Raw genomic sequence first — 72089 nt, forward strand, 5'->3', positions numbered from 1 at the left:
AGAGAAAGTGCACAACAGTAGCTAGGCTGACCAAGCAAGGTTGCAACGCACAGCGTTCAGGGAGGCCGTGGCTAATATGCCTCCCTGGACGCTGTAGCCGCAACACTAGACCGCTGCAGACGCGGCATAGAGAACATGATGGAGTCTCTAGTGGCCGCGATGCAGCCGCACACGGGACCACAGTCTCCATGGCAGGCGGCGCATGACAACGTGGTTCACCAACATTCAGAAGGCCTTGATCGACAAATTAACGATGTTACAAACTAAAATAGAGTCAAAAAAACATAGTCTCCTCCCCAACACAGCTCAACCCCCACTACCAAGTAAACAGCCCAACATTCATGATAGGTTCAACTTCTCACCCCTCTCCATTAAAGAGGTTGAGGACATAATCTCAAAATTGAAACCGTCAAAATGCCAGGGAGACATATGCCCTGCACCCATTATAAAGAATGCAACAAAGGACCTGGCACCCTTTATCACAACTCTAATTAACGCCTCTTTTGAATCAAGCACGTCACGATAAGATAGCTCAGCAGCAACGTGCTCGCCTTGGAAGCAAGAAGACTCAGAGCAACACAGGTTCGATCCCCTGGTCTGCGCTTAGAAACCTCTGGGTATTAAGCACGTTGTAAACAACCAATCATATCAATCATATCAAGCATAGTCCCAACCAATCTGAAAGACGCGTGGGTTCTTCCCCTCCTAAAAAAACCCACCTTAGACCCTAATTCCCCACTAACTATAGGCCTATTACAACAGTGCCATTTCTCTTAAAAATATTGGACAGAGCAGCCTACCTGCAGATCCAGAACCATCTAGAAAATCACGAACTCCTGGGCCTCAGGCAACCAGGTTTCCAACGAAATCACGGTACGGAAACAGCCCTGATCGACCTCAAGACTCAAATGGACAACTTAAAAGACAATTGCAAACTTTCCCTCTTACTACTGTTAGACCTTTTGGCTGAATCTGACTTGGTTAACCACAAAATCTTATGCAACCACCTATCATCAGCAGCCCAATTCTCTGACAAAGCAAATGCCTGGATTCAATCCTTTTTAAATGATAGATCCATGAGAGTCTTTGCACCTTCAGCCTCTGCTGATCCAGATCCAGTCACATGCAGAGTCCCTCAGGGCTCCTGTGTGTCTCCAACACTATATAACGTGTTTATAAAACCCCTGTTTGATGACCTTGACCATTTTGGTGTCATCTACACGAACTATGCCGATGACACCCAAATACTTATCCCTATTGCTGGGGATTACATTGAAGACGCTAAACACCTAAATGACATCTACCTCATCATACAAGCCTGCATGGCTAAACATGGACTTTGCCTCAATGACGACAAGAAAGAGTTACTCCTTTTAGGCTCTCAATCCAGACTCAACAAAAGATTTCAACATCGACGGTAACAACATAATATTATCCAAGGATGCTAGGTATTTACCTAAACTGCTCCCTTAGCATGATCAGACAAGTCAACGCAATAGCCTCTTCCACTGCCTATCCTGCAAGTTGATCAACACATGTAGACCTTTTCTGTCCACATATAACTGCACTTCCATAGCCAGGGCCTTAGTTCTCTCCAACATTGACTACTGTAATGCACTTTACCTAGGCAGGAGCCAAGTCAACCTCAACAAGTTACAAGTAATCCAAAACAATGCCCTCAGATCAGCACTGAACTTCCCAAGATCTCAACATATCTCTGACATTAGGCGGAACACCCAGTGGCTCTCTGTGAACCAAGGGATAAAATACAAAACTCTATCACACACACACAAGTATCTCGCCAACCGGGCTCGTAGCTATCTGGCTGACAAAACTTCACCCGAAACACTATAGCACGTACAACTAGCTCTGCCCAAGCTCACTGCTTAAAGATCCCCAGGTTCAAGCTCCAGAAAGCTGGAGGCAGCAGCTTCCCCGTAGTAGCCGCTAAATTGTGAAACATCTGGATTCTGGAATGCAGGCAGCAGAGGCAGCAGCATAATTCTGCAGCTCCTGGCCCTCTCCTTTACATGGATGATGAGACATGATGAACTCAAAAAAGAAGATTGAGATTCCTGACAACCCAGTCTCCAAGAAGCCTAAATCAACCACAGAGAAGTCAGAAGTCCCTAGCACACAGGACATTTACTCATTGCTTTTGAAAGTAGCGCAAGATCTGTTAAAAGTGGCTCAGGATGTGGGTGATGTGAAATCTTCCATGGAGGACTTATCTCTGAAAGTTACTCAGATTGACAATCGGGTTTCAATGTTGGAAACTGGCACTGCTTCTATGTCTTCTGAAATTTCTGCCAGTTTCAGAGCATATACAAACCTACAAGAAGACTTCCATAAGGGAAAAGCGAAAGCCATGGTGCTGGACCTGAAAATCAGAAGTAAAAACGTGTGAATAGTGTGAGTGGAAGAAAAAGCAGAGGAGAATTTGATTCAGATAGTGATTGACATTATGAAGACGATTTACAATTGTGATTTCATTGCCCTAGCAGACATAGATAATGTCTAGAGAGTTGTAAGAAAGGGTGGACATAAGGCAAGGCAGATCCTAATCTCCTTCATGAACACTAGAACTATGGAAGATATATTGAGGGCTGCAAGAAGTAAGGAAGTCTCCCACTACAGAAGCAATCGGGTCTTTATTTATCCGGACTATCCAAAAGAAATTTTGGAAATCAGAAAATCCTTTAAAGGTCCAAAGGACTTGGCAAGATCTTTGAATGTGAAGGCTTTTTTGAATAAGAGCAACCTGCTGACCCTGGTGTTCCCAGAGGGAGAAAAAGGTACTTTGGATCCAACTGAGGCAATGAAATGGCTGAATGCTTTTAAAAACAACTCAGCTACTATGGAGTAATGGTGTACTGGATTCATGCTTCAACATCATCTCTGTTGATACTTTTTTGAACCTTTTTTTATTTTTGACTTAAAATGAGTTTCCTGCCAGAAAATGGCACCACTTCGATTTTGCAGTTAAGCGTTCTGTAAGTTAAAAAAAAAAGCTTACTGTCTTTCTTTTGATGCAGAGATACAACAATCCAGCAGGGTTTTGAGAAAAAGACCTTTCACGTTTTTTCATGTTTTTTTGATCGGGTGGGGGATCTGACATCTGAATGCAGATACTAGATGGATACAGGCTGGTGTCTCTGCTGGTTTCCTGAGCTCATGTTTGCTTATCTGGCTGGAGCGGGGCCGCTGCACCAGCAATGGCAAGTTAAGAGGGGGGCGTCGGGAGCACATGTTTGTGCGCCACATGGGGGGAGTCTGGAGTGGGAACTGGCCTGCGGCTGCCTATGAAAAGAACAGTGCAGAGTTCTCCCGGCCTACAGGGCGTGCATGTGTCTGAGAGATTCTTCAACGTCTCGGAACTGTTTCTCAGTACATCCGTAGGTGAATAAGGTTACCGTAGGGGTTCCCTGCCGTGGGTATTTTCATTCCTATGCTGCGTCATCACAGGTGGGGCCGTGATATCATCAGTGTGTAACAATGAGGCTTACCAGCTCCTCGCATAGAAACATGTGATGTGTCATGGATGCCAAAGTTGATTAACTGTGACTGTGGACATGATGGAGGTCAATTTTAATCACCGGAGTGTTTTAAATAAAGGCATTAAGCTGTTTTATGCCCTAGTTTCCCAATTTTGGGGTGGGAGGAAGTCATTGTACTAGTGTTACTGCAGGCTGGGGTAAATACCACCTCTTTTACCGATCCTCATAAATATTCATCAGTTTGTCAGGAGCCCTATGGGAGTATGACAGGCTTTTCATGTCCCTCTTCGATTCCTGATCTGGTTAGACAATTCCATCGTGTATGGAAGTCTTTCATTGTACTTAAAGTTGTACTTAAAGTTGGGTTTGTGGAAAATGTAACACAAAAGATTTCTGAGATGACTATGGACCTCATGAACAGAGTCTGCAACCGAGATGTGGTCTTGAATCTCAGTGAGTAAACTTTGGAACTGCTTGCCTGTTGGTGTCTTGGACTTCGGCTGCCGGGATCCTAAGCCTGCATAGTCTATGGTGGGGGATCATGGGGTTGTGGTCTGGACTGCCTGGGGGTCCACATTATGAACATTCATATACATGTGCAACATCCAGGTCAAATTGAATGCTCCTCTACCTATGGAATCTGTGTGTGCATTGGCCAAACCATTACACAAGCCCAGTACACAGTGGAAAGTCGGGGAGAGGGAGAGATGGTGCCATTGAGGTAGTGTAGATGTTTTTTTGATGCAGGGCAATGGTGTCGGCAACACATCAAGTAAGGCATTTCAGTGTGGAAGGAGTTAAGCTCAGAACATTAGAACATTACTGTCACATTACCTGTTCCCAACAATTGTGCAGTATTATTGTGAAGTCAGAATGTCAGTACTAAAACTTTGAACCAATGGAAAGGCAATGATCTCGTATTTCAATTTTATGAAATGGGTGACACCGGCTTGGGGTGTAGGCTTGGGGTGTAATATACTTTAATGCTCTTACTATTTTCTTGTGTTGTTGACAGATTTTGTCTTTAACATAGATTCTCAATGATTGAACTTTGGAATGTTACGATCTGGAGTCTGTTTTAGTGCCCTAAGTGATTATTTCATAATACTAATGCTTTTGATACTGTATGAACATTGATTAGATTGGGGAGTCAAATGGTTTACATACTCTTTAATTCAGGTATTTCGTTATTACTTGAGCTATGCATATTGAAGGGTATTCCAGGTATTTTGCGAAATATTATATTTAATGTATTGAGAGCGATCAAAGTAAATGATATGTACAGTGTATTTAATGCCCAATTTAAGAACTTATTACTACAGAGAGTAACGTGGATGATTTGAATAATAGTACTGGCAATGCCATATATGATATAGTCTTGTGATTGTAGAGATAGTACTTTTGAGTTGTTTCAGGGGGCCTTCAGAAGGGATGGTGGACATTGGCCAGGATGGTAGTGTTTGCCTAAATATACAAATTATATGTAAGTGAGAGTGTTTTATACATTGTTCTGGAAGCTATACTGCTGGTCAATGTAATTCGGATACACCTATTCTTTTACATTTACAAAGGAATTGGTGGGTGTTGTTTGGCTTGAAGCAATACTGAACGGGCTCACACAAGGAATGACTTTGGGTTCGGGAAGGGTAATAGTTAGAGTGGGGGGTGATGTTACTTAGTATAAGTGTTTTTATAGTTTATTATTTTAGAGTTTTTAATTTTAGGTGTCCAGGGCACGGGACATTTTAGAATGTGTTTAACAAGTTATTTACTTACATTGACCTTTGTGTTTTGCATCATTTTCATAGAGGGTGGGGTGGGATTCAAATCTTTGAATTTCTTACTGAATCAAATAACAGATGATAGGTAAAGTTACAGTGTGGAAGTGAGGGACAAAATGTGTTCAAAGATGAATGATAATTTGCGGATAATCACGTGGAATGTTAATGAACTAAACAATGTACAAAAAAGAAAGAAAGTCATGACACACTTACGTGATCTACAGGGTGATGTGTGTTTCATTCAAGAAACATACCTGCTTAAAAAGCAGTTGGATGATCTGAGAAAAGGTCGGATTGGGAGAGTGTAAGGTTTGTCATTTCATTCAAGGTCAAGGGGTGTTGCAATCTTAATTAGAAAAAATGCTCCCATTAAAGTATTAAAAGAAATTTACGAAGGAGAAGACAGATTTGTTGCTATGATGGTTAATAGCCACGGTACGGAGGTTATTTTATGTAACATATATGCACCTACATTTGATGACGGTACCTTTTTTAGGGAAGTAGCCCAAATTTTGCTAAACCTGGGGTCAAGGAATACTACCTGCGTGGAAAATTTAAATCTGTATTGGACCAAGGTTTGGACAGGAGTAACTCGAGACAAAGTAGGCAGATTGATTTGCAAATGAGAGCATTGCAGGAACTAATGGCAGAACATAATTTGAAAGATGGCTGGAGGATGGATAATCCTTTAATCAGGGAATACAGCTTTTATTCTAGTGAACATGGGACATATTCTAGGTTGGACATGTTGAAGGTGGCAGGGAGAATATCAGAAAATGATGTTGGAACCAATATTGGAAATGTTTTACTAACTGGCCATGCCCATGTCGTAATGGACCTAAAAGTGGACTTTTCAATGAAGAAACAATATACCTGGAGGTTAAATACAATGCTGTTAGACAACCGGGAAGAAATGGACAAACTTGCCACCAATATTGAATATTTCATAGAAGAAATCTGTACTGGTGATGTTAGGCGGGATATTGTTTGGGAAGCTTTCACATGTACAGTGCGCTGCATGTATATCAGCCTGGCGAGTGGTTTAAAAAGAAGTATGAGAAAAAACATTCAGAATTGGAATCAAGGATTAGAGACATCTCAAAAAATCGGATGGTTATCCCATTGAATGTGGTTTGGATTCCGGAGCTGAATAAATTAAAGAGGGAGTTAAAGACATTGATTTCAGAACGGGTGGACAGGAAGTGCTTTCAAACAAAATGTTCATATTTTGAGTCAGGAGAAAAATGCGATCTTTGGCTGGCATTCAGACTGAGGAAAAGAGAGTGGGAAAGCATGATTACATTGATTAGAGGGGTGGATGGTCGAATTACTTATAAGCCTAAAGAAATTAATGAAGTATTCAGGTCGCACTACACTGAATTATATCAAGAAGAGCAAAACCATAATGCGTCCAGTGGAGAATTCCTGGATGGATTACAGCTTCCAAGGATTACAGATGAAGAGTCAATTGCTTTGGAAGGAAATATAGAGAGCAATTGGGAAATTGAATTCCGGAAGATCACCGGAGCCGGATGGGTTCCCGGTGGAATTCTACAAATGGCTTCCAAATTCAGCACTGACCCTATTACTGAATATGTCTATTACTTCAAAATCTAGAGGAATACTTCCAGTAAGCACAAGACATGCAATGATCTCAGTATTTTTGAAGAACGGAAAAGATGAAACACTAGCTTCAAATTACAGACTGATAAGTCTAATTAATGTTGATAACAACATTTTGGCTAAGTTACTTGCGTTATGACTTGAAACTCTATTACGGAAGTTAATCATCCGGGACCAATCAGGATTTGTGAAAGAAAGAAGGACTTCCAGCAATACTAGAAAACTATTGCGCAACATAACTGTGGCAACAGATTTGTCAGAAGATTTGGCGATCCTATCTTTAGACGCAGAAAAGACCTTCTACCGTATCAATTGGCAATTTATGTTCACGGTCCTGGAGAGAATGGGATTTGGATGTCAATTTACATCTTGGATAAAACTTCTCTATTGTAACCCAACTGCAGACGTTAACACCAATGGGCAAAGATCAGGAATGTTTGACTTAAAACGTGGTACTAGACAGGGTTGTCCATTGTCCCCGTTATTATTCGTTATTGGGAAGGAGACTCTAGCTATTGCACTGAGAGCAGACAATGGTTTACAGGGCATAAGTTGTTGGGGTCTTCAACAAAAAGTGTGGCTATATGCTGATGACTTGTTGTTAGTTCTGAAGAACCTTAATCATTCTCTACCCGTACTTATGGATATACTGAATGCCTTTAACCGATGCTATGGGTATAAAGTAAATTGGGCAAAATCAGAGGTCCTTCCATTGGTGCCTATATGTGACAAACACTTTATCACACAGTTAGGCTTTAGATGGTGTGCGGAAAAATTGCTATATTTGGGAGTATGGATGTTGCCAAATATGGGTGATTTCATTAAAGAGAACATGAATATGGTTTGTACGTCATTCAAAATGGACTTAGAGAGATGGAAATTGCTACATTTATCCCTTTGGAGAAAGGTTAATGCGTTAAAAATGGTCTTGACACCAAGAATAAACTATGCGCTAAGTATGATCCCTCTGGACATTGATAAGAAATACTGGCTAGAGTTGGATAGACTCATTCAAAATTACCTATGGGATCAGAAACTGGCTCGATTGAAACTAAGCAAAATGCAATTGCCCATAGCTAAGGGAGGATTGGGGTTGCCAAATTTTAGAGCATATCATTTGGCTTTTATGTCACACATTCTAGTTGATTTCATAAATCCGGATTCTGATGAATGGGTGTGTTCTGAAACCAGCCAAAATGGTCCACTAACACCAAGGGCTTTACTAACGACTGTGCCTATACCATGTGATATAAAGGATCCACTGACTAAGAGTCTATGGAATTCTTGGAAAAAATTGAATGACTATTTGGGATTTGATGCATTGAAAGACCCTGGAGCGTCAGTCTGGCTGAGCCCGAGTATGAAGTTTGAGGGTAAGGCTTTGTTTTGGTCTGAGTGGTTCCTATCTGGTGTGCAGTGGATAGTAGATATTTTCATTAATGGGAGATGGATGAACGCGAAGGAATTACAATCAACCTTCAATCTTTTGAATTTCTGTATGGCAGACTATCGGAAAATCAAGAAGGTAATTGGTGAGGTTAATATGAACGTTGACATTTTTAAACAAACAAAAACAGTGGGTGAGTGTGGCTTGGTTAGTCGTATATATGGTCTGATTGTAGCCAAATATAAAAGTAATGATTCATTGCGAGAGGAATGGAGTCGTAGAATCGGGAGTGACATTACTAAAGATCATTGGTCACGTATGTGTGTGAATGTGAAACTTTGTTCGTTGGGTTTGACTGAAAGATTACGTCAAATTAAGATCATGAATAGGGTTTACTGGACAACAGAGAGGTTGGAGAAAAGAGGTTTAAGTGACAACTCGGAGTGCTGGGCTTGTGTGCATGACATGGGCACGTTAGAACATATGTTTTGGGATTGTACAAGGGTGAAGGGTTTCTGATGTGAGGTTGATAAGATCTGTGAAATGGTTCTTAATGAAAAACTTACTTTAGACTTTAAAACAATAATTCTGGGGAGTGATGACTTGTTGGAAGATCTAACTACATGTAAAATAAATGTTTTTTTAGATGTGCAATGGTGGAAAAAAACCTAATACTAAGAGGATGGAAGTCAGTTGAACCGGTGACTATTGAAATGTGGTTTACAGAAATGCATATCTTGGCAGAAATGGAAAGAGTGCTTTATCGGAAGGATAAGAAGATGGTTGTATTTGAGAAGATATGGGGTACATTTCTGACACTGTACTAACTCGAAAGAATATGATGGGAATCAGGAGGTGGGGGATGGGGAGTTAATGTATATATGTCGAGGTTCTCAATTGTATATATTGCTGTGATTGTATTATTGAAAATGTTTTTTCTTCAATGTTATTACTGTAAACTAAAATAAAGTTCTCAAGAAAAGAAAAATTGTGGACCACCCTACCACCTACTCTAAGGACAGAACCTTCCTTCCATCTATTTAGAAAAAAACTCTAAAACATGGCTTCCCTCGCAATAAGTCGAAGAATCCATTGCCTGTACTCAACTATATTTCATTTGCTACTTCTGCTCCTTGTGTCTACCACTTTCTATCTGTAATAATCTGTCTGTAACTCATGCACCATATGTAACTGTTACGTATTGCATCTAGTTTAACGTGTACCTGTAAACATGCACCCATGTAACTGTAAATAATGCACCTTGCATCCTATGTAGCTGTAAGAAATGTGCCAAGATTCCCTAGGAATCGGTGCACTATATAAATAAATAAATAAACAAATAAATAAATAAATAAATAAATAATTTGCCCCTTTTTGGCATCCTCTTGGATTCCATTAATAATAATGGATTATTTTGCCTGAGAGATGACAATATGGTAGAATGTGAGGCGAGTATTAGAGGCACTTTAATCTCCCTCAAAACACTTTTATCTCCATTTGGTTTTCAGGGCCTCGTGCTAGAGTTACGTTTTTTTGGAGGATTTGGAAACAAAGGGTAGTGCCTTTTTTTAGTTTTGCAAAAGTTTTCTGGGGCAAGCAGTTCATATGTCTTGCCCTCTATGTCATCACAGTTGTTTGCAAGGTTGTTGGAATTGTTCCCCTTAGTAGTATCAGTTGAAGGTGGGAAAGATATTTTTTGAGGAGTGAAACAAATAAAATCCTTGAATAACCAGGGCCATGTGTACTCCTTCTGACTGCTCACTCCCCTTTCCTTTACCTGTCTTTAGTGTTTGTTTTTAATCCTTCTTGCATTCCTGTTTATTGAGCCATCTTCATCACTTATGTTTACAATTCAAATATTTACATTTCATCCTAAATTTTAAGATGCTCCTATTTTTAAACTCCATTTTTAAATTTCAATGAGTTTTACATTAAATAGAATGTGTACATTTCTTGTGAGATGCCCTTACATTTAAAGGGGTAGCATTCAAATGGTTTGTGTTGAGGTGACTGAGGTAACATGAAAGGATACCCAATCCTTACGAGGATGTGCTGTTAGGGTCCTACTGCGTTCTAGAAAAACACCATGACCAGAGGTCACAACACAGTAGAGGTGCAATGGAATGACATGCTATGCAAAAAATAGACATGATAGGATAACAAAAGGGTGCAGTGAGCTAAAGGATGGCTGTAGACCGTCCTGTGTGGAAGTAATTCCATAGGGAGGATAGCTCAGGGACAACGTGCTCGCCTTGGAGGCAAGACGACACAGAGCGACAGAGGTCGATCCCTGGGTCCACGCTTTCAGGATTACAATCAACACCTATCACCCCAAGTTCTACCGCCCCTGTTCTGGGCTGGGTAGAGTGCCTATTATATTTCTTATTGCATGTTTCCACAATCCTCCACTTTTTTGCAAAAGTCGAAACAGATATTGAAACGAGCTCATCTAAATTATATTTATTCCCATAAAGAGTCAGGAGAATTAGGGTGCAAACAATTATGCAATGAGAATTTGGTGGTTGAATGCCACTGGGACAAAACCTTTCCAGTGTTGAGCTTTCTGTAATAATGCAGTTTGTTCGATGGAAGGGAGCAAAAACTACCAACCGCAAAATGCACTTTTTTGTTAAATGGAAACACATTACTATACCATGGGTGGCTCCGTGACCTCCAGTCCCCGCCAATGGCTCCGTGACCTCCAGTCCCCGCCAATGTATGACATATGGAAGTAAAGAGGGCAATGATTTAAAATATAACCGTTTCTATTACTCTCACACGACGTTATCAGTCTGTGTCCTGAACAAAGAAAAAGAAACAGTCCGCAGCAGAGAAGAAAGAACAGGGCTTATCACAGCCCGGGGTCCTGACACGATTAAGCCTTTAAAATTTAGAGTGTCTCATTCCTGATTATAAAACTCCCACGGAAAGCTCTGGATGTCTTACATCTTGGTGAAAGGGGTGGAAGAGAACAGGCAGAAGCGATCTCTCCCTGCCCAGTCTAACTGATTCCGACAGGGCAATTTGGCTGGATGAGCCTGCTGGCAATCAGTATGTCTCGCGAATGGAGAGAGCCGCAGAGGCAGAGGGGGGGACGCTGGGAGAGAATCAAGACATGAAACTTGTTCTGCTCCAGCTGAAAGCTCATGAAAGTAAATGATCTGCAGGGCGCGCATCCCTTCACCTTGGCACACATGCCGCGAATCTGAATGCAGGAAATGCCACGGGAGCCCCGCCCCTGCCCGCCATAACATTCACACCTGCACCCGCCGCGCGCCCGCCTAATCCATCGCGGTGAGCTATGCCTTGAAAACTGGAAGTCTGACTGAAACGGAAAATGATTTATTCCTTGAAAAATGAAGAATAAATCCCGATGTTCCGAAAAAGCTGATTTCTTTTTTATTGCTCTCGTCCTTTCATTTCCAAAGGTACATATATCTTAGCATGATAAATCAGCGTCGACAAACTCCACTGCAAAGCCACTAACGTACACGAGCGTGCAACGGGCTATTATTATATTTAAAGCATTGTTAAGGTCAGTGTTGTGCTGCAAGCGGCCTGGAAGCAACGCCAAGAATGCTTCTTACTTTCATTTAGCACAGAAAAGTTATTCACCGAAAGCTACTCACTTCAAAAACACACGGTCATCATTTGGGTTTCCGTGAGTAGGAACTGCCCAACTCCCTTGGCACCCTCTTGGCACTCGTTCTGTAGAAGTCACACAAGCAGTGTTAAGCACAGATGAGCGCCGTGGTTTCTCTCTGCTGTTCCCGCCCTTCATCTCACCTTTACTCCTCAGCAGCTTCCTAATGACTGCATAGGCCTTGAAGATGAACGTGGGGTAGGGAACACCCAATGGTCTAAGTGGGCGGGAGCGGTTGGGAGCTGTGCTTCTCTACTTTAATTAGTTTTACTGTTCCAATACTTTAGTTTTAAAAACGAACCGTTCCAGAATAGTTTCTTTTTTTAAATAAAAGTGTAGGAAGCGGTTGAAACGTGCACTTCAGTGCACTGCACAGAATGTTCCCTTAAAAATCACACGCGCTTGTTCTTCTTCTTGCTGATCGATTTGTATCCATCAGCAGTGAATTTTGGATACCGAGTCTTGAGCCACATTACTCCATCTTCTCGGGTTGAGTATGTAGTCGAGGGTTTGTATTCTTCTTGGTCTGTGTGGTCTTGTCACACTAGGGCTGGTTTCACAGGGTCTTCGCAGTGATGGGCCGCAGGTAGCGGTCGAAGGGGTTTGCAGTGGTGGCAGTGAGTCTACTGATCAGAGGGTTCGGGTTCTGATCCAGTCCTTGGCAGAAGTTCTTACTCAGCTTCAACATTTCGATGTCCAGGTCTCTGTGAAGGTCTGCTATCCTTGTGAAGATTGGAGCTCCTGACGATATCTGCAGGGTCTTGTTCTGGACTATCTGAAGACTCTTCCGGTGCTCATGGCAGGTCATCCATGCTGGCGAGGCATACGTCAGGGTTGGTCTGATGATCGCCTTGTAGATGTTGATCTTTGACCGGAGGGGCATGGACTTGGTTTTCAGGAGTGGGTACAGCGCTGCCATCTTTCCTGTTGCCTTCTGCTGAGTATTCTCGTTGTGGCTTTCCCAGATGAGTTTGCTGTCCAGGGTCACACCAAGGTAGCGGCTGCTGCTCTCCCATTTGATGATCTCCCCATTGAGGCTGATGTGTGGGTGCTCCTTGATCTTCTTTCTGGTGAACAGCGTTGTGGTTGTCTTGCTAGTGTTGAGTTCTATCCGCCAGTCGCTGTACCACTTTGCAATGGTATCCAATGAAGCTTGTTGTGTTGGGATTTATATGGCACGTGGGAGGGGGCGTGGTGATGGTGTTTGTGGGGATAAGGGGGGTGAGGGAGGGCAGGCCACCAGGGAGCATAGTTCCACTACTTCTTTTCCTACACTTCGACCACTGGGAACACGTCTTCATAATCCTAACCTTTTCCCGCCCTTTTTACCTGCTTTACATGCCACATGTCTCTACTGCCTCATTTTGCTTCCTCCTCCACCCCCAGCACCATCTCCGTATGACGTGGCAATAGAAGAGGGGCTGGCAATGCAGCCTTGACCTGCATTACCATGTCTGCTGTTTTGTTTTCCATACAAATTCACTGGTCGCATTCCGACAGTGCCCTGTGTTTTTTTCCCCTGAAACAAGCCCTTAGATCCATAGAGGATAGCAACCAGGTGCTAATAGTCATAACACCATCAGATTTGGGCTAAAAGATCTGGTAGTAGTGAACGGGGCTAAAACGTGGGACATTGCTTATGAAGTGCGCTACCTCAGGTGCTACTAGACGTAGGGCTCCTTTGGGGCTGCACTTGGCAAATGACAATAGCACTTGCATGCTCCGAAGCTGATCCTTACAGATGGTTACTGTATCATGCAGATATGGCATTAGATAGCATTGCTGAAAAAGCTGAGGCTGCATATGATAGCACTTTTCTGCAAAAGCGAGGCTGTCCCTACACATGGTCACTATCCCAGGCATGTGATGCATTAACTGGCATTCGGCTGAGTCATTGGAGGGTGTACTTTGCCAATGATGGCAGCAGGTCCACCTGTGAGGTTTCACCTTACATACCGTGACTATGCCAGACATAAGATTCATTAGCACCCTGGAGAGGGTTGTTGAGTGGGCCTAGAAGTTCTCAGTGTGCCAGAGGTACTGCAATTACTCCAAGCCAAACTCGATGATGAAGTAAAAAAAGGGCAAGTGTATCATCCATATAAAGCAGGGATATCATGCAAGCATCAAAATCAGTGAACTGATCTCATCCTTCAGTTTGTCTATCCACTTCTTTGCAGATGCTATCCAAATATTCTTCCTTTTGCTCTTGATCAACCTTTACTCTTCCAGAGAATCTCAAAGTGCCTCCCCACTATCCGTCACTGGATAGCAGTCCTCTGTCTTATGCTCAACTCCTCTAAGACTGAAGTTATCTATGTTCCTTCAAGGGACCTTCTCTTCTCCCCTTCATCCCCATTTTTTCTGCTTGCCCCCCTCACATTCTCCTCCAAGGGGAACGGATTTGAAGCTGCATCACTTGATCCCCTCTACAGCTTGTGCAGCAAGGATCAACCTCCTTTAAAGCCGACCCTCTCATCGACTGCTAAACAAAAACATTTATCTTCACCCTAGTCCTCATTCATCTTAACTACTGCTCAAGCCTCCTTCTCGGCCTGCTTTTTTCCTTCTTTAGTCCCCTTCTCAAGTTTGGCAACTGTACCCTGCACATATTCCCTGCTGTTGTCCCTTCCCTCGACAAACATCTGTATGCCAGCAGGCTATCCATACACAAATGGCCCTGTTACAGATTCCGTCTCCTTTCTTATCTTCAATGTCCTTATTAGTCTTTCCCACCCTAACCCTGATACCACCATCTCCCACTATTCTCCTACTCTGACCCCTCACAATCTGTTTGTTCCTCACCTGAGATGTGAACCCTCTGGCTTCCACTCCTCTTCGCAAGCACTCCTCTCCTGGAACTCCCTTCCCCAGACCCATAAAACACCACAAACATTAATTCATGTTATCCATCAAGCTCCACCTCCTTCACCTTAAAAGAGCACATGTTCTCTCTATTATCTTTACTATCCCCTCCTGAATCCACAGTCCCTACCATCAATGCGCTTACTTCCACACCATTAAATGGCTCTCTCTAGCCATCTGAATATATGTTGAGTCCTTTATGTGTCCCTGATCAATGTTATTTTCTCATCCACATTACAAAATGGTCATGTTTCAACTATCCACTTCTTGAAAATCTTGTGTATGGCACCTAACCACAAGAGGACTGAGTCTAATAAGTAATATTCTCTAAGTACTTCACGTCAAAGCACCTTGTCCTCTAATCAAATTCAAATACAAAATAACTAATAGGAGAGACTAAGGAGAGAGTCTGTTTTCTTCTCACAGAGGCTTCGCACTGCCTTTATTTGTTTATTTATTTATTTACTGGACATTTGTATGGTATCTATACACAAGTGTTTCCGGGCACCACAAGACAATGATGGTGAGAGGGGAAGAGGAGAAACAATAGCAATAAGGAGCGCTCCTACTAGGCCTTGTGATATTCAGATTGTGCAAGTGGGGTGACAGTAAGTGCAGTTGGCAGGGGGCAGGTCAGGGTGGAAGGGAAGGGGGAGGGAGGAGTGCAGAAAGGAAGGGGACCCGGGGCTTGGCAAGTGCTGGGAGGGGCCCAGGAGGGCAAGTGCCAGCGGGCTCAGGGTAAGACAGTCACAGTGGCAGAGGGACAGTTTAGCAAGGGAGGGGGAGAGGGAAGGAGAATGTGAAAAGGAAAATCTTGAGGTGACTGACATATCTTTTTAAGGGGCATGATAGGAACTCAGGGAAACTACTGGAATTACCAGACACCAGAACATCTACCTATTTGCCAAAATATAGCATGTTATGTATTCCAAAGCTACTTGTATGGTCTTTTGCCCACTTCAAAGCCATGAAAAGAGACACACAGCAAGCACACACCACTATCACATTGTATGGAGGGGCTAATGTCCTCTTCCAGGGTTGATGCAGACAGTAGATGCTCTCAGTGGCTGTGCCAAATCTACTGGGGGAATCTAAAGCCCCATTGCAAGACTAGGTGGAACCCCAGAATACATGCACAGAGCAATAGAGTACATCACCACTCTGATGTTGCTGTGCTATTCTGAATACAGCTTATCCAGAGCACTCTAAGCAGATATAGCTATGGAGCAGATAGTCATTCCATTTTATTAATACTTAAGCATGACATTCACATGGAGATTCTCCCTGTACCTACTTCACTTCCATGAAGGACATACTAGTCACACTGTTTGAATTTCAGAACTCGAATTAATTATTTGCTACTGCCTCCTTGTGCTAATGTATGGAATGTTACCTGAGCAGAGATGTCAAAATGTAAGCATCTATCACAGTCTCCTCACCCTTCTACTACAAACCAAGCACCACAAATCACTGTTATATTTAAAATGTGTTGATGTGAGGCAGAAGATGGCAGTAGGTTCAGGGATCCTTCAGGAATTTCATCATAACACCCACACATGAGCAGTCTGGCCGGTTGCACAAGGGTTGCCCATCTCTTGGAAGTGACACACAGAGGTCAGCCCCAGTACAGAGCTGGAATCCCGCAATCCTCTAGTCATCTTCTGACAGCCACCTAATGCTTCCAGTTGTGTTGGATGCACTTCAGGCAGGATGAGTATCTCCTCTGTGCCAACTCATTGACTTACAATGTCGATACAAGTAGATTGGTAACAGGAAACATGCAGTATTTCTGAATACCCCATGTTTTACTGCTTTACCAAAGTACGGGTAATAGTTGAGGGGCATCCGTTACAATAACCTAGTCCATGGTATTTTCAATGAAGGATAGGTGTGCCTACTGGTGTTGCATTGATAATGAAACATACAAACATGTACTACCAGATGTTTTGTCTGAATTTGTGGCAGAGGACCTGTGTGACGTTATTAATCGAAGATGGCCACCGTTCAGATACTAATTTCGTTTTTCAGCTGCAACTGTTTTAGGGTGGTTCTAGGAAACATTTGCAAAGCAGATTTTTGTTAAACATGACCAAAGGATTAGAAAAGTTCATATAAAGAATTTGTTTATATCTTTTACCATTTCCGAGATATAGTCTCGTAAATTATTGCTACTTTATTGCAAACCTTCGACTGTATGCTCACTAAATTAGAAAGTTTGAAGTAATGTGCAACTTTCTCATTGAAATATACTATTTATTAAAACTACACTAGCTATTTACATTTGAATAGAGAAATAAAGGTTTTACAAATCATCTTCTGAGTCCCAGAGTTCATTTTCATCATCTACAAAATCGTTATCACATAGCTCTTCATTGCCACCACACTTACACAGTTATCTGCACCTTAGTGACTGGGCTCAGCATTTGCAATGCACAGCACACCGTCCTTTGATGAATTCACACGGTACCAGCTGCATGATTGATTGTGGGGCACATGAAAGTATACACATAGTAGGAGAATATTGATTATCTGCCTTCTCTCTCCCGAATTGTGATGGTCCTGGGAGATTCAGGTGATGTTGATCAGTACGTCACCACTCCATCACCTAAGATGCCTTTATTACAGAGGATCTTGTTGGCGACAGATGTTCACTTTGCATCTCTTTTTTATGAACATACACCAATGCCGTTGACCAGTATCCGAAATCTTTGTTCCCGGCGTGTAGACTTGACAAATGAATTGCTCTATCAATCGTTCATCTTCCTTCATAAACTCTTAATGACATCCAAGTCTTCTCAAAGCTTCAAGGATTTATTTTTCTGAAGTCTTTAAATCTTTCCAGAAAGATAGTTTTCCTTTCTTCATAAAGCACCTGGTAAAATCACACCCTGGCAGTTCATGAAGGACTAATATTGCCTGAACATGTGTTGGCCCTTAGCAGAATCACATACGTTTGAGATTTATAAATCGTCTGTTAGTTCCAACTCCTGTGACAAACATGCTGTCAGATGGTAAAAACTGTGACCTCCTAAGTGAAAGGACAAAAAAATCAGCATCAGGTGAAAAAATGTGGAGGGTAGTAGCATGACAAAGTGATACATAAAGGGAGTGATGAATTATTTTTGTGTATGCCTCCCCATGAGTGCTTTCAATGTCTCCAACATCATTTCCATCTGATGACTTGGCTTCATTTCTCCATCCGGCTACCAGGCTTTTTTTATCCTCTGTGCATGCAGACTTGCTTTATTTGAGTGGTAAACTGTTAACTCTTCTTTAGTTTTAGAAAGCATAGGAGGATTCTCATGGAATATGTTTCAATATTTGTAGAATCTGTGATTTTGTACTCAATAGGTTTTGATTTTCCTGCTCTTTTTCTTCACGTGGAGTTCTTGAGTGAATTTCCTAGGTATGTATCAAATACTAAATGAGTTTCATCATACTCATACAGATAAGGTTCTATTTTCTTGTTGAATTCAATTGCAAGGTCATGGCATGTCTTCAAATGATTATTTCTGCAGTGCTTGCAATTCTGCCATTTCGGCTTGGACAGCTGCTAAATATGTTTCCTCTGGTACAGATAATCTGTCCTCAGAAACAAAGGAAGAGACCTCTGTTGTGTCGTTAGAAACCTCTGTATGTTGTTCCTCCTCCAGTATATTCATCAGCTTGCTTTTGTTTACAGCTATAATTATTGTACCATCTAAGTTGAACATTGAAAGAAGTACTGCAGATAGTTCGTAATTACTCAAGCATTCCTGTAGATCAAGGTCATTTCTACTTCATGAAGTAATCAGCAAACATGGGAACAAAGAACGATCTGCCTTCAACTGCACTGTGGTGTCTGATGCTTTTGACTTAATAGCTTTGCTTGCACTTTTACACAGCTGAAAGTTCTCTTTCTTCATTGGTGCCCACAGGCTACAACTTTCTGATTCAATCTGGTCTACTTTAAAGTTGTTGGATTTGGCAACCTTTTTGTCATTCTTCATGTGTCCTTCTGATTTTTTTTTCATCTAAAACTGCCTTTGTCAAGATGTTGGGTTCTTTACCATCATAATTCACAGGATTAGTCAATGTCATGATAGAGTTGTAGATCTGTTGAAGTGCTTGCTGCAATTTATTTAGCTTCTGTAAAAAACATTGACAGCTTAGGAGAGGCTGAAAAGAATTGTATGAGAGCCTGTTTCTTTTTAGTAATATTAAACACACCACCAAGTACACAGCCAAGTATTTCCATTGCCCTGTTTTGATGTTCCAGGGCTTCATCTGAAGCTAAAGCACAAAATGGTACTTTCGTCTTGCTTACTACCCAATTGCCTTTCTGAAACTCCCTTCACACGTCTGGGTGTTTGGTTTCAAGCGGTTTCCTTTCTGCTAAGTACAATGCTATCATATTGCGTAGTTTACCAAATCGAGGGTGAAAAAGTACTTAACAAACTCTACAAGTGATGCAAGGCGTAAATCTCAGTTTGCAGTGCGGATGGATCTGATAAATAAAAGCATTCTGTCCACCATATGAATGTACTGAAGAGCAACTCTGAGTGTTGATTTTTCTTGAGATTCTTTATCCTCAATTGCTTCAATTTTGACCATCACATTTACGTTTGTCAGAACTATCACAATGTAATGATGGACTGATTTTGTTTCTTGGGAATCATCCACTTCTAAACCCTTAAGAAAATTCTTAAACTCACATTCCATCCTTTTCTTGATTTCAACATGCTCTTTGTAGAATTCATGGATGATGCATTTGAAAAATGAAAGCCTTAGTGACATGTGTGCTTCAACTTCTCTCTTTATGCACTTCCCTGATAGAATCTTTGACACAACATTTGCATCATAAAGTACAGTTAAGGTGGCCTCAAAGCCTGCACCATCCAAGAAAGAACCAATAGCTCACAGAACTTCCATTATTATATGTAGCCCACCTGGTCTAAGCATCCAGTTCTTTGACAAGCCTTTTTTAGACATAGCTAATTTTAAAACAGGCTTGTAAAGACCAAGATCCAATGCTACAACTGTTTTTGATTCTGGGGTGGCAACATACGTTATGTTCTCCAAATTCTTCATGAATGTGAGCTCTGTTTGTGTGCTTGTTGGGCTGGCATCTATAAGTGAGAGTATATTGGAGGATCACTTATAATGGAATTGTAAGCTGATCATGTCAGAACCATGGTGAGTTGTTATGTCTCTGTCTCACATTCATCTGTCTTGGTTTCTTCAGTTAGATTACAATGTGTATCCAGCAACTCTTCATCAAAACATTCTTGAAAATCACTGCAGTGATCAATGTCCTGAATTTATAATTGGGCTTAAGACATCTGACCCTTCTGTCTCCTTCTCCTGAGAGATCACCATAATTGTAGCGTGCAAAGGACCATTACCATACAGAGATTCCTTGAGGAAGTCAATGTTGTCAGCAGCTCAATTGACATATCGGCCTCTGACCAACTCTGGCTAAGCATAAGACCCTCCACGCTCCTCCATGCAATTTATTACCTCTGTGGCTATCTGTGTCTGAAACCCAAGGACTCCGGCATAATCTGTAAAAGCTCCCATGCTATGCAGAAATTGCATAATGAATTTGCTGTAGGTAGCTGTGTGCAGCATGACCCCAACTGCATTTGCAAGGACATTTCATGGATTTGCCTTGTGGTAGAGGTGCTTGCGTAGAAAGCTTGTCATTGTGATAGCATTTCATATATAAACACCTGTGACAATTTCTGAGCCCTGTCAATTATTGTGGTCTCCTGCTTTTCTGAATTACTTTTCATATCTATCTGTCTTTGACAGATCCACTTGTAAAAAATAACAACTTTCTTTGGAACAGCATCTGCCAAATTCACTTCCTATTTCCATTTTCCACAAGTTAGTATAGCTCTCTGTAAAATTGCAGCTGCTTCGAATAGGGTTCTCATATTTTTCGCTATAGTCTGAAATTCTTCTTCTGCATGGGATAGTGCAACATCTTCTATTACTTTCAGTGAGACTCATTGTGGTTCATTTACCCTTTTGGTATTACTAAAAATAATGCCAATATATTCAAACCCTTCTTCAATGAAACTTTTCATCTTGTTTTCATCTGTTTTTCTTCTAAACCATTGTTAGCTGCCTTTTTCCTGTAAAGCTTTTCAGTTTCCGCCATTGTTGTTACCTTGCCTTCAAGGAGAAAAACACTGATTGAAGATAAAAATGCAACATTTGTTGCTTCGTAAGCCAGTGCATTTGGCTGCATCTTTCCAGTTAGTGTAGGTGTAAGGAATACATGGTTGCAACAGTAAAGACAGACATAAGTGATCATAGTTCAAGGGTGTTTATTAAACTGTATGCAGGTTGCAAAATGCCTAATCTACACCTATATCTAAGATGGGAGAAAGCATTGATCATCAAATGAAAATAAGGCAGTCCTAGCGGCGTTGTTTCAAATAAAAATGGCCTATACTAAGAAACCTATGGCCAAAACGTACAACTGATGCATTATTATTTTTAATTGTATAATTAATAGTTCAAAACTGAACATTTACAATATTTACATTTATCATTGTTAACACATATCAAAATTATCACAATTAATATAAAACACATTCAAACATTTAATATATATATTAAAAATTATCAATACAATTTCACATTTCTAAGATCCAAATCCAATAGTCACAATGCACAAGACCCCAGGCTTTTTAAACCCATGGCCCGGATACTCCCAGCTGGAAGATTTCCCTCGAGGATACCGCTCTTCAAAGACTGACACAAGAGAAAAGACTGGCCGGCGGGGGGGAATCATTTTTACTTCAGTCAAGAGGCTTCCTCTAGTCCTCTACAAAAACATACTAAACCAAGAACAGATTTATGATTCTGCAGACCCTTTAACGGGCCAATAACACTGGCCTCGAAGTCGTGTTTACACAGAACACCCAAGAACATCACTCTTAACAGCATCTAGATTATGCACCAGATGGCGCAGTGCTACCATATAAAGGGGTCCCAATCTAGGGCATTTTGTGAAGACATGCTTCACTGTCTCCTGGTTAAATGCAAGTTGGCATATCCTGCCATATCTGGCTTCAATAGCGAGCTTCATTTTAGGTCCACAAATCAATAAAACTGGCAACTGATTGGAACACAAACGTAGCTAGAAATCACAGGCTTTCAACAGGCTACAAATCTTTGGTATTACCCAAATAGGTAGTTTCTAATTGACTGAATGGTACAACTGGCCAAATTCGGCCAGTGCCATTTGGTCATTTGGAAACAACCAATTTGGGTAATCACTACCAAACATGGTGAGTGGGGGTAGCGGGGGGTGTCCCCCGCTCCCCATGTTTGGTAGTGATTACTTTTGGTGATAGCGGGGGTGTCCCCTGCTTCCAGAGGACTAGAGGCAGGGGCCAAAAAAATAAAGAAAGAAAGCGGACCCTGCGCCATCGGATCCGTCCTGCGTAGGAGTGACGGATTCAACACTGCAGGGTCAGATCATGCCTCGATGTCAAAAAGGTAAGTTGGGGTGTCGGTGGGGATTGTGTGGGAGTCAGTGCTTTTTAAAAAATTGGGGCAGTTTTGGCCATGGCAAATTCGCTTTCCAAGGTCAATTCAGCCGCGAACAATTGTGACACGGCAAAATCTATACATTCCACACATGCCTGGATTGAAGCATTTGAGATGGCTTGTGGAATCCATGATGTTGATGAAAGAGATTGGGCTAAGTGTTTGTTAAGTAGAGTGCCTCAGACTGGATATAACAGTGCTCTGAAACTGAGTATGGAAGAAAGGGGTCAGTATGAATGCATAAAATCTGCTTTGATTGCCAAGTTTGGCAAGACACCGACCGAATACCTGAAAAGGTTCAGGGAATTTAAGAAAAGAATGAACGTGTCTTGGGTTGACTGGGTGAGTGCTGCACATATGAACATGATGGGGCGGATTGATGGATACAATGTGAAAACTTTGGTTGAATTGTCCCACCTATTGTTTGAGCATTTTTCTGAAGCCTGTTCACCAGAGCTGAGTCAGTATGTTGCTGACCAGAACATTTTAGATTCATTTAAGCTGGCTAGGTTGGCTGACAAGTGGGTCTTCCATCGGGTGTCCACTAAGGACTCAAGTGGGAAGGACATGGACAAAGAAAAGGGGACCTCTCAGAACTCTGAGTAGTCCCAAAAGCAGTCACAGTTGGGTAAACCAAAACCTTTGTCTCCAAAGATCCACAAGTCTAGTGGGGATAAGTCCTAGGTGGGGGGTGTTTAGAGTAGTGGACCTGCTGCAAACTAGGTTCCCAGTGGTTCCAGTACAGTAAGTACCCTGGCACTTGTTGTGACTGTGGGGCTCTGGACTACAAAAAGGGTGACCGGAAGTGTAAAGGTAAGGCACTAGTCCAGGCCCTGCAACATTCCTGTGCGCTGCTTGCATCAGGAACATCAGAATGGCCGCTGGAAAGCATTATGCACGCTAAAATCACCCATAAGTGCGCAGGAAAAACCTGAAAAATAGGCCGCCAATCCACTTTTGCCTATGTCAGTGGTAACACAGGAGACCACTGCCAAAACCCACCATTGGGCTACCCACAGAGCAGCTTGAAATTACTTGAAAAAGCAATGCTGATTGCAAAAGAAACACAGAGCTGTTTGGAAATCAATTTTTCTTGGCTGTCAAATTTGCAAAAATAATGGTTCATAAACCACACAAAAGATCCAACTTCCTTGTTGGATGTTAAACATCATTCTACTTCAAAAATCCACATAAATATAATTTCAGCAGAAGTACATTTATCAGAAGAAAATCCACATTTAAAGATGCTTGCTTGGAAAAATATGTTGAAAATAGGCACAATATTTGAAGAAAGTTGCATCTAGAAGTGTTCCCAATTGCATTTAGGTGTTGCGCCCTATAGCCTCTTTGAAGAAAGTTGCATCTAGAAGTGTTCCCAATTGCATTTAGGTGTTGCGCCCTATAGCCTCTTTGAAGAAATTTGCATCTAGAAGTGTTCCCAATTGCATTTAGGTGTTGCGCCCAATAGCCTCTTTGAAGAAAGTTGCATCTAGAAGTGTTCCCAATTGCATTTAGGTGCTGTGCCCACTAGCCTCTCTGAGGAAAATTACATTTAGAAGTGTTCCCAATTGCATTTAGGTGTTGCGCCCAATAGCCTCTTTGAAGAAAGTTGCATCTAGAAGTGTTCCCAATTGCATTTAGGTGCTGTGCCCACTAGCCTCTCTGAGGAAAATTACATTTAGAAGTGTTCCCAATTGCATTTAGGTGTTGCGCCCAATAGCCTCTCTGAGGAAAATTACATTTAGAAGTGTTCCCAATTGCATTTAGGTGTTGCGCCCAATAGCCTCTTTGAAGAAAGCTGAATCTAGAAGTGTTCCCAATTGCATTTAGGTGTTGCGCCCAATAGCCTCTTTGAAGAAAGTTGCATCTAGAAGTGTTCCCAATTGCATTTAGGTGTTGCGCCCAATAGCCTCTTTGAAGAAAGTTGCATCTAGAAGTGTTCCCAATTGCATTTAGGTGCTGTGCCCAATAGCCTCTCTGAGGAAAATTACATTTAGAAGTGTTCCCAATTGCATTTAGGTGTTGCGCCCAATAGCCTCTTTGAAGAAAGTTGCATCTAGAAGTGTTCCCAATTGCATTTAGGTGCTGTGCCCAATAGCCTCTCTGAGGAAAATTACATTTAGAAGTGTTCCCAATTGCATTTAGGTGTTGCGCCCAATAGCCTCTTTGAAAAAAGTTGCATCTAGAAGTGTTCCCAATTGCATTTAGGTGTTGCGCCCTATAGCCTCTTTGAAGAAAGTTGCATCTAGAAGTGTTCCCAATTGCATTTAGGTGTTGCGCCCAATAGCCTCTTTGAAGAAAGTTGCATCTAGAAGTGTTCCCAATTGCATTTAGGTGCTGTGCCCACTAGCCTCTCTGAGGAAAATTACATTTAGAAGTGTTCCCAATTGCATTTAGGTGTTGCGCCCAATAGCCTCTCTGAGGAAAATTACATTTAGAAGTGTTCCCAATTGCATTTAGGTGTTGCGCCCAATAGCCTCTTTGAAGAAAGTTGAATCTAGAAGTGTTCCCAATTGCATTTAGGTGTTGCGCCCAATAGCCTCTTTGAAGAAAGTTGCATCTAGAAGTGTTCCCAATTGCATCTAGGTGTTGCGCCCAATAGCCTCTTTGAAGAAAGTTGCATCTAGAAGTGTTCCCAATTGCATTTAGATGCTGTGCCCACTAGCCTCTCTGAGGAAAATTACATTTAGAAGTGTTCCCAATTGCATTTAGGTGTTGCGCCCAATAGCCTCTCTGAGGAAAATTACATTTAGAAGTGTTCCCAATTGCATTTAGGTATTGCGCCCAATAGCCTCTTTGAAGAAAGTTGAATCTAGAAGTGTTCCCAATTGCATTTAGGTGTTGCGCCCAATAGCCTCTTTGAAGAAAGTTGCATCTAGAAGTGTTCCCAATTGCATTTAGGTGTTGCGCCCAATAGCCTCTTTGAAGAAAGTTGCATCTAGAAGTGTTCCCAATTGCATTTAGGTGCTGTGCCCAATAGCCTCTCTGAGGAAAATTACATTTAGAAGTGTTCCCAATTGCATTTAGGTGTTGCGCCCAATAGCCTCTTTGAAGAAAGTTGCATCTAGAAGTGTTCCCAATTGCATTTAGGTGCTGTGCCCAATAGCCTCTCTGAGGAAAATTACATTTAGAAGTGTTCCCAATTGCATTTAGGTGTTGCGCCCAATAGCCTCTTTGAAAAAAGTTGCATCTAGAAGTGTTCCCAATTGCATTTAGGTGTTGCGCCCTATAGCCTCTTTGAAGAAAGTTGCATCTAGAAGTGTTCCCAATTGCATTTAGGTGTTGCGCCCAATAGCCTCTTTGAAGAAAGTTGCATCTAGAAGTGTTCCCAATTGCATTTAGGTGCTGTGCCCACTAGCCTCTCTGAGGAAAATTACATTTAGAAGTGTTCCCAATTGCATTTAGGTGTTGCGCCCAATAGCCTCTCTGAGGAAAATTACATTTAGAAGTGTTCCCAATTGCATTTAGGTGTTGCGCCCAATAGCCTCTTTGAAGAAAGTTGAATCTAGAAGTGTTCCCAATTGCATTTAGGTGTTGCGCCCAATAGCCTCTTTGAAGAAAGTTGCATCTAGAAGTGTTCCCAATTGCATCTAGGTGTTGCGCCCAATAGCCTCTTTGAAGAAAGTTGCATCTAGAAGTGTTCCCAATTGCATTTAGGTGCTGTGCCCACTAGCCTCTCTGAGGAAAATTACATTTAGAAGTGTTCCCAATTGCATTTAGGTGTTGCGCCCAATAGCCTCTCTGAGGAAAATTACATTTAGAAGTGTTCCCAATTGCATTTAGGTATTGCGCCCAATAGCCTCTTTGAAGAAAGTTGAATCTAGAAGTGTTCCCAATTGCATTTAGGTGTTGCGCCCAATAGCCTCTTTGAAGAAAGTTGCATCTAGAAGTGTTCCCAATTGCATTTAGGTGTTGCGCCCAATAGCCTCTTTGAAGAAAGTTGCATCTAGAAGTGTTCCCAATTGCATTTAGGTGCTGTGCCCACTAGCCTCTCTGAGAAAAATTGCATTTAGAAGTGTTATCAAGTGCATTCAGTAGTGTGCCCAACTGTACTTAATACTGCTCCCAATTGCATACAGGAGTTGCGCCCACTAGCCTCTCCAAGGTAAATTGCATTTAGAAGTGTTCCCAATTACATTTAAGCGCTGCGCCCAATAGCCTCTCTGAGGAATATTGCATTTAGAAGTGTTCCCAATTGCATTCAGGAGTTGCACCCAATAGCCTCTCTGAGGCAAATTGCATTTAGAAGTGATCCCAATTGCATCTAATATTGTGCCCATTAGCATTTGATATTGTACCCATTAGCCTCTCCAAGAAAAATTGCATTTTGAACCGTTCCCAATTGCATTTAGGTGTTACGCCCAATAGCCTCTCTGAAGAAAGTTACATCTAGAATTGTTCCCAATTGCATTTAGGTGTTGTGCCCAATAGCCTCTCTGAAGAAAGTTGCATCTAGAAGTGTTCCCAACCGCACTCAAGAGTTGCGCCCAATAGCCTCTCTGAGGCAAATTGCATTTAGAAGCAATCCCAATTGCATTTGATATTATACCCATCAGCCTCTCTAAGGAAAATTGCATTTAGAAGTGTTCCCAATTGCATTCAGGAGTTGCACCCAATAGCCTCTCTGAGGCAAATTGCACTTAGAAGTGATCCCAATTGCATCTGATATTATACCCATCAGCCTCTCTGAAGAAAGTTGCATCTAGAAGTGTTCCCAATTGCATTTTAGGTGCTGTGCCCATTAGCCTCCCTGAGGAAAGTCGCATGTAGAATTATTCACAATTGCATCTAGCTGTGTTCCCACATTTAGGTATTGTGCCCATTAGCCTGAGGAAAGTTGCATGTAGAAGTTACACCAATCATGAGCGCTCCCACTCAACCAGAATCAGTCAGAAACACCACCCATGGACCACCCCCACTCTCCGATCTGTCCCCCGTCCCCTCCCGCCGCACCCAAACCCCCCCACCCTATCTCGCACCCCCTGCTCTTCCCCTCTCCAAACACCAAGCAAGGGGGGCACGATGGCGAGCCACCCACCCCAAGACCACTCCTCCTCTGAACCCCACCCCTGACCCACCAGCATTACCCATACCCGCTCCCCCCTCTATCCTACCTGTCTCACCCCACCCTGCAACCACCCAACTCCCGCCCTCCCCTTATACCCCTGCCACCATCCCCACTCGACCTCACCCCTTCCCCTCCCTAAAAACTGCACGGCTAGCCCTAGCAAGAACCGAAGCTGCCTCTCACTCACCCTCCGACCCCCCCACTCTCTCCCACACACCAGCCGCAGCAAGGAAACTAAAGAGGAAACGTTCCTGGTCCCCCTCAATCTCACAGCACTCCTCGCCCCCCCTATCTCGACCAACCACATCTATCCCGCAATCCCCCCTATCCCCCGCGGCCTCCCCCCACCTGAAACCCCTCTCCCTCGACTTCTCATCAGCTGCAACTGAAACCCCTTACCGTCAACATCCCTCTTTTAAATCCCCCTTCCAAATCCCGATTATCCTACCACACGCAGCCTCCCAACCCCTCCCGAAGCCTGCCAATCTCTCTGCTCGCCCACTATTCCCATCCATCATCACCCAACCCACCCTCCCCCACCCAAACCCTCCACCACTGCACCCTCACCCCCCACCACCAAGATCATCCCCGACTGCCGATGTGAACTGCATCCTATTTAACGCCCGATCAATAGCAAAAAACAGACACTCCATCTTTGACCTCCTCACCTCTGACAAACCAGACCTAGTTTTCATCACTGAAACCTGGCTCTCTGACGACTTCGGCCCAATCGCCCACGAAGCCTTTCCCCCCAACTACTCCCTCATCCCACTGAACCATCCGTCCAGGGGAGGAGGGCTAGCATTCGTCTTCAAATCTCTCTTTCATGCGCCTCAATCATCAATAACCAACCCTCCATTCCATCCTGCGAATCTCTCCTTGTTAAACTATCCCTATCACCATCGCTCTCACACAGCTTCCTAATAATCTACAGGCCCCCAGGCTACGCTAGACACTTCGCAAATAACCTGTGCGACTCTATCGCCACCCTCCAAATAAACCATCCCAACCTCACCCTTCTTGGAGACTTCAACATATGGCTCGACATCCCCACCAACCCTATGACATACTCCCTGGTTGACGGATTAGATGCAATTAACCTCCAACCCCACATAAACGGACCGACCCACTATAAAGGACACACTCTCGATGCCATCTTTAGCTCCAACAACCTGATTCAGCTAATGCCGCCCACCCCTATCATCTGGTCTGATCACTACATTCTCTCTTTCACCATCCACTCACCCGAACCCCTCCCCCTACTCGTATCCGAACCTCCGAACATAGGCAAATGCTGGAAGAAACTAATAATCACCCCAGACCTAGCCGAGGTTCTCCTCCAGTCTCCACCACCAGCCTGCCCTCTCAACAACCATCTCACCCCTGAAGCCCTTGATTAATGGCTTAGCGCATCTCTGATGCGCCTCACCCCCCCCCTGCAAACCATCAATCCGCCGTGGCCCTTTCCCCAGATGGTTCACTCCTGAGCTGAAGACCACTAAACGACTATACAAACACCTAGAACGCAAATGGCATAAAGAGAAAACCCATGAGAGCAGGACCACCTTAGCCCGACACCTGTATCGGTACAAAGCCGAAATCCGGAAAACAAAAAAGGCCCACTACAACTCCCGAATCCTAAACTGCAAAAACCCAAGCAAAGAACTCCACAAAATTATCTCCGAATTCACCAACCCAGCTTGTAACACAACCATCCCGACCGCATCGCAATCACTCTGTGACTCACTCTCTCTCCACTTCTACTCCACTGCTATAGAAAGGACAAATACTCTAACATCCAAACTAGCACTCTTACAGCCACTAGACAATCCTCAGCCCTTACCACCCAACCCATCAGCTACACCCTCCACGCAACCAACGTTCGACTCCTTCAGTCCATTAACAACAGAACAGTTTCTCAAACTCCTATCTGCCCGCAAACCATCCGGATCACCATTGGACCCATGCCCTGCCACTACCCTTAAAGAAATCTTTGCCTCCACCTGTGCAGGAGAACACGCAAGATCTATCATAAATGCTTCCCTCTCCTCCGGTACCTTTCCAGACGCATTCAAATTGGCGCACGTCAAACCCCTGATTAAAAAACCCTCGCTAGACCCGCTTGAACCCAAAAATTACCGCCCCATATCAAACACCAGGTTCCTCGCCAAACTCATTGACCGAACCGCCTACTCTCAACTTAACGCCTTTGTTGAAGCCAACAAACTCCTAGACCCCGCCCAATCAGGCTTCAGAACTTGTCACGGAACTGAAACCACCCTAACCTCTATCTGGGACGACCTTAAAATGACTGCTGACTCCGCGGGATGCGCCGCACTAATCCTTCTCGACCTATCGTGACCTTTGACACGATCAATCACTCAATACTCCTTGATCGCCTCCACTTCCTAGGAATACGTGGAACCGCCCTCAAATGGATAGCCTCATTCCTCAAGGACAGGCACCAAATAACGACACTCTCCAACTTTACCTCCCAAGCCCGACCAGTTGACACAGGAGTCCCACAAGGAGCGTGTCTATCTGCCCTCCTCTTCAATCTCTACCTGACCACCCTCCCACCGATAATTCGTGCACACAACATCCTATGTTACAATTACGCCGATGACACACAACTGATTCTAAAATTCTTGAACACGAATCCTAACTCACAACCTGACCTGGCATCCTGCCTCCTTAACATTGAACGCTGGATGACCCAAAACCACCTCCTGCTAAACCCCTCCAAAACAGAAATCATGGTGTGCGGCAACCCAGATCTTCTCCCGCACCCTCTTCCCTGGCCAACCGCCATGGGCAACTCACCGATACCCTCCAACACAGTGAAAAATCTTGGATGCACCCTAGACTCTGACCTAACACTCTCGCGCCAAGTCAACAATGTCTCAAAGTCCTGCCACTACCACCTCAAAAACCTTAGGCGCATCTTTCCATATCTATCATTTCCTAACAGAGTCTCTGCGGTACAATCAATCATCATCTCACGGCTAGACTACGGCAACCCCCTATACCTCGGAATCCATGCCTACCAAATGAACAAACTTCAAAGAGCACAAAACGCGGCGGCCAAAGTGCTACTTGCGCTTGGTCCAAGAGACCACGTATCCCCAGCCCTCAAGACACTCCACTGGCTACCAGTAGCCTGTAGGGTAGCTTTCAAAACCTTATGCCTCACCCATCGAGCAGTACATAAAACTGGACCACAATATCTTCAAGAAAAACGAATAGCTTATCACCCCACTCGCACCCTCAGATCAAGCACAGCCGGCCTCCTAGTAATTCCTAAGACAAACTCAGTCAGGTTAGGCGGAGCATCATTCTCAGCCCTAGCCCCAACCCTGTGGAACTCTCTCCCACCCCACATCAGGCTAACCGAGGAGCTAACAGCTTTCCGCAAACTTCTGAAAACCTGGCTCTTTCCCTAAAACCTACCGGTTCCGTTCTAGCATCATCAAAATAACACCGACCCAGCGAAGCACCCAAAGCAAAACCAAATGCAAAAACGTATTGTATCAAATATTCAGAAAAGAAATTAAAGCGAGTAATGTAGATGCAAACAGTGAAGTCAATAACACAAATTGACCACTGATAAAAGAAAAATAGAGCATGGACGAGCTTGGAAAGACGATGAGTGTGATGAACAGATGATTGAGAAGGACGAATGAATAAAGATGATTCTAGACAAGTATAAATGAATGTGTAGGATGAAAGCGGTTGACTGGTACGTCTGGCAGACGGTTGGGTCTGGAGACCCGATAAATAATACGAGCAAAATCGATGGGGATGACGGATGAGTATGTAAACCAATTGACTGTAGAAAGCGGTCCAAGTATGAAGAGCGGCTATGTGTAGAAAGTGGAGGAAGGTGGAGAATTGGAAGAGCATACAGAGCGAAAGAGCTTGTTGATCGAAGAGAGCATACAGAGCAGAAGAACGTCTAGAGCAGATGCGCACAATGAATAGAGAAAAGTATCGGCGACTAAATGGGGGAGCGACAGGGTGTGGAAGAGCGGAAGAATGTCGAAAGCACAGGAATGTGTAGGGTGAGAGGCCGGAAGTGGGAGACCGACTGAGCACCGACGAGTGGAATGCGCGTGGAAGATGAACGCTGCTGACAGATGATTACGGAGGGCGGATGACTATGGAATGGCGGATAACTGTGGAAGGCGGATGACTGTGGAAGGCGGATGACTGTGGAAGGCGGATGACTGTGGAGGGCGGATGACCGTGGAGGGCGGATGACCGTGGAGGGCGGATGACCGTGGAGGGCGGATGACCGTGGAGGGCAGGTGACTGGGTAGGACGGATGACTGGGTAGGGCGGATGACTGGGTAGGGCGGATGACTGGGTAGGGCGGATGACTGGGTAGGGCGGACGACTGGGCAGGGCGGACGACTGCGGAGGGTGTGTGCCTGTGGAGGGTGTATGCCTGTGGAAGATGACTGTGGAGGGCGGATGTCCGCTGGAAAGCGGTAATCTGTGGAGAGCGGATGACGGTGGAGGGCGGATGACGGTGGAGGGCGGATGACGGTGGAGGGCGGATGACGGTGGAGGGCGGATGACTGTGGAGGGCGGATGACCATGGAAGACAGATAACTGGGAAGGCGGACGACTGTGGAGGGCGAATGCCTTTGGAAAAGGGGTATGGATGGAGGAAGACTGTGGAGAGCGGTTGCCTGGGAAAGATGTGTGTGGAGGGCGGATGCCTGTGGAAGATGAGTGTGGAAGGCGGATGACCATAGAGGGCGGATGACTGTGCAAGGCGGATGACGGGGCAAGGCGGATGACTGTGCAAGGCGGATGTCTGTGGTGGGCGGTTGTCTGTGGTGGGCGGTTGTCTGTGGAGGGCGGATACCTTTGGAAGATGAGTGTGGATGGCGGCTGACCGTGAAAGGCGGACGACTATGGAGGGCGGACGACTGTAGAGGGCGGACGACTGTAGAGGGCGGACGACTGTAGAGGGCGGACGGCTGCGGAGGGCGGATGGCTGCGGAGGGCGGATGGCTGCGGAGGGCGGATGGCTGCGGAGGGCGGATGACTGCGGATACGAGTCCAATACCCTCTCTGATGAAATGATTTTAGAACTGTTCCCAATAGACTCTGTATGGAAAATTGTACTTAGAAGTTCGCCCAGTTCCCTCTCTGGGAGAGTTGCTTTTAGAAGTTTGCACACTGAAAGAGCATATAACCCATCACACCACACCCCACGCTTACTCTCTCCTTACATCACCACTCAACTAGAACACAGAGATACTATGACACCATTCGGTATAACTGTTCTCATACGAACATCCACCGCTTACTCCACATCACTCTATGTAAACACTGCTGGTCCCACATTCCCAGCCTGGCGTTTTCCTCAGGCCTAACGCAGCCACATCCGTTCCGGATAAATCCTGCCAGAACGAACACATTCTCCTGATCTCTCAACCACCACACCTACCGATAAGAAGCAGCTATTACACGTGTACCGCACAAGCTGCACACATATCCGGTGCTCACACGCACCTTTTGACTCTCCCTACTCTCTCTACTGATCTGAACTTCGGTTCCCAAGGGCGTTCAACCTACCAGCGCCTTCAGACCATACCAATGGTTTATAAGGCGCTATATAAGTGCAAAATAACAATAACAATAACAATACCGCTACCCACCTGTCAGAAGCTGGCGATCTCTAAATCTGTCATGTTAAAACTTGTGTCTCAAAATCTAAGGTGGGGAAAGAAGAGACTTCCATAAAATGCAATAGGTTGCCACAACTTAATTTTCATGTTGAAAAAGAAGGGAATTGAAGATATGTTTGCTTATTTTAAAATTGTAACTTTAATTTTCAAAAGGAACAATGTCACAATTTACTGTAAGGTAACCTGATTCAGCTAAACTTCAAAGAGGTTTTCCCCCACTGAGAACACACCATCCTTTTCCTTCCCACCAAAAGGAGAGGATATCTCATTTGGATGCTAATGAGAAGAGGAGGAGACTTGCTCTGCTGCTCTGGTGAAGAGACAATGGGTTTCTTGAACTGAAAGAAAATGCTAATTCGGGTGTGACTGAAACCAACTGCCCAGGAAGACAAGCCCATGTGACTCTCTGGCCCAGCCAAGACCTTGGAGGCGGAGACAAACCGTTTGTGGATTCAGAAAGCACAGCAACTGTATGTTTAAGAAAAAGACTTATAGAAAAGTGTGCTGAACTGGTAAAAACATGGAATTTAGAGGTTATTAATATGAAAAGTTTGCTCACAGTATAAAATGAATTTGGAATCTGTGCGACATTCAGAGACTGAACCATGAGCATGTTCATATTCTAGCTATTGTGATTATGCTAGGAACATGAAAATTTACAGGGATATACCCAGATGTTATGTGCATATATGTAAAAAAAAATGTTCAGATCCGAAAAAATGGGTAACCCACCAAAAGCGCAAAAAACTGTCATTTGTGAACCAAAACTCGTAGGAGGATCAGACTTTGACAGAAACGTACCTTAGTGAATCTGTAATGTAAATATGTATTATTAACAAGTTGGGGATATTGGAAATATGTTTTTTTATGAAAAATAAGATATAATGTACAGAAACAAAGGGGAGGTTTTCTCCCCGGACCATAAACACGACACATCATGACACATCATGACACACTGTCCCCTTCTCAAATCAGGGGAGAGAGAATTCTCTGACCTATCAGATTCTTAGAGGGTTGGGCATAGTATAATCAGCCTTCCCACCCCCTTAAAAAAATACATAAACTGCTGAGGACAAAAACAGACACATTCACCCATCACTGATCTACCGGGGAAGCGCTCTGCAGGAAGAACCCATATCTAGACTCCAGAACCTAGATCCAGTCTCCAGAACCCTGAAGCAAAAGGCCCGACCCAAAAAGCTGAACCCTTCTCAGCAGCCTTTAAAATCTTGTAACCTGATTTAACCCCTAAACTTCCACGGGGTCTAACCCATTCAACAGCCTGGCGGTGCTGTTTTGGCTGCTTCTGGCTAAGAACCTTTGCTAGAACCCGAGATCCAGATCAGTCCAGCAGAGTTGTACACACAACCACCCCTCAGATCAAGTCCAAGAGGCCATGCAGACCAGAGTGCCTTGCTGAGAGCAGATCTAAGCGCCTGAGACCTATCCGGTGGCGAGCGAATTCCTGCCAAACCTTTGACCAGATCTTTAACGGGCCCGCTTCCATTCCAAAGCCATAGTAGTGAGTATTTAGCATAGAACTGTCCATACCAAATCTCTTAGTATCAAGTAATACAATCCAACCAATCCAGACTGCATTATAGAATCTTTTTTGTCTATCCTGAATCCTTCTCTAATCCATATACTTCTGTGATAATTGTAGTGATGAATCATCTTTGCGCAATATATTTTTGAAGAAAGACAAGTGTCTTGACAGGTCAACTGGTTGTGCCACTGGTCTGGTGGGTGTGCTGTCGTGTAGCTGGCGGCTTCATAGACTTTTAATGTAAAGAACATGTTTATAATTCAAAAGCGCAATCTCCCATTCGTAAAATCTTGACCCTTTTTGAAAAAAATCGACCTTTACTAAAACCTCTGTAACATTTGAACCGTATATGCTAGGAACTAAATTTAAATGTAATTTTGAAGCTAACAGCCTCAGCTTTCGAACTAAGATACGCAGTGCAACTCCTTATAGTTTTTCTGTAATCGCGTTTTTCGTGCGCTGAAAAGTTTGCGATTTCCCATTTGGTTCAATTTCACCACATGTAAAAACAGCTATTTCTTGCTTTCAACTTCTGAATTTCGTTTTCCATTTGCTAATCATTCAACAATCATTGATAGTGTCTACCTGAGCCTATCCAAAGCAACTCCCATAAGTTCTGAATCCAATTTAGCGAATTAAAGTCATTTTTAGCACTTTCCCATTCATTTCAAATCACATCCAAAAGTATTTGACCTGTTTTAAAATCATTCCTGTTCTCTCTAGGCTTGCTGGGGAATTGGGATTGAACTGCATTGTTGATTGTTATTCCTGAAACCTGTGTGCCCTCATTCCATCTCTTCATATTGCATATTGGGGGGAGTGAGTAGTAACAGGGGGAAAGAGTGATTACATTGTCTTTGATTGAATTCATATCAAGTTTCATTTCTGTGTTGTATTAATTTCATATCATTGCATTTCATTGAAACCACACAAAGTTTTTTTCTCTGCTACATTATTCTTCCTATTTCTACTCCTAATTGATTAAAGATATTGTTGATTATTGTCATACTACCCATTGCTGATCATGTATAGATATTAATAAGTGTGATAGTTAGATATTATTCATATTCATAATAGTGAGATCTATATATTGTTCAATCCATCAAATAAATCTTTTAATTTGCAAAACAAACCTACTTCTTGGTTCAGTGAGACCGGGGGGATTCAAAGAGAGGGGCATGATATAAGGGTACATCATCCAGAAATAAAAAAACTTTTGACATAAAAATATATAAATAAGGGTTTCCATTGGGCATCCCATATTAGGCATTGACCTAGGTGGAGTGCTGGGTTGAAACCACTTACAGCTGTCAGCCTGACCTACCCTTACCCCATGCCTGAGGTGGAGGCCAATGTCCTCCCCTCCTCTACAGGAATCACATTTGGTGCTCCTGTGGAGATTCCCCTAGTGTCCCTCAGGGCCTGGGATCAGTACAGAAGTACTGACTACAATCCCACAGAACACCCGTAGGTTTTTGAGAATTGTCCTCTTGACTGACCAGCCTTCTACTAGCTTGAGAGACACTGGGGCGAGCATGACAGTGGTGGACAGGACCCTGCTCAAGCCAGAGGACTATGTAGGTGCTCCTCTGAGAACTATCAGGTTAGCTGGTGGGCCTCCCAAATTATCGCTTGTAGCCTTAGTCAACATTATGATTGGAGACAAGACAGCAAAGTTTCCTGTCCTGGTTTAGGACAATGTACTGGCTAACATTTTGTTAGGCAATGATCTAGTGGAGTTGGGGTTGATCTCTGATGGTCTTCCCATGACTGCTGCTGCAGTCACTAGATCACAGGTACCACAGGGTCTGACTGAGAGTCAGGTACCCGAGCCAAATGGGCGAACCAAGGCAAGAAGACGAAAGAGTAAGAAGGCCACCTCTGTGAAGGGGACTCCTTCTCTTACTGCTGCTTCAGCAGCATCCAATGGGATTCATGCTGAGGACGAGCTGGGTCCAGTGGTGATCCCAAACTCAACTCCTGAGGGAGAAGAAGGAGAAGACCCTCCTGCAGGAGAGGTGCTCAATCCGGAGGACTACCCCGACCTTCAATGCCTGTTGGCTGCAGGGGTACCTTCCCGGGTGGATTTCTGTAAGGGTCAGAGAGAGTGCATTGAAGGTCGGGGTAGTCCTCCGGATTGAGCACCTCTCCTGCAGGAGGGTCTTCTCCTTCTTCTCCCTCAGGAGTTGAGTTTGGGCCATGGCCTGGGGAAACAGGCCATGGCCCAGAACAGTGCCTGGAACATTCAAGATATTTTGGGAGGGTGAGTTCCTTGTTAGTAAGAACACTAAGCCTGAACCTGGTGCCCCTTAAGAGGTTGGTGGTATCCCAGGTTTACAGGCCCTTCCTACTGCAGTTGGCGGATGAGGTGCCCTGGGCTGGTCATCTGGCCCCGGATGGGAGTAGAAGTGGAGTCCTACTGCAGGAACTGTCCAATGTGTTAGCTGTCTGGCAAGACTGGAGACAGTGTCATTGCCCCACTGCAGCTGTTGCCAGTGGTTGGCAGACCATTTGAGAGGGTGGGCATCAACATTGTCGGTCCCCTTGACCCTGCCACTTCAGGTGGACATCAGTTCATCCTGGTCCTGGTAGCTCATGCCACCAGGTCCTGGTAGCTCATGCCACCAGGTACCCTGAGGCTATACCCGTTTGGATTGTTACTGCCAAATGGTTGCCAGGGCTCTCCTGGGCATTTTCACCAGAGTTGGATTCCCTAAGGAGGTTGTCTCTGATAGAGGATCCAACTTCATGTCGAGTTACATGAAAACAATGTGGAAAGAGTGCTGGGTAACCTACAAGTTCTCCACCTCTTACCACCCTAGAACAATGGTCTGGTTGAGAGATTTAACAAATCTCTCAAAGGCATGCTGGGTGCTTTGGAAGAGCCCCTAAGGTGGACATAGGATCTCCTCCTGCCATACCTGCTGTTCGCTTACATAGAGGTACCTCAAGAGAGTTTTGGTTTCAGCCCCTTTGAGTTACTCTTTGGACACCCTGTGAGTGGGCCCCTTGCCTTGATCAGAGAAGGTTTGGGAGCCACCCCTCCAGGTCCTGCCAAGTAAGTGGGGGACCATGTGTTAGGCCTCAGATGGAGGATGACACAGACGATGGGTCAGGCAACAGCGAACCCTAAGGCAAGCCAGGAATTGAACAAGTACTGGCATGACCTTAAAGCATCACAAATGGATTGGACTCCAGGTCAGGAGATCTTTGTGATTGAGCCTACCAAGCCTAGAGCTTTGACAGATAAGTGGATTGGGCCCTTCAATATCATCTCCAAGATGGGCAAAGTCAATTATCTGGTCAACATGGGAGTCCCCGTGGTAGCCCCTATGTATTCCACCTCAACAGGCTCAAGCCTTTCCATAGGCGAGCAGAAGTCTGATCTCTCTTGCTGGCTTCCGAGCCGGAAGAGGATGAGAGTGAGCCCCTTCCTGATTTGCTACATAACAACCCTCAGGATGGCTCAGTGGAGGGAGTGCATCTCTCTCCAGATCTGACTCCACAGCAGCAGAGGGCTTGCAGGGCATTGCTCTGACAGTATTCGCCTCTGTTCTTGCTGACACCAGGCCTCACTCCATGGTGCAGGCACAAAATTGATACCGGTGACAGTGTACCAGTCAAAAGCAGATGCTACCGGATGTCAGACACCGTTAAGAACCACATCCAGGCTGAGGTTGCCAAGATGTTGGATCTTGGTGTTATTGATCCCACAACCAGTCCCTGGTCCAGTTCAGTGGTCCTTGTTCCCAAAGCAAGCTCCCAGACAGGTAGCAAGTGTTGGTGGTTCTGTGTGTACTACAGAGGGGTCAATGACGTCACCAAAACTGACACACACCCATTGCCCAGGGCTGATGAGCATAGGTGCTGCCAAATTTGGGAGCACCTTTGACCTTAACTCAGGCTATTGGCAAATAGCTCTGACGGACTATGCCAAGGAAAGGACTGCATTCTCAACACCTGAGGGGACCTACAAGTTTATAGTCATGCCTTTTTGGGTTGAAAAATGCATCTGAAACCTTCCAGAGATTGGTCAATCATGCACTCAGTGGGCTGGAGGCCTTTTGTGTGGCCTACTTAGACGACATTGCTGTCTGCAGTTCCACCTGGGAAGAGCATTTGACTCACTTGGATGAGGTGTTGCACACCTTTAAAAAGGCTAATCTCACTATCAAGGCCTCCAAGTGCCAGATAGCCCAGGGGAAAGTCACATATTTGGTCATGAGGTAGGAGGGTGTCAAATCCAACCTCTCCCTTTTAAAGTACAGGAAGTACATGACTGGGAGACTCCCACTACTCAAACCCAGGTGAGAGCCTTTTTGGGCCTCACAGGGTATTATCGCAACTTCATGGCGGACTATGGAACCATAACTGCTCCTCTGACAGCTCTGACTTCGCCCAAACAACAGAGGAAGGTTAATTTGACCGAAGACTGTCAGAAAGCCTTTGTTGGCTTGAAAGAAAGTCTGTGTAGGGCACCTCTGTTGTGTGTGCCTGATTACAGCAAATCCTTTAACATCCAGACGGATGCCTGCAACACTGGAATTGGAGCTGTCTTGTCCCAGTTAGATGACAAAGGGAGGAATCATCCAATCATATTCATCAGTAGACAACTCAAGGGTAGAGAACTTAGGTGGCCTAATGTTAATGTTTCAGTATAGTTTGGAACCTTAGGCATTGTAGGCCCTACCTTACAGGGTCTACCTTCAAGTCCAAACAGACCATAAGCCCCTGAAGTGGCTTATGCAGATGTAGGCGGAAAACCAGAAACTGCTCAGGTGGTCCATTAGCCTACAAAAGCTAAACTTCACCATAGAGCACAGACCAGGGAAGAGTCACAACAATGCAGATGGCCTTTCCAGAAGGTATGTTGACCGTCCGGATGAAGGTGTCAATCTCGTGGGAGAGTGGACGCTCTAACCTCAGTCTCAGTTGGCAACTGATATGCTGGAAATGCATTGGACGGACAGGGACTCCCTGTCCTTGTTCTGTACTCCTTGTTCATGTGTGCTCTGTATTGATTTCTGCCCATGAGTCCATGTGGGAATCCAGGCAGTGCAGCTCTTCCTCTTTTTGGTTTGGTGTACAGACCCTTATGGCACCCATGGGTGGGTGTACAACCCTGTACCCCTAGTGTATGTTTTTGGCACCTGTGTGTGGCCCACAGAGCAGGGTATGGGCTGGTGGCAGCTCCATGCTGAATTTAACAGATGCTCTGAGTATCCTCCATTTTGGGATACCCAGTCCCTTCCATGGAAATCACTTGATTCCTGATAGGAGACAAGATGGCCCCTGTGTCCTCTTGCTTTCTATTGCCTGTTACCTTGTTTTTCCCAAAGCCCTGGGAAGCCCTGACTCTGGTATTGTGGGGAAGTCCAGGCCAGATGGATTAGAGCCTTCCCAGTGACTGTATGTTGTTGGTACACCCTTGGGGTGGGACCTGGGTGAATGGAGTGTGTGGCGAATACGCATTTCATGTTATGGGTGTTTAGTATCTGGTGTTTGACACAATGACTGAGACAGCCCTGCCCGAAACTGGGATGAATGCAGTGTGGAGTGCTAAATGGCAGTGTGCTTGTCCAAATCCACATTCCGTGTTGTGAGTGTCTGGATGGAGAAGAATGGCCTGAATGCACTGTGAGCCTGATTGGCTGCCTGACTGCCCGAATGCCATTCTGAATGATTGGTTGCCTGAGTGTGACCCAGCGGAGTGAATGGGAGATCAACAGTAAATCTGAGGTCCTCTCACGGATGGAAATCGTTCAGAAGCTGAAGTTGATACTTGATGCTTAACCTTGAAGCCTGCTGGAAGATGAAGAATTGCTGCTGCTGTCCTAATCTGAAAGTTGCGTGACTGTCAAGGAACTGATCCAAGAGAGGACCTGGCTAGGAGACATCTTCCTGAGCTACAAGGGACCATCGTGCAACAGCTGATCTTTGCCAAAGCTCCCTGGACATCAGACCCTCGAAACGCTGCCGATCGGAGAAGGGGACCACCGCAGAATCACAAAGCAAAGTGTCCGGACATTGAAGTCCGTCACCATACGCAGTGCTCCTTTACCTAAGACATTTGATCCAAGGGCTCCCTTGCTCATCATTGTCGGCTGCTTTTGTCCTGCCGGAGAAAGTCAAGGCCGCCGACCTGGCTCCTACCTTAAAGGGAGTGCACTCAAGAAGGGCCCATCGATGACTCACCGAAGAACTCTCCGATACCAGGTACTTTGGGGTTGAAGAAACTTTAGAAGGAATCATAACTATACTAAGCATAATTGGACTGGGCTTGTCAATATGCTTTATTTACAGGTTGCCCAGGTGGGGGGATCCTCGCACAGAACTGTCTCTAGGTAGACGGGGGACTGTTCTGCCATTGCTTGATTTACCGTGCTTTCTTTCTGTGTCTACCATTGATTCATCTTACAAATGCTATTTGGGGCTGTTAGCTGTGGTCACATTTCAAAGGAATCGATAGTTAAGAGTGGTACCACATAGAACTGTATATATTTGCCATTGTAGTATTGCCAGAGTACAAAGTGTGTTATTGTGATTGTGCATACAGCTTTGAACCTCATTTTTATAAAGACTGTGTTTTCACTAACATGGTGTGTGGACATTCCTTTGTGGGTGCTTGGGGACTACACTGTACTTACAAACCAGCCCGCATCACCTTCTGAGAGCTTAAGCCTTGATTGCCCGACCTTTGCTACCAAATAGAGAATCTTGGCTGGGGTGCTCTGTGCCTCACCTCTGCCATATAGAGAGCAGGAGTACAGATACCCCCCTCCAGTCTTTACAGAGGTGCTTGAAAATATTTTTCCAGGTGAAGCTAATAGGCCATTTAGAAGCATCCTGCCCAATCTTGACTCCTATTGCGGGCACTGAAAACATTTTATTCTTCACAAACTTAATCCATACATGTTCTCTAATATGATTCATAATTATCTTGTTCCTTAGGCTTCCTCGCTCCTGCCAGAATCCTCCACATTTCCCCCACTTTACAAGTCAGTAAGGCCTTTATCAAGTTCTCCCAATCACCAAGCATCCGTCCCGGATCCTTCTGCTTGCCCAGTTACGATATTGATTCTTCAAGTGGGTGGTATCTTGCATTTCCTTTTCATGGGGGCATTGGCAGTTGCTAATACATGCAGCTGTCTCCTTAACATTCTTTTAGCCTTGTTAATCTCTGATGTCCTTACGTTGCTGGAGTCTGAGCGTGAAGCTCGACGATTACGCTAACGTAAAGGTCTAACCATGATTTGCATTGAAAGATGCTGAACCCAGGCGATGAGAAGGAACTTCGGATCGTTTATTGCTTTGGGACCTGTAAAATGAATACCTTGTTTGCAGATTTGTTGTACCTTTTGTGCGTTCATACCCGTGTTTGTGTTCCTTCCCTGATTTAGATATAATCTTACACTTTCTATTACCTGTTTGATGAGATAAGTCTGCAAGCAACTCCTCGATATTATTGGCAGACCAGGTGTACAGATTTAACCTTATATCACTGAGTTCATTCTCTAGCATTTCACACGCCCTGCTCACATTTCTGTCTGACCATTGCAGTCTATGGCCTGGCTGATAGATACCCAAATCATCTGGCCTGTGTTGTTCTGAACCTTGGTGCTCCCACCCTCACTCCACTGTAAGGGTGGCATTGTCACTTGAAATTTGTGTTAACACTGCCATTGCTGTAATTCTCTGTACCAACATGTTGTTACAAGCCACGTAGTCCAGTGTTGCCCGACTTTTCCCGCCCTGCCATGTAGATTTCCCGGGTATTTCACCCTTGGTCCTGCCTTTTAGCACTATCAGTTCGCATTCCCCACGGAACTTTAGCCATCTTTTCCCCTTCGCATTTGCAGCTGGTTCCCTCAATAGAGTGATCACTTAGCATTGCATTTAAATCCCCTCCCAGAATAATACCATCATTCACATTATCTGTACCCCATTCCGTGATCACCTTGTCAATGTACTCAAACATGGTCTTGGTAACCAACCCACACGGGGGCCATACACATTGACGAAGAGCACCCGGTTCAGGCCTGGAGGTCCTCCCATTGACACCTCAAGGGCTAGCACATTGCCTCCCTTCTTGACTGGGGTAATCAATCTCGAGGTCAGATCGTTAGATACCCCAATCATCAGCCTCCCAAATGTTCGCCCTACTGGGCCTTTCTCTGCCTTGGCCTGGTGGATATGGAACCCATCAAGTAGAAACTGATCCACCAGCCCGATATCCTGCAACATAAACACCTCTTTTTACCAAGAACTCTAAAGTGGGGCCCCTTTGTAAAAAATGGCATGTGCTTTAATTTCAGCTCCCAGAAACATAGCTTTCAACCAAAGCCAGCCTTGAGTGTATTTGTATTATTTATATTTCTTTATTTGTATAGCATGCCTGTCCCAAAGGCATCTGGGCGCATATCTTAGGTTACACTATCATCAAAAACAATAGATCAACAGACAGAGTATGCATTACAAAAATACTTACAAGGAAATCTACAATGTATTTGCATGAATAGTACAAGGGCAGTTGCAGCGAAGGTACTTGGTCATTGTAGTTGAATTAAAGCTGCAGTGCTGGGAGGTGGTTGCGTGTGACTTGAGCAATGAGCCACAATTTAGCTTTGTTCTTGAAGGAGTGGAAGTAGGGTTCTGATCTAAGTAGGTTAGGAAGCAAATTCCACAATTTGGATGCAAGGACCGGGAAACTGACCCCACCCAATTTCTGTAGCTCGAACCTAGGTAAGGAGAGACAGTGGGCTTGAGCTGCTCTCTGCGATTGGCTTGAGGTTTGTGGTGAAAACCGGCATGCCAGGTAGTTGGACGCCTTGTTGGCCAGGCATTTGGGTTTGAGGGCAAGAGTTTTAAGAGAAACTCTTTGGGCTACTGAGAGCCAGCATAGGTTGCGTCTGGTGTCAGTTATATGTTGGTTCCTGGGAATATTCAAAGCAGCCCTGCTGGTGTTGTTTTGGGTAACCTGGAGCTCGCTTATGTTTTGTTGACTGATCTCAAGATAGAGGGCATTGCAATGGTCCAGTTTCAATATAATCAGGGTTCTGGCAAGGATGATGCAGTTTGCTGTGGTAAGAAATGGGTGGCAGGCTGTGATGAGTTTGCATGTGTAGACGGATGCTGAGATCACAGCTTTGGTTTGTCTCGAGAGAGATAAAGTAGAGTTGAGATAGATGCCTATGGTTTTGGTACTGTTAGATACCTTGATGGTGTTGCCATCAATGATAAAAGATTTGAAAGAAGGGTCTAATCTGCTAAATCGGGGAGGTGAGCCCAGGATGAGGAGCTCTGTTTTATCATCATTAACACAGAGCTCATGTTGTGCCACCCAAGCCTGAATGACCTGGTAAACATTGTTTAAAGCTTTAGTGTTGACTGTATGGTTATCAGTGATGGGAATGAGTATCTGGGTGTCCTCCACGTAGTTAGTGAAGGTGACACCCAGATAGTCAAGAATATCAAAGAGCGGTTTTGTGAACACATTGTAAAGCATAGGTGAAACACAAGAACCTTGATGGACCCCACATAGGACTGGCGATGGTTCAGCGGATGCAGAGGGGGAGAAGACCCTCATGGATCTATTGGCCAGAAAGGATCTAATCCAGGTGGTGGATTTGTCAGAAAGGTGGGTTGCTGATTTAAGATGTCGACAGAGAATTTGATGGTTCACCAAGTCAAAAGGGTTCCATGTGATTTCATCGCCGGATGTTTTTTCGCAGGGTTTTTTGGCACGGATTTTTTTTTAGAAATATCATCGAATTTTTTTTTTTGGGGGGGTTACCGCCCAAATCCCCATCCCCTTTAATTATTTTTATATCCCCATACACCCACACCCAATTTATATAATGTATTTAACCCCCCCAAAAAATGTGATGATTTTTTTCCAAAAAAATCTGCGGCAAAAAACCCTGCGATAAAACATCCGGCGATGAAATGACGTTGTACTGTCAAAAGCTGCCGATAAGTCTAGTAGTAATAGTAGGGCGATCTTACCGTTATCTTTCAGAACATCAATTTGAGTTTTTAGATCGATAAGGGCAGTTTCAGGACAGAAGCCAGATTGTCTGAGGCCAAGGAGATTATTAGATTCCAGGTAGTGCTGGATCTGCAAAGAAGCTGCTCAGTCTAGAATTTTCAGCAGGGAAGGTACCGTTGTGATGGGCCTATAGTTAGTGGGTATACGCGGGTCTAAGGATGGTTCTTTGAGAAGGGGGTGAGAAGCTGAAGGGTTTATGGGTATGTAGGGTATGGTTGGTTTTACCAAAGGTGGAGTTGAGCTGTGGGTTTGACTGAAGGCTACTTTTTTTGGCATTCATTTTAGATTTGAGGGTTGAAATTTTGTCGAGGAGTGTTTTTTTTCAATTTTAGAGCACCATCCACTGTCTTTGCTACAGGTGTCAGGTGGTGTAGATGGAGTTTCAAGTTCTTTAAGTCTCTTGAAAAGCTCTTTGGTATTGCATTCAGCTTACATAATACACTTGTTATAGGTATCCTTTTTAGCTTGGAAGATTGCCTCTTTATAGTTAAGGGAAGCTATAATGAGGCTATCCTTGTTGGCATCAGAGGGGTGACTTTTCCAGCGGGCTTCGGTGTTTCTCTTTTCTTTGCGTAATATTCTCATTTGTGGCGTGAACTACGAATTGAGGTGTACACAGGGTTTGGATTTCCTCGATTTAATAGAGGCAACGGAGTCCATCGCTTTGAGAATGGTATCCACTAGTACTGTGGGGTCCGAACATGACAATGAAGCGTTGTTTAATATAGGTAGGATGTGGGGGAGTAGTTATTCTCTAGTTATGTCTCTTTTGTTTCTGGTACAAATAGAAGGTGCAAAGTCTAGTCTGGAGCATTGGTTGTTAGCTGTGATGTTAAAGGTAATAGTGTGGTGGTCAGACCAGGCACAGGGTGATTTTGCTACTAAGTTGATATTGCAGTTCAGGTTGACCAGCCAATCAAGGGTTCTTCCCTTGTTATGGGTAGGTTTAAGGATACGATGGGAAAAGCCTAAGTCAGTAAGTGAACTGGCAATGTCTTGCGCTTTGAGGTCATTAGGGTCTTGGAAACCCAGATTGAAATCCCCTAATAGGATCATTTGCGAGTTGGTCTTAGTTTTATCTGTTAGGATGGATGTGATATCATCTGCAAAGGTAGTGACGGGTCCTGGTGGCCTATAGATGAGGTGCAAGGTGGCGGTTTGGTTGGGAGAGATGGGTTGTTTGACCAACAGTAGCTCTGCTGAAGGGATCTGTTGAGTGGGGATGATTCTGAGACCGAGGGAGCTTATATGGATAAGGCAACACCACTGCCTTTAGATTTGTTGGTGTTGCGGTCACATCTAATGATGGCATAATCATTAGGAATGGTGATCGAGAGTAGGGGTCCTCAAGCAGCGTTCAACCAGGTCTCTGTGATGGCTAGGAAATCTAAATCCTGAGTTATGATGAAATCTGCGATATACAGTGCGTGAGCAGTGAGGGACCTAGCGTTAACAAGGGCACCCTTAATGGCAGTCTCTTTGGAGGAGTGTGCTTTACTTGATGTTCGACATGATCAGATGCAAGGTGTTTTTGATGCCTGTTGGGTTGGTGCTGTAGAGCAAGGTGCTAAGCGTGAATGGTGATTTAGATGAGGTCCTGAGATTGATGGAGTGACGGGTTGCATGAGCAAATCTAGAGCCTAATCTGAAGTTCCTAATGTTTAGGGCGCAAGGTTGATTGGGTGTAGGTTTGCCTGCAAAGTGTTCCAACCAAAGGGCGGGGGCATTCAGGTAAGGATTGATGGGTAGTGCAGTGGGTATGGTTGCAGTGCTGATGCTGTACTGCGGGCTAGTGGGCAGACAGGAGGTGAGGGGGGATGCAGTCTGGTGCGGTAGCAGGTTAGAACCATGGAGACTGGCTGAACCTAGCATAGTGGGGTTAGGTTTCTCAGTAAGGGTGTACTGGGTAGGTAAAGCGCTACAGTAGTAGGTAAGTTTCGAGGTCAGCAATGTTAACAAACAGAATAGCAGAGGGGAGCAGCAAAATAGGTAAGGGATGTACATATTGGAATGTGATCTACCATAGGGCAAGGCAGATTAGGTCAGGTGGATCATGCAACAATGTACAAATTGTAACCTCAAAAACAGCAGGTGCACTGTACATAGGTGTTAGATATTTGACATGTGAGCTAAGTATAAGTACATACCAGTCACTTTTAGGTGCATATGGTAGTGACGCATTAGTCATGGCTAACTTGCATGAGAGGCAATTTTGGGGTGGAGTGCATGCTATGGAACAGTGAAATAAGTCTATTTGAGGCAAGGCACTAGCAGACACATAAAATGCAAAAGCAAAAATTAGCATAGAGCGAATACAGTGGTGAAAGTAAGTTGCGCATATAATACAATGGTATACATCAATTTAGAATGTGTGCAAGGTATACATCAAATGGGGGTGCACCCGTACAGTAGGGCGAGTCAGATGCAAGAGATCCTTGTGGACATGCTTGACTACCTGGGTAGTGTAGAAGGTAGGTATGAAGTATAACAGCGAAAAGAGCAGCTAGGGTGAGCTATGGAAACCTTATGGAGGGGACAAAACTGAGGATACCTACGCAGTCGATAGGTACATAAGTGTTAGTCAAATCTCACGGTAGGTAATGTATAAAGTTCACGCTTGATGACATAGTGATACTGGTAGGGATAACAACAGTTGATGCAGAGAACCTGATGCAGAGAACATGGTAGAACAGATTTTAATGCAATGGTTATCACTGTTCAGTACGCAATACATAAGGACAGGATGTGGCATATGGTAATTGTAGGCACAAGCCCCAAGGTAATATGGGCGTGCACGGTGCCAGGGGCGAAAGGAAGCCTAAAGAGGTTTACATGCAGCAGTTTAGTGATGGTTAGCCCGGAACAAGGGGATAGTCTTGGAGTTAATCTAGGAACCAGGTGCGAAGGTGAGGATGCAGTAGTGCACTGTGCAACATTTCCAAATACCTTGCAAGGTATGGTGGCTCTCTCACCTCGATTGCATCATTCTATTTTAGGTGATGCAAGTCTGGCGGTGAAGGGATAGGGTGACGGGCCCTGGCCTCTGGCATGCTTTGGACAGGCTTGGGGACAGGCGCCTTAGTTCAGTGCCTTTGTTCGTAGGCAGGCGTTTGCACCTGCCGGCGCTCATTAATTGGTTCAAGTAGATCACTGTGGCCAATCCCGCTGCGGGGACCAAACACCAAGCAAGGTAGGGAGTTGATCAATGCAACATGGCGGCTATCTTAGAGGTAATAAACCACGAGGGGATCAGGTCGGATAAAGTGCACAAAGTGTGCAGTGCATCGATCCTGATCGGATAATTTCTTTGCAACAATGATAAATGCTGTTAGCAAAAAGCGGCTAATATATTTTGGTGCATCTGGGGTCAGGCACACTTGTAGTGCATGAGTCAGCGAGCATGGTTAGATTTAAGGGGAGCCCTCAGGCTTACCTTCGAAGCAGATGGGGGTCTGCAAAAGCTGAAGGCACTGCTCCTGCAGTGATGAGGGAGCTCCTGCTCCTGGTGTAGATTGCAGCTACTGGATCGGGGAGAGGCGCCGTAGTCGGTTTCTTTGTTCGTGGGCCGGTGTACATGCCTGTCAAACGCTCATTAATTGGTTCAAGTAGATCACTGTGGCCAATCCCAGTGTGGGCTGCGGGGAACAAACAGCAAGCACGGTAGGGAGTTGCTCAATGCAAGACGGCAGCCATCTTAGAGGTAATACTCCACAAGGGGATCAGGTCGGATATAGCATTCCCACTTTTGGCACACTCCCTTGGGAGACCTTTACGTTCCTTGTTACAGCTGCAGCCCGACAGGTCTTCACCCTGGGTTATAGGTTAATCCACCTCATGCCCCAAAAATACAAGTGATTCCGACTATGCACGAAGCATTGAGGCAGGTACGGGCAGACAGCAGTGGACCAGCGATTCTCCCAGCGCCCTTCCCTTCAAAGGTTCCACATATTCAAAGTCCACAGAGCCGGGATCTTACCACAGACCGTAAAAAGCTCATTTCTATTAATGTGGAGTCGCTTCTGCGCACCACTGCATCTCAAAATAGAAACTTTACAAAGATCCAGTGGCACTACCGGCTCTACAGAGGACCACAGAGGAACCACTTCAAACCCCAAACCTCCCCGGGGGAGCCTCCCGCCCAGTGGGGCACTCACCGGCCTTGCCAGTTGGAGCATGGGGGTACAGGGTAATCCATTGACACACACTAACATTTTACAATTTAGAGTGCATAGTTTGCAAGAGCAGTTCCACTTCCTCCTGCTCTTTTAGAAGCCAGCTTGTCAGAGTACCATCACTCAAAAGGTCACACTTCTTTCTTTGGGCAGCTCGTCTGCGTTTTCTCAGATTTCTTAGCCTAGACCCAGATGCTATAGTGGAGTTTAATTGTGAGTGGTCCGTTGGTAGCACTCCTCTAGTAGCCTCCCCACATTTGGAAGCCTTTATACCTTTACCTTTACCTTGACATGTTTTTTTCTTTCCCAAGCACCGATGCTTTTTATGGGCCAGGTAGTTTGCTGGTGAGTGGGCTAAAACCTCCCAGTTTGCCTCACTCCGGCCCGAGCTTTGTGATGGATTTATTATTGGGCATTCATCAACCTGATCCACTTCCATCTCCCTTTGATGACCAGCCTCTCTTACTTCTCCATTCTTCTGGGTGGTCACTAAGCAAGCATCCATCCCTTCTTGTAGCAGCATCATTTGTTCTGCATGTTTAATAATTTCACTGTGGATATTACCCACACAATTTAAGTAGTATTTTAACCGCAAAGTTTAATATATCCCACGAGGCACCTACTTCAAGCTGGGTCAGCTGGATACCCAGCCGCAGGCAATTAAAGCCAGCGTCATTTTTTCCAGATTCCAAATTGTAACCTCAAAAACAGCAGGTGCACTGTACATGGGTGTTAGATATTTGACATGTGAGCTAAGTATGAGTACATACCAGTCGCTTTTAGGTGCATATGGTAGCGACGCATTAGTCATGGCTAACTTGCATGAGAACAAATTTTGGGGTGGAGTGCATGCTATGGAACAGTCAAATAAGTCTATTTGAGGCAAGGCACTAGCAGACACATAAAATGCAAAAGCAAAAATTAGCATAGAGCGAATACAGTGGTGAAAGTAAGTTGTGCATATAATACAATGGTATACATCAATTTAGAATGTGTGCAAGGTATACATCAAATGGGGGTGCACCCGTGCGGTAGGGCGAGTCAGATGCAAGAGATCCTTGGGAACATGCTTGACTACCTGGGAAGTGTAGAAGGTAGGTATGAAGCATAACAGCGAAAAGAGCAGCTAGGGTGAACTATGGAAACCTTATGGAGGGGACAAAACTGAGGATACCTACGCAGTCGATAGGCACATAAGTGTTAGTCAAAGGTCACGGTAGGTAATGTATAAAGTTCACGCTTGATGACATAGTGATACTGGTAGGAATAACAACAGTTGATGCAGAGAACCTGATGCAGAGAACATGGTAGAACAGATTGTAATGCAATGGTTATCACTGTTCAGTACGCAATACATAAGGACAGGATGTGGCATATGGTAATTGTAGGCACAAGCCCCAAGGTAATATGGGCGTGCACGGTGCCCGGGGCGCGGGGGCGAAAGGAAGCCTAAAGATGGGGATAGTCTCGGAGTTAATCAAGGAACGAGGTGCGAAGGTGAGGATGCAGTAGTGCACTGACATGCCTCTTGTCCAGTGCCCCCTTCTTCCTCCTCCTTTACTAGGGGAGATGGGGTAGGGGATAGGAACATATTGGGAGTAGTTGAATGTCTGTCGCCCTGGGTTTGACAATCCTCCTCACTTGGTGTAGTCCGCAATGAGACATTGACCCAGGGTCGGGGGATGATAGTCCTTAAAAGGTCCCTGGATGCTGAAACAGGTCGGAGAGGAGAGGGGGATGTAGAGATCTGAGCATCTACACCTTTGGAATTCAAAACGTTTGTAGGTAATGTCTCTCCCAAATCCCCAATCATGCCACCGGAGCACAAATGGTAGCAGAGTTTTAACAGACAATTGTTGTCTATCTCCCCAAACATGGAGTTGATTGTGGCACCCAGGGAGCAGGTCGCAGTTGATCTATTTAACTTCCCAGCCTCCTTTGGGAGATCTGCTAGGCTTCTAATTTGCTAGCCACTTTTAGATATAAAGTTCTTAGTTATTTAGCCCTTTGAGGGCAATGGAGTCTTTGCCTCCCTCCCTGCAGCTGCACCTCCCACCATTTCCTCGGTCCTTCCACGTTGCATTTCGGAATTAGCCAATGAGCCCGCCTGCCCTACTCTTTTATAGCCATTAGCTTTATCAGCTCGTTTGTTTTTAGATTTGCAGAGATTATAGACTCATGGTCTGTAGGGTGCTTTACCCGACATGGTCTCACCCAATCAATAATACTTTCCCAGTCAATGAGCCTTCTTTCTCAACCTCTGCACAATTGATCAGTGGTTGTTGGTTATTAGTCCGGCTTCAGATTAGTCCACCTGCAGACTTGCCAAACTCCTGCGCAGCTCCCTCCCAGCAATGTAATAGTCACTTGATGAGAGGGAAAGGATGAATATGTGTGGAAGCAGGGAGTGATCAATATAGCACACTCTAGCACTTTACACTGCAGGTAGGTGAGTTAACAATATGCCTACCTTGCAGCTGGTGGCTGTGGTGCTGCTTCCTCAAAATTCCTCAAGCCCCAAATGGCAAGCTCTGAAGGAGATGGTAGCATGCTGGACTGCAGCGACACACACCACACCACAAACACCAAAAACACACTGCATACACTGCACGCTCCGCGTGTGCTTGGGGTTAAGAATCCTCCCCCTTGATGACACTGTCACAGAAAGTGAAGAAAGACTTTCTTATTGGGAAACACACACCGGCAGGTAACACCAAAGCACTAAGCAGTTACAAAAACACGATGCGTGCACCCTTACAACTAATACATAAAGGTTATGGGATAGTTTTCAAGAAAAGTAAGAAGTGTTCACAAATATGTCAGGATGTGGTAGCATGGTTCTTCCTTCCCCACATTTTAAGCATGGGGTAAGGTGGGATCTTGGAGCACAGCACACACTCAAGCTTTTTCAGCATGAGTTGACAGTTCGATTCCAGTTTTTCAGTAGCCTTGATGGCCAAGTCTCTTTTACTTTCAAAGTCTCTTGCCTGCGAGGGTCTGACGTATTCAAGTAACAAAACAAAAGTTCCTTCAACAAAATGAGAGCCTGTTTCCTGGTTTTACATGGGGTGAGAATGCTTTACCCCTAGGTGTCCCTCTTCCGGGCGCTGACCCTTGTTCCTCATGGTGTTGAGTGATAGCTTTTCACCCCCTGGAGCCCCCTCTTCCGGGCTTAGACCCTAAAAAAGTTTCTATCGATATCAAGGTCTTCTGGGTTGTGGTTTCCTGGTCCCGAGGGCCTCATAGGTTTATCAACAAAAAAACACACAAAGTTTTGTTGTACGTATTTCTTGGGTGATGGATTCACCCCTGGGTCCCCCACTTCCGGGCTCAGGCCCCTCTTTACTTTCAGCCTCCCTCCACTGGGTTCAGCATGGCTTTTCCTTCCTTCACAAATCTTAATGTCTTTTTAAACAGTTCCAGTGGACATCCCTCGGCCGGGTTCACTATTGTCAACGCACTGTTTCTTGGGACTTTAGACTTCCCTCCTTCTCGTCAGCATCCCTCCTTCGGGTTCACTCTTGCCAACTTCACATTCACATTTACTTTCAATGTTCACGGGATTCACTTCCCTTGCTTTCTTTATAGTTCTTAGGTCAAAGGCTTGTGACTCTACAGGGATTTTGCTTGACCTTCTGTATGACAACTTTGACCTATCTTGGCGGCTCTCCTACAGCCTTCTGGTATCTGTAGTTTCACTCAGATAGGGATCGACCAAAGTTTCTCGGAGCAGAACCCACAAGGTGCCGGTCCCCTTCTGCAGCTGGTCTCCCCTTTATAATCGTAGAGTTCTTTGAACTTCTCTTACTTTGCCACTTTGAGCTTTCTTTCACCACAGCCCGGTTCTTATCGGCTCTTCACTCGAATCACAAGCTTTGATGAACCGTTTGGCTTGCCTCTTTATTGGAGTCAAGGCCGGTACCATGGAAGCAGGAGTCTCCCTCTCTCCAGCTTATCAGCGTTGAAATGCTCTGTGTACCATTGACATCTGCTGCATCACACTTGGGCTATTGCCCTCAGTCTTATGATTCCTTCAGCGCAGGGTTCTCCTCATCAGCCTCTCGATATTTTCTGCCTTTCTTCTGCTTTTGAACTGCCGGGTCTGGATAGCTGTCTCGTCGTGCAGTCTGCCTTGCTCGTACTGTGCTCTCTTGCTCCACCTTTTATCCCTGTGGGGAAGGAAAAAAGCTGTCAGATGTGTGTGATTCTGATCAATTGCCTGACTTTGCCTGACCCTTGTATTGGGACATGTCAGGTAAATGGCTCTGGTCTTAGTCTGTTGTGTGAATGTGTTTGTGTTGGGAAAGGGGGGGCAGTGTTTTTGAATGTCCTGCGGAAGAGGTTGGGGAAAAGGTGTTGAACGAAGGGGGGTACTGCGTTCACCTGCTGGTGTCCCACTCCCACTCCCCAAGAACCCCCCTCCATGGTCTTCCCTCACTAGTCTACCCCCAGTAACTGGATCCAATAGCAATGGCTGTGTCCTGGCCACCTAGATGACAGATCCCCGGGGTTTAGCCAGGGAGACACCTTCAGGTTTCACATGGTAGGCTTGCGTCATAAAACGTTCACTACATGTGTGTTCCAAACATAGCTAGTGATTTCCATATTCCCTTGTGTGAGGGTCTCCAGGATCTGTACAATCGCTAAGACAAATCTTCAATGTGTCATTGTTAGACAGTTCTACTGCTCTCTTCAAATGGATGCCTTCTGAATCAGTTGCTATCAAATATAATTGATTTAATCTTTTTCCTTTATTTGAAAAGAAACATTTATTTCTGTCGTACATAGTTATTTTCGATCTTGCAGGCTAGCTTTGTTCTACTTCTTCCTCTTCTACATGGCTGGAAATAGACGTCTTTGTCTCAGGTAACTGCTCTTCATACAATCTTTTGCTTCGATGCATGTTTGCCTTATGAGTACATTGCTTGTAGCATTCTGAATGCCATTATGCTTTTTCATTTTTCAGTTCTTCGGGTGTTAAGTTGCCTAATCGTAGACTCATGTTCAAGTATTCATCAGTGTTCCGCTCGACTCTCTTCTTAATAAACTCTAAAACCTTTTCATAACATTTTACATTAACCAGGGGAGATTTCTATCTTTGTTGACATAAGACATACAAGGAAAAGTCTGCTATCCGTATCTTCTTTTGGCTGGTGGTGGAAGATCTACTTTTACATGACTTTCGATATCTGGAGGTATGGACACAATTGATTTTACTGGAAGATAGAATCAAATTTCACGCTTCAAGTGCTCTAAAACAACCTTCTAATTTTCTTGCCAATTACCAGAACCTGTAACAAAATAGAAGGAAAAAAGTGTTAGCAATCATGAAAAATGAACTGCAAATAGAAACTTTTAAACAATAAGAGATATCAAATTCTTTTAAGGACCTTCTTCATTCAGTGGTTATGGTAAACAAATAAAGTCCTTGGAAAATATGTGATAGGATCATCCAGAAAGGAGTTATAGATGGAAATATGATTCCTAAATTGTAGCAATGGATGTCTTCTATTAATGAAGTCACACAGGCCCTGTGCCACACATTCAGATAAAACACCTGGTAATATATGATTATATGCTTCATTTGCAATGCACACCATTCATAACTTCCCTACATTCAAAATCCCACGCAATTACATATGCCCGTCAACTATAATGACACTCTCAAAACGTGACAGCTTTTGTTGGGTGGAAAAGCTTTGTTCTATGTGTGATTTCTGCATGGGGTAATTAATCTTGCATTTATACGGCATTTACTACAAAATGGGGATTGACCAAAGGGATTTTTAGTGTGCAGTGTTCAGATCATAAATGTTTCAAACACTACTATAAGAACCAAGTGCACTAGGCTACCAATGCAATGGTATATTGGTAGAACTAGCAGGATACAGCTTTACAGCAACTACCATCTGAGGTTTCAGTGTTCTCTCATCTCTCCTTGCAGAGCATTTCTATGGTTCTATTTAGCCTATTACACTGGCCCTTATTACCCAAATGACCACAGCTTAAACACCAGAATAAGGCAACAACCCTATCTTGTAAATGCTCTGGAGTGCCGTGCTGCAACTAGAATGTTACTTTGAAGTTGGGGTACATGCACCATGACTTCAGAAAGAAGTGTGATCATTTCTGATCTGACTTCTTTTTGAAGTCATGGTGCATGCACTCTGACTTCAGAAATCAGAGGACTGGCATGAGGGGTGATGACTGCGGTGCACCCTTTATGTCTTGCACCCTGGTACAATCACACTGCTTGATCACCCCTTAAGCTGGCCGTGCTTAAACCTATAGCCCATAAAATGCTCACAGCCCCAATGAGCGATCAGCTATGAAAGCAGTTAGGAACATAACTATACCCTAACTACTCTGCTAAATTAGACTGGAGAAGTGCATGGAGAGTGATTCTGATGGATCATGATGATGGGGGTGGTGGTTCCTGGGAAGGTTTGGCCAGAGAGCAGATCAGGAAGAACATCAGAGAGGGTGATGGAGGGAGGTACCCCACTGATAGGGTGTATATTGTTAAAAGGGCATATATGTGGAAATGGAGTGTGCACCTTGGCTTTGGTTGAGATCTGTCAAGAGAGAGAACAAGGACTGAATATACATGAATACAGAGAAACTCAAAGAGTTGACACCTTTAGAGAGAGGGCAAAGAAAGGATGATCAGTTAAAGTCAACAAACTCATTGCAAGGCCTCCAGAAAGAGACCAAGAAGCAATTGACTGGTCATTTCCTCCTGGTGGGGTATTGAGTTAGGCATGCTTGTACATTTGCAATAAATACATGCAGTCTTAAGGCTGGTGTTGAAATTGTATATCAATCCCTATGTCAATTTCCTATATCCATTTTGTCCTAGAGATTATATTTACAGACCCAATGTTCCTGGGCACTTCTATTGAATCCATCAAATCTCAGAGAGAGGAAGTTCTGTTTCTTTGTTAAATTCTTCACGAGTTGGGCGGTATCCCGGTGGTAATACCACCCAACTGTAACAGCGTTAGCGCCGACCAGTCTGGCACTATTAGCGCTGGATCACGGGTTGAGTGTTAACAGTAAATCCCCATTGGGTCCATTGGACTCAACGGGGCATTTGCGGCGCAAATACCACTAATACACCTGGCAGTAATTGCACCAAAAACACTGTGCTAAATGGGATTTTTACCTCCAGAAAAAATCTGGAGGTGACACAGCCTATTTATCGCCCAACTCATGATCAGGCCGGCCCTTAAATGCAGCGGTATTACAGTTACTGACGCATTTAAGGGCTGTCGACCAACTTGTAATGAGGCCCTTTGTTCTTTTCCAGTCTTTCTGGAGCTGTCCACTATTTGAGTTGACTGACTTTGCATACCTTCTCTGATCCATTGAGCACATCCTGCATTGCAGGGAAAATGCTCTGCATCCCTCAGCTAACCAGTTAAACCCACCCTGACTTGGATGCAGAGCATTTGTATCCCCGTGAAAGTACTCTGCACCTTCCCCCCTGAGGGATAGGGGATATGCACCTATGTGCTAATGCCAGATGACTATACTTTTTTGTGAGGTTCTCTGCTTGAGATTAGAAATACTGTTTTTGTGTAGAATGTCCCGCCGGTTTCCTTCCACCTCCAAGTCCTGTAATGATAGGTGTTATTAACCATTTGTATAGTAGTCAATTTATAGACCTTAAAGTGGTTAAGAGCTGAGTTGGATTTGCTAGGATTCAAACCAGTGTTCTCTAGGATAAGTCCAAATGCCATCTGCAAGCTATTAACTCGCCAAGCTATCTTATAGTTTTAATAACCAGAAATCATCTATTCTGCAGGTGACTTGTTTTATTCCCCCTGAGTGAATCCCCAAATGGCCATCCTTCCTACAGGAAAAGTTACCAGTCTCTGGAGGGAAGGCTGAGACTCATTTCTTCTGCATAGAGCAGATTTTTCATCATACTTGCATGAACTAATGGAACCCACTGTTGCTAAAGTTGACCTATTTTATATCTTTGTCTGACCCCCCCAGAACGTGTCCTTAAAACAAATGGCGTGTTGCCTGTTCTTGGTCAAAGACACAGAGCAGGCCATTCCTCTGATTGATATGAATCAGAGAATCTGAGAATCCATTAATCCTACAGATGACAGAATGTATTCCCTATGTTGATAGCATAAATCTACTCTTGTTTTTTTTATTTCTTAACTCCATTGTAATTGTGGGTCATTAATCGTAAGGCACATCTTGCACAGAACATGAGCTTGCTCAGTGCTAACCTTGTGAAAGCTAGGAGTACTGTGCAGGTGCATTTGCTCAGTCTCTGACCATGATTAATTGAATTGAATGTTGTGGAAGTTCAGCTAGAGTAATTAAGGTTACAGCCACTCTACCACTTCTTTCCTCACTGATTGCCTATCATTGCCAAAATCCCCAGAACCCAGCCTTCCTGCATGCGGACAATGGGGCCGATTCATGGAATGAATTGCGCAGAAAATAGGCTGCTTGCGGCCAATCTGAGCATGCAACTCTGTTTGTTGATTCATGGAATCGAATGCGCTGCACTTTTCCTGTACTTACATGGATTTCGTGTTGGTCTGGCACATCTGTCCGAGCCGTTGAGGGCCTTACGCGAGACTCCGAGCAGAGGGTGGGAATGTCCTGTTCAGAGGGCTGGGAAGGGGGCAGAACACCAGAAATGGGGAATAACCTGTGAAGAAGTGGGCCTTCGAAGGGACAGTCTGCAGGCAGTCCCTTGTAAGGCACTATTACCAGGCAAGAGAGGTATTCATGGAATCGATCACACAACGTCTCGGCTGGGAAATGCCCACGTAAGTCCTTCAAAGGATCTGCCTCCTGAAGGCTGACTTAAGTACAATTGTGTGTAGGATTTTCAGCACGCAGGTGGGATTGCATGTTGATTTTGGGGAGTGTTCACTCAATCGGGGTTCTGATGTAACGTCGGGGTGCATGTAAGATGCGTAGCGGGGTGCAGGAATGTTTTACGTGGGTTCACATTTACATTTCCCGAGTTATTGCTGAGTTACGATTTACTATACGCATGTTGTTGGTGTGCCTGATACAGTTACGGGGGACCCCGCACAGGGTCCCAAAGTCACAGGCCTACTTACCGGGGACCCCACACACTGTTTGAAGGGTGCATGTATTTGTGCCCGGGGGAGTGCACAAAGGTAGCTGATCTGACAGTTTATTGCTTTGCGTGTGGGTGTGTCGGGAGCATTCCGGCCGCGACTTGTGAATACGGTTGCTTTGCATGAACAATTCCATGAATGTGCGGTGCGCGCATTTTTTCTTCTGCACGCATGTGCATGCATTGTCCTTCTCGGCGCACGGGCCTTTAGCAATTTCTGTGTGAAAATTGATGAATCAGCCCCAATGTGTCTGCGCCTGTTCAATCCCCAAAACCTAGCCCTCCCATAAGTAATTAGCAAAATGTACTGGGGCCAATCCCCAGAACCAATCCTTACTATAGGTGAATATCTCACCACCTCTTTTCTAATCACCAGAATCAAGTCTCCCAACATCACAATAACTTGTGTTTGCATAGATCTTACAGGTGCAGTTTCACATTTCAATGACAGGTTCTCTTCCTTTGTATTGATCACAAGAGCCCATTCTGTCTACAGGTAAAGGTTAGTGGGTCATCAGCGAATTCCACAAGCCCATCATTCCTACAGTTGACAAGCTCTTTGTCCCAAATGAATACCCAAAGCACCTACTTCCTACAAGGGAAAACTTGTTTATTGCATAAAGAAAATCCTAGAATTCACCTTTCCTTTGGGAGACAAATTCTTTATTCCACTATGAATACGTAGAACCATCCAATGTTTCTGGTAATGGGTAATGCTATCTTAGTAGGACCTGAAAAACAATTATTGCAAAAGATAAACATTTTACAGATCCTTCCTTTAAGTGAGGAAATGCCTATAATCTAACAGGTCAAATATAGTGTTTTGTCTTGGGACGATGAGCAGAATGCATACTTCTTAGAGGTGTAATGTAATCATCTGGCCCAGGGATTATGCCCACAATCCTACACCCCTATCAGTGAAACTGCATTTTGCCATGATAAAATCTCCAGACCCCATCCTCTACAAGTGACAATTATATTTCCACAGGAAAACTCCTAGAGCCCATCAACCTTTTGGGTTACAGTCAATGGGGTTTGATGAATAGCCTTCACTCATTCTTTCTAAAAAAAGCTTATCTCAAAAACAAATCCTTCTTAAGTGAATGGAAGTCTTCACTGGACACATGGAAGGCCCTTTGTTCCTTCCTGCAGGCTGGAACCATGTCATCACTGTACATTGATTTACCATGCAACAGTGACTACAGTGCTAGGGTCAAGGGCTTGACCCTGTCATGGGGAAGAGAGAGCTCACTCGACCTGGGTTAGGAGGCTTACCGGGCCATAAGCCAGAGCCAATCTTAGCCTGGATGAGGGATGATGGTGCTGGGAGGGCTCCAATCCTTGAACCTCTATTATGTGTCCTTGACTGCTAAAACCAGAACCGCTTTCAATCATCCAATGCCATACACCCACAAATCTGACCGAGTTCCCTCTTCTTTATTTCGTCATGCCCTTCCACAGTGAGTGATACCAGTAGATGGCCAGAGAAAATCAACAACCCCATACACATTCTGGCATTCCTAAGCCAGTCATAGAAGACAAGAATTACCCACTGCAGCCTAAATGGAGCGGAACACACACCTGACTTCCAGCACAGGAAACGCCAGACACTACTTAAAATGCATGTGACAAACGAGAGCACAGCTAAGTATGTTTTCTTTCTAGCATTGCACTACCATGACCCAACCCCAGGAGAAAAAAACAGCTTTAGATTGGCCCATAGTGCCATAGCTGAAACAAGGGGACAGATGGAGGGGCGAGGGAGGACACGAAAAAGGAATAAAGGGCATAAAAGACACAGGAATGAAACAGAGAGAATGGTGTTTGGGTGAGGAACTGAGGTGAGGGTGGACCGAGAGACCATGAGGAGGACAGAATGTGGAGTGGAGTGGTGAAGAATCCGTGGAGGAGTGTATATGACAGTGAGTGGTTGTGGAGTGGGGTGTAAGAGGTAGCAGAGGGGTTCTGGTAGTGTGTTAAGGTTGAAAGAGAGAGTATAGAGGGTGAGAATTTGAGAGAGGAATGAATTGTAATAGGAAAATAGTAGCAAAGGGTAGAGAGAAGGTAGAGAAACAGGTGTTGTAGAGGAAACAGTTGCAGGGCAGAGATAGTGGTTGGTGGGGAGGAAAGTGATAGAGATAGGAGAGAGAAGAGCGTATGTAGATCAGAGAGACAGAGGAGGAAAGAGGTGGGACAAAAGAGAGAGAGGTGAAAGGGAGAGAGAAAGAGCGAGCCAGGGGGAGATACAACTGGATATAGAAGGAAGTGAGAACAGACAGAGGGAGAGTAGGGGGAAAAGAGCGGAGTGACTAGGAAGGGAGTAGAGAAGGTGGGAGAGTAGGAGGCAGGAGTATGAGAGATGAAGTGGGAGGGTGAACAAGAGTAAAAGGTAAGTATGAAAAAGACCAGGGAGAGGAGTGAAAGGAGTCAGAGGTAGAGAGAATGGGAGAGTGTTTGAAGAAAGACTATGGATAATGGTACGACTGCAGACATAATTCATTACGAAATGGGAGACAGATGTTTAAAGACATGTCTCTGGACAGGACGAAGCAGCAATGAACGAATAATGCATTAAGTAGTAGTTGTGGATAATCTAAAATGATTGCCACAATAGAATATACTCCAGCTGTACTACGCAATAGCATTGAAAGCAGCCTGGCACTGGAAATGGCTTCTTTACTAGATAATGAAAAGAGGCAGACATATGGAAGCACGTGCTTTTGGGAAGAGGAAAGTGCAATCAGAGCAGCATTGCTCAGGGTAAGTGCAGCCAGAGCAGCAGGACTCTGTGTAAGTGCAAGGAGGTGGGGGATTGTAAAGGTAAAGACATGTGGCTGACAATGCTGTGTTACTAAATCCATGGAAAGCTACACTTTTTACTTAAGGAGACAGATAGCCATGTGTGCATTATCTTCAATGTAATACCAGATTGTGCTCCAGTAATTTCAAGTGAAACCAAGCTTTTTGCAATTATAAGAAATAAAAGAACTTCCTTTTTCCTCATCCAAATGACTTTCAAAGTGAACATGGTTTTCCCACATAACAGCCATATACATATGGACGATCCAGAAGTGATACTCATGTCTTTTACAACTGTGAGATTAAAGAAGTATATTACACATGGATATAAGGCCCAGGTCCCTTATAACATGTAATGTAAAATCTATTGTGTATGAGTTTAAAAGCCAATTCTTGCAGAATTGTACATGCAGCTGGACATTTCTCTGTAAAATCAAACTTAACCTCCAAGACCTTTTACTCTGCTGGTCCTGGAGAGGGAGGTCTGGTTGCCAACAATAAATTGGGCCCATTGCTTAAAAAAGATATAAAGAAATACCCTGCCTAGTTTTAAACCACGGTGGACATATTAAAAGCCATGCCTGTTCTTTCAGCAGAAGTGACCTTGAGGTCACAACTCCCATAAAATGTACTTTAGAGTAGGTGAAGATAAACATGAGCAACCTCTGGCTGATCACATGCTTAAGGGGAACTGCAACTTAAGAGAACAAAGGAAAGGCATGAGTTTAGTTAATGGAAAAATACATATTATTGCATAAAAAGGGCAGCGTATATGCCACAACGGTCATTCCAGACTTGTATTAAAGGTAACAGTAACCCCATTTGAACCATGCCAAAATGATTTTTGTGTGATAAACATCACAGAAGTTATTAATAAAAATCTGATTTGGGCCTTCCCTTGATTCCGAGAGATTTGAAAGTTTGTGTGAGGGTGAAGGACAAAATTAACATGGAAACTGTGAAGTGGCATTTTTTCACAGATACGGCTCCTGAGTAAATGACAAAAAATGTATCTCTGCATAGGAAGGGTGTGCCGACTTCAGTTTAGCATCATCTGATTTGCCTTAAAATGTAGTTCTTAAAAATATATCCATACATGTAAAGATTTGAAAAATGAGGGTACTTGCCATGTTGATAGATTTTCAGAATTTGAACATGCCAAGCCCACATGTCAGTTTGAGATGACAAAGCTTTCTCCTCCCACAGCTTTTCTAACTCATACCCTCATCTCCTTGTCCTATTAGCACACAGGTGGGAGGTGGGTAGAGAAAACCAACCAATCCCTTTGGCAGGAATCCTGACAAGTTTGTGATGTCATTTGCCCAATATGTAGAGCAGTTTAGTTTGCATTACAACAGGGCTTTTTCCAGTTATTCCGGGAGGTAACCTGCTGCTGAACTCTTGCGAGAAACACCCAAGCAGAGTGGCCCCAAATCCTGCATTGTGGACAGGGACTAGGAGACATAGAAGCTGACTGGGACCCCTTGGAGGAGCCAAAGGGGACTATCATGGACTCACACCCTTGCTGTCCCAGAGGTGCCCTGCTGTTCTCTGATGCACATTACAAGGACTCTCCTGTAAGTAAAACTATCCCAAAGCCATAGATTGTGTAGGCCCTGCATTGTTCTCAAGTATTGCTCTAGTATTTCATCATAACAAATTAGCCTGTTTGTCTGTGTAGATCCTAAGCATATTTAATTAAAGTAAATCAATTAATTCCCCTATAGAAATCACAGGATGTGTTTTGTTAGCATTCAAAACTAACAAGCTCTTCCCAGTGTCTTTCGAACTGGTATAGACCTTAAGATTTGCCAAAAGAATTAATCACCAAACCCTGTATCCAAGTGAGGTTGCAGGGTGCAAAACAAAATTCCCCATTGATCCTTTTCATTTTAAATCAGAAGTGTGAAGCCTTGTATTTCCTTTGCATGTGTGGTGGGAAAAATTAAATTGCCCCTTTGTCCCATTGTGCTATAACCCAAACCACAAAGCCCTGCCTGTTCTTTTTAAGTGTAGCAAAACAAACTTTCCTATTGCTTTTCTTTCCCTCATATTGCATATGTGGTAATAAGTGAAAATAAAAATGATTTTTCCCATCAAATGCCTTTTTTCAAAGAGTGCATTTTATCAGAATCCCAAAACAATGTTCCCATTGTGTTCCCACTCTCTGCCACTGGCCTTCAATTCAGAGCGGCCAAGTCAAATTGATGTTTGGAGGGTGAGGGTTGCTGGAAGAAAAGTATTATAACCAAATCAGCAATCACAATGTGTTTGAATTGGTCTTTTCTGTATTGCTGAGGCCTTTTAAAAGAAAGCTGTGGGAAATTGTGACTAGATATCTAACTAACTCTAAACTAAACCCTCACAGAAGGTTTTTTGTTCTTATGTTGCCACAGCATTGGTGACTGATGTTAGTCTGTTTGTTAAATTTGGTTTAAATAAATTAATACATCTATATTATTACTACACACCAGCCTGGTTGCTAGTCCATTGTGGCACTGGGTATGTGTTGGGATTGGGTGCGAGTCAGGTTGGAGGCCTTACCAAACTGAACCTTAACAAAAGCAGATTGCTTTGTTGTGTGCCACCTTGATTGGTGTGGAAAGGAATTCTCTGAGTTGAGTGTGACCACATAATAATAGCAGCCCAGGTTCTTAATCGTATAGGCATAAGTCTAAGGTAACCCAAACAGGTGTGGAGATGAAGGTACTGCCTCGGTTGTTTTTAATAGGTCTTTTGAGTCTAACAGTATAATATCTGTTTGTGTAGGGTGAGTTGGAGTCTGTTCTGTGTCATCCATTATGCAACCTCATTGGTGCATTCAATGATATTTTCCAATGGCACACTGGCATTATCAATCTGTAGGTAAAGCTGGGTATTATCTGCATATGCATGATATGAGATAATGCGTTTTGAGATGATTTTCATTTGGGGCTGCATATAGATATTAAAAGAATTGGGTACAAAGAGGATCCCTGTGGGACTCCACAGTGTACGTTAGTTTCAGTGGAAGTGAAGCTTCCTAACTTGGCACTTTGCCGACGGTCTGACAAAAAAGAACACAACCATGGCAATGTTTATTGACACACCTGCCACTTCTGAAGTTCTAGACAGTAGGATATCAAAGTTTACTGTATCAAATGCTGCAGAGAGGTCCAAAATAATCAGACATCTTTCTGTATTTAAATCGGTTGCAGTACGTCTGTTGTTTTTCTCTGTAATTGGGCTGCAGAGGGGGTGATGGAAAAGTTAGAGTTGTTAACTTAATAATTAAGACATCAAGTAGAATATACATTTTTGATGTGCACTTGAGTCTCCAGTTTTATTGGCTGTCAGCAGGTCGCTCCCCAAAACGGGATGTACTAAAGTTTGCCAGACAATGCTGTAATATTTTCACTTTGAAAGGCGAGGAAGATTATGTCCCTTCACATTCCTGCAGTCTTTGTAGTTATGGCTTAGTTGAAACTACTATTTCAAAATGAATTTTGGAGAATTATCAAATTTGGCACCCATATACACCCATATACGGAAGGCCATGAAACTTACCAAACAAAGGTCTAAGGGAACTCAGAAATGTTCGGCAATGTTGATGGGGAGGCACCAGGCACACTGGTAAGGAGCCCCGTGCCCCTCCCCCACCACCGCATACCAAAGGCCCCGACCAGGAGCCACAGCAAGCAAACTGTCCAGCGTTACTCGCCAGAACCACAGAACTGACATGCCTGTGTAAGCGTTTCGGCCGCAATAGATTAAACCACAACATTATACCGAGTGTATCCATGAGCACCACGTGACACTACGGGAGCTGCAAAGCCACCAGCCTCGGGCCTGCACAATAAATCCCACGCCCACAAGAGCACTACAGTGAAACCCAACCCAACGGATATAGCGTGGCACACCAGTTGCCCCACCACGCCAGCCAGCAGAGCCACCAGTTCATATGACTCAAAGAAAGGCCACACGAGTTGAGGAACAAGAACCATGTGGCACCGGACAGCTACATCTACCCGGCCACCGAGGTATGCAATTGGCCCTAATATAAGCACGCCAAAACCGCCCAGCACACCAGCGGCTGCCAATACAAGGGTGGAACTCCAACACAGGACCAACCACCAACACACAGAAGCCCTATGCTCATGACCTGATGCCACTGACAGCAACCTCATCAGTGCCACGACCACACTACACCCAGACACAACTCCTACAAACTCAGGAGAGGTGACACCACAACCACCAGCCAACAAGGGCAGCAAGATCATTCCAACTTACACAGTGACCTGCCGAGTTACCAACAACTCCACAAGATATCACAGGCCACGCCACAGGAGATCAGCAAGAAGCGATGACTGACAACACTATCGCAAGGACCCCTGCCGCAACACCCCACCATCATGGGCGCCCGAGCGTAGGTGGCCACAGACTCAGGAGCACCTCCCCCGGCCAATATAGGGCCTTCACCACATGCCACCCTTATGGATCGGCCCAACCCATTTGCATTGAACCTGCATCACAACCAAGGACGAAGATGGGAAGACTGGGTCGAAGAGTTCAAGGACTTCCTAGGAGCAATTGGGGTACAAGACTTACCCAACAAAATGTGCATCTTCAGCAACCTGGCAGGAAAAGGCATTATCAAGACGATTCCAGCACAAGAAAGGACCATGTACCAATGCCTTCTCACTGCAGTCAACGCCAGGCTGATATTAAGCTCCAACAAGGACTACGAACGCTAAGCATTCAATCAACATGTGCAGCTTCCATGTGAATCCATTGGAGAATTAACAACTCCCACATAGATGACTGCACTGCTATACTGGACTCACCATCTTGAAGAGTGTTAAGCTAGACTCTCCCCTGAGGTTGGGAAATTGTTGCTCTTACACAAACACTGCTAATCTGTTCACACTCATTCACACCCCATCCATGCCTTAGTTACCCTTCATGAGCTGCCTTCCAACCATTTCTTCTTTTCCAGTTGCTCTGATGGAATACGTGGATTAGGCTGCGTGAGCTCTTGACACCTGTTAATCACCGCTAATCTAGGCTTGCTCCATTTGTCTACCTCACTTATTTCATTAACTTCTTTACTCCTATATCGAATGTTGACTCCGGTCCCTTTGGACCTGGAAAGGGACCGAACTCCTGTTAAACACATGTCAGTTAGAAGAGCAGCACCTCCATTACACCTCCTTCACTGCTTCCCTTGCCATCATTTACCCACACACACAAACACCCAGTTGGTACCCTTGTCCCATGTACCTCCTCCCACAGACATCGTCCTCATCCCACTCATCACTACCCACACTCGACCTCCAAAGCACACCAGCAACCTCATGCTCCTCACTGCTCGCTCATCAATATGACATGCAGCAGACATTGCTGGCCACATTATCAATCACAACCTAGAGACACTCTATCACAGAGACATGGGGCCTCATTACGAGTTGGGCGCAAAGGGATACTGGGCACCGATAAGGACACCGGTGCTGGTAATCCCTTTGCACCCTATTCCGAGTTCCCTTAGCAGGTCCCTTTCTTAACGCCTGGTTTTACCGTTCTTGGAATGTTCCTACTGAGCGACTCCCATCTCGATATTGCCATCTCAGAAGTAAGCCCGCCTGACCACTCCTCCAAGAACCTGGTTTTCCAATCTGACGCACCACATAGAAGTTTATAGACAGCCGACAGCCGAGGCAAAATGTTCCTACCTTCAACTGAGCCAAAGTTCCACTGAGGTCAATATCTGCAAGCGTCTCAATCGGTATAGTCTACCTGTGAGATCTATACTCTTCGTATGTTGAATCCCCTAGATCAGGCATCTCCTGGAAAGCCCGATAGGGAACTCATCAGCCATTCTGAAACAAGTCACCTATCAGATGGACTACACCTAGATACCAATTAGGTCAGAATAACATCTTGTTGCAGATCCTGATAAAAAAGGTTTATCCAAATAGATGCCTCCCTTTGGAAGTAAAGCCTCTTTTTTCAAGTGTTTTGACAGTCCCAGCCAATAACTACACAGGAATTCAGTGGGCAACGAGATGTGCTTCTTTTGGTCAGTCCTTGTAGTCAGCAGAACAGCGAGTCCTAACGGGCCATTCATATTGGCTTCGGCCACAGTCCATTCATCAAAGGAGTCTCACAGGAACGGTAGCATATGTCGGATCATAAAGGCAAAATGACACTAAGGCCTAACTCACCGAACGTTTAGCGTGGTGCAAAGTGACTTTGCGCTGCAAAAGTACTCTTTACACCATGCTAAATTGGCCTAATTAAAAAAAAAGCACCAAGTCTGTCCATTTAGCGTGGAGCAAAGAGTACTTTTGCAGTGCAACGTCACTTTCTTCCTTTGTGAATTAGGCCCAGTGAAAAAAGAATTTTTGCAGTGCAAAGTCTTGCTAATATCAATGGCTCACTAGACTCCCAGGTTCAACATTTTATCGTATGGTTCCTTACGCTTGGTATCACAAACATTCCTTATTCTTGTTCTTAGGAGCTGGCCTTGTAAAGAAACTATGGGCCTCATTACACGGTAGGCGGTAAGGGTTTACCGGTACCGGTAAGGGCACCGGTACTGGTAAACCCTTACCGCCTTACTACGAGTTCCCTTTGTGGGACCCGACCTTAACGGCTGGTTTTACCAGCCGTTAAAGTAGGGTGCTGCAAAGGGACCTCAGTGCTAATTAGGGTACCGCAACTTGCGGTACCGTAATTAGTTCCTTCCCCATTCCCATTATGCCCTATGGGGGCAAAAATGGGAATGGGGAAGTGCCTTGGTGAATGGGGAATTACCGCCCCCGCTCACCTTGGAGAAGGGCGATAATTCCGCCATCCACCAAGGCGGACACAGTAAAATACCGGCGGCAACCATGGCGCTAACAGCGCCATGGTTACCGCCTACCGTGTAATGAGACCCTATGTTTTTGTCTTTCCAGTTGTAATTTTAGTGTCCTTTGTGCGAGATGATTCTCCTTGAAACTGTACACGTTAGTCTGAAATGACAGGTCACCCAATACATTGCAGGCCCACAAGACAGATCTCCCTGCATCATTCATCATAGAAGCAAATGCAATATCTCAGTGGGTTAAATGCTTGCTGTTCAGCTGTGTGTGTGTAAAAAAAAAAATGCTGACAGTGGTGCACACCTGGTAACATTTGATATAGAAATTCAAATCGTCATTATACGTACAGCAGAGCTGATTTAAGAATTTTAAGGTGCGGGGGAGGAAACAAGGCCTTGGCACAAAGCCTAAATCAGAAAAGAGAAAATATAGAAGAGGGCCCAAAAGGTGGGGCCCTCCCGTCCCCTGCACACTATTTACTGATGCCACATAGGGCCTTCAAATATATAGATATAAATCTATCAATGTATAAATATATAACAGCAGTTTTGTTAGTTGAGCATATAACGATTTATTTGGCAAAGAAGAAAACAAAATAAAATTTGCCAAAAAGCACAATCTGTTATACAAAGTAATTCATGACGTATGACATATTAAAACAAATTGCGATGAAGCAATAAATGATGAAGAGATGATGCTGTCCAATTGTGGGGTGGCCGACGCGTTTCGAGGGTAACCTCTTCTTCATAAGGGCCCAATTGAACATTAATCTTCTTTACTCCTGATCTGGCTCTTCCTTGTCAGAGTACTTATTTCTGAAGTAATTTAATTGTATCTTCAGGAACCATTTTGCAATTTCTACTTTTGCCTTGCTTTGCTTCCACCAGGAGTACAATACCCCCAGTGCCCGAGCATGCAGCTGTTAATGACCACTCCTTGGGCTCACTTCCCCCAGCCTTGGTGGGAGGGGTGGAATGTAAATACTGTGACGATGACGAGCTGGAGTAGGAGTAATGGAGATGGCTGGCAACGACCAATTTGCTTCTTATATTTTTGCCATCTCGAGTAGAGTTCATCTCACTGTGGGGCCAGCAGAGCCGCCGGTTTCTCACACTGCCACGTTGTTTAGTCACACGGTGGTCATTTTAAAAATAGCCGAAAGCGAGTGCTTAGGAGTGGAGTCTCCAGTGCGGTCGTGATGGCAAAAATATAAGAAGCAAATTGGTTGTTGCCAGCCATCTCCATTACTCCTACTCCAGCTCGTCATCGTCACAGTATTTACATTCCACCCCTCCCACCAAGGCTGGGGGAAGTGAGCCCAAGGAGTGGTCATTAACAGCTGCATGCTCGGGCACTGGGGGTATTGTACTCCTGGTGGAAGCAAAGCAAGGCAAAAGTAGAAATTGCAAAATGGTTCCTGAAGATACAATTAAATTACTTCAGAAATAAGTACTCTGACAAGGAAGAGCCAGATCAGGAGTAAAGAAGATTAATGTTCAATTGGGCCCTTATGAAGAAGAGGTTACCCTCGAAACGCGTCGGCCACCCCACAATTGGACAGCATCATCTCTTCATCATTTATTGCTTCATCGCAATTTGTTTTAATATGTCATACGTCATGAATTACTTTGTATAACAGATTGTGCTTTTTGGCAAATTTTATTTTGTTTTCTTCTTTGCCAAATAAATCGTTATATGCTCAACTAACAAAACTGCTGTTATATATTTATACATTGATAGATTTATATCTATATATTTGAAGGCCCTATGTGGCATCAGTAAATAGTGTGCAGGGGACGGGAGGGCCCCACCTTTTGGGCCCTCTTCTATTTTCTCTCAGCTGTGTGTGTGTGTCTGTGGGATCTGCAGATAAAAAAGTCGAATCCTAGCAGGACAATTCAGTCTTTCAACCATCTGAGATTGTCAAATGAGTGTCAAGTATAGCAAATTGCTCAGAAATCAACAATTATTATTATACAATCACATTTCCCAGCAGACAAAGGGCCTCATTACACGGTAGGCGGTAACCATGTCGCTGTTAGCGCCATGGTTGCCGCCGGTATTTTACCGTGTCCGCCTTGGTGGATGGCGGAATTACCGCCCTACTCCAAGGTGAGCGGGGGCGGTAATTCCCCATTCACCAAGGCACTTCCCCATTCCCATTTTTGCCCCCATAGGGCATAATGGGAATGGGGAAGGAGCTAATTACGGTACCGCAAATTGCGGTACCGTAATTAGCACCGAGGTCCCTTTGCGGCACCCTACTTTAACGGCTGGTAAAACCAGCCGTTAAGGTCGGGTCCCGCAAAGGGAACTCGTAGTAAGGCGGTAAGGGTTTACCAGTACTGGTGCCCTTACCGGTACCGGTAAACCCTTACTGCCTACCGTGTAATGAAGCCCAAATATTTTAACAAACTGGAAGACTCTAGGGTCCCAAAGAAATATTTGTACTTTTATCTCGTTCTGAAATTTCCAGAGATCATCATCGACTTGCCGGAACATTTGTGTAGTGGCCATTGTCTTGAGTTTGGCTTTTAAATGTGGGTTCTGTAATTTTACAGAATATTTTGGGGGATCATTTTCATTGAGGAATTGAGGAATTAGTAAGCATTTTCTCTTTGTCGTTCAACAGTATGATATTGTGATATTCCTAGGTGGGAGACATGGCACCGTCTAGGAATTTGACCACATTTGATGCATATCAGTACCATGGCACAGTGGCTCAAAATGCCATTCACTGTCACACATTAGGGCTGTGTTCTTCAATCTGTGGGGCGCGCACGACGCCATGCCTTGGGGGGCAGCACAGAGCAGGAGTGAAGAAATGAGAAAGAGCAGGAGTTAAGGGATTGAGACAGAACAGGGGGCAGGAAAGACAGAATAGGGGAGGGTACAGGGCCGAGTGGTGGAATTGGAAAGGAAAGAACACAGCTTGAGGGGGAAAGACTTTGTGAAAGAGGAGGAGAGTGAGAGAGAGAGAAGTTAAAGGGGATGTTAGAGGGCAGACCAGACAATTGCAAGGTAAGAGAATATGGAAAATAGAACCTAAAACAGAACAGTCAGAACAGTAAGAGGAGAGTAGAACGGGAAAAGAGACAAACAGAATAGGAGAGAAACCAAGAGACAGCAAGGGGGAAAAGAAATAATTGTATGGAGCCAAGAGAGAAAGCAGAAACTGCAGGAGGGAGAGAAAGAGAAGACACAAATCAAGAATGTAATGAAGACAAGAGACAGATTAAGGGGTTCAGAGAGCTAGCAGGCCAAATGGGTGCAGGGCTAGAAAAATAAGAGACAGACCTAGCGGAAGAGGAAAGAGGGATGAAGGGGCGCTCAAATGGGAAGTGGGAGGTGTGTAAGGTGGGGCAATGAGAGACATAATTTGAGGGGATAAACAGGAAAGGGATATTGCAAGTGTTAAGGTGACAGAGGTGGAAGGGAGACAGAGTAGGTGCAGTAAAGAGAGAAAACGGCACAGAGTAAGGGATGGGAGAGACTGTGTAAGGAAGAAATGTGCTAGAGGAGGAATTAACAGAGAAGGAGGCAGTGACAAGGAATTTAAAATAATGATGAGGATGCAAGGGAGTCTGCTGCTAAAACAAACTGTGTAAATCCCACCCGTAGTAGGTAAAAGTATTATGAAGCCAACGATCTCAATATCCTGGCAGGGGGTCGGCCCTGACTCGCAAACTTGTCTGCAAAGGGGGCTAGCGATAGAAAAGTTTGAAGACCACTGCATTAGTGTGTGTGTTAACAGTGGAAGTCACACCGCTGGCATGAGGTGCACGGCAGGCGAAAGGAGAAAACATTCATAACAAAGATCACTCCATTCATTAAGTCACACACACGCACACACGTAACCAGGGAGATAGATGGAGAGGTGGATTGAACGTGAGGGAGGTTTAGAGTCTCGAAGTGACACAACTCTGAGGCAGGGCTGTTTACTTTAAAGCAACGCTTTATCCCTCACTTGGAGTCATAGGCCTCATCACGAGTTTGGCAGTAACCCTTAAATCCGGTGGTCGCGCTATTACCGCTGGATTTAAGGGTCCGCCAAATCAGGGCTTCGGCGGATTTCTCCCCAGCTCTGAGCTGGGGGGAAATCTGCCGAAAATTTGCGCTATTACCGCCGGCAGGAAATCCGCCGGCGGTAAGAGTGCGAAAATTCCCCATTGAGCCCAGTGGGGAATGGGGCATTCCCGAATGGGCTCAGTGGGGAATGGGGAATTCCATTACAGCCAAACCCGTGATCAGGCGCTAATAGCGCCGGTGGGTTTGGCGTTAGGGCTAATACCGCCAGCGGTAATACAGCCGGCGTTACCCCCAAACTCGTGATGAGGCCCATTAGCATCTATAACCAATCTGTTTTGCAAAGTTGGCGTAGTACTTGTATTTAGGTGTAGTGGCGTGTGTGATTCCACTGGACGTGCCCGCACTCCAGCGTGATTTTCAAACA

The sequence above is a fragment of the Ambystoma mexicanum genome, chromosome 6p (genome assembly GCF_040938575.1).
Source record: "Ambystoma mexicanum isolate Mex_15411 chromosome 6p, UKY_AmexF1_1, whole genome shotgun sequence".
NCBI classification, from domain to species: Eukaryota; Metazoa; Chordata; class Amphibia; order Caudata; family Ambystomatidae; genus Ambystoma; species Ambystoma mexicanum.